Below are 72089 nucleotides of genomic sequence, written 5' to 3'. Positions count from 1 at the left end.
CAGATAACAGCTTCCTGCTCCCCCTACCCTGCAGGAACTATATAAACGCTCCTGGAGAAAAATAAATTTGCACCTTGATCAGAATCTTGACTTGGTGTATTTCCTTTGTGTCTCCTGTCCCTATCATTCTGTCCTTAGGGTGGTCGAGAACCCATTGAAGCCCTGCTGGCCGGGGCAGTATTTTGTAAAATTAAAGAAAGTATTCTATCTATCCTACACTTGTGAGTCTAAATTTTATATCACCAGACATCATGCCCCTTTTATCTTTCAAATTCATGGCCTCTTTTTCTTAAATTGTTTTTGTTGTTATACACACACACACACACACACACACACACACACACACACACACACACTACAACCTGTTTAGTCCATATAGTATTCTTGTATATGTATATGTATATGTATATGTATATGTATATTTCCAAGGCTGACCATTTGTTATTATATAACCTGTGGGAGCCCAGCTGGGAGACTGGCTCCCATATTTTATGACAGGATACTCTTGAGGAATAATGGATAAGAGATATCAGATAGAAGGATAGTAGGAAGAGAAACAGATAAAAACACAGGATAGCCTTGGGAGGGCATGGATCATTATCCACCAGTCCCTTCTGTCTCCTCTAAAGGGTTTTTAAAGACATGCCAAGGGGTGGAGCAAAAGACCTCCCCCTAGCACAGCCAAGTGAAGACCCTTCCAATCACCTGGTAACCACACATGTGGTCAAGCAATCCTCTAATTCAGCCCTGCTGGGTAAAACAAGCTCAGATCTCACTAGGAAACCTTTGTGGGCCTCCACGACAGCCAACTGGTAAAATACACACAACATTCTTCACAGTAATAGAAAAACAAATCCTAACATTTATATGGAACTACAAAAGACCAAAGATGACCAAAGCAATTCTGAGCAAAAAGGACAATACTGGAAGTATCACCATTCCAGATTTCTAGATTTATCACAGAGCTGTAGTAATACAAACAGCACGGCACCAGCACAGATCAGTGGAACAAAACAGAACGCAAAACACAAATGCACACAACTACAGATGCACAGTACTACAAAGATGGCAAAAAATACACACTGGAGAAAAGACATTCTCTTCAACAAGTGATACCAAGAGCACTGGATATTCATCCACAGAAGACAGCTTATGTCAGATTGAAAAAGTCCTCTGTTTCAAAGAGTCTTAAGTTTCTTTTTAAAAATCATAAGTTGTTTTTTTTTTTACTTAATTTAATTTTATTTTACAATATAATTTAGTTCTACATATCAGCCACGGATTCCCTTGTTCTCCCCCCACCCACCCACCCATTCCCACCTCCTCCAGGGCAAAGCCTCTCCCGAGGATTGAGATCAACCTGGTAGACTCAGTCCAGGCAGGTCCAGTCCCCTCCTCCCAGACTGAGCCAAGTGTCCCTGTATAAGCCCCAGGTTCCAAACAGCCAACTCATGCAATGAGCACAGGACCCAGTTCCACTGCTTGGATGCCTCCCAAACAGATCAAGCCAATCAACTGTCTCACCTATTCAGAGGGCCTGATCCAGTTGGAGGCCCCTCAGCCATTGGTTCATAGTTCATGTGTTTCCATTCTTTGGCTGTTTGTCCCTATGCTTTATCCAATTTTGGTCTCAACAATTCTCGCTCCTATAAACCCTCCTCTTTCTCGCTAAATGGACTCCCGGAGCTCCACTCAGGGCCTTCTCAACAGAGAAAACTCAAATGGATGAAAGACATTTAAGGAATTGTTCAACATCCCTAATTATCAGGGAAATGCAAATCAAAACAACACCTTAACGCCTGTCAGAATGGCTAAGATTAAAAACACTGAAGACACCTTATGCTAGAGAGGATGTGGAGCTAGAGGAACTCTCTTCCACTGCTGGTGGGAATGCAAGCTTGTACAACCACTTTGGAAATCAATATGGCGCTTTTTTAGAAAATTGGGAATCAATTTCCCCCAAGATCCAGCTATACCACTCTTGGGCATATACCCCAGAAATGCTCAATCATACCACAAGAGCACTTGCTCAGCTATGTTCATATCAGCATTGTTTGTAATAGCCAGAACCTGGAAACAACCTAGATGCCCTTCAACTGAAGAATGGATAAATAAAATGTGGTACATATACATAAGTTTTTTTTTTTTTTGGTTTTTCAAGACAGGGTTTCTCTGTGTAGCTTTGCGCCTTTCCTGGAACTCACTTGGTAGCCCAGGCTGGCCTCGAACTCACAGAGATCTGCCTGCCTCTGCCTCCCGAGTGCTGGGATTAAAGGCGTGCGCCACCACCGCCTGGCTAAGTTGTTTTTTAAACTAATATATATATATATATATATATATATATATATATATATATTTTTTTTTTTCAATATATATATAGTATACACTTTTTCCCTTTATTTTTTCATACGTTGGGTCATAACTGGCTGATTTTCAAATGTTCATGTAACTTTGTTTTCTTTTTTTAAAAAATTACTTTCTTATTTTTTATTTTGCTTATAATTTTAATTTTTATTTATGCATGTCTATGTAATGTGTATGTGAGTGACTTCAGAGCCTAACTGGAATTTGTGAGCTGCTTGACATGGGTACATGTGTGTATGTGTTTGTGTGCATGTGTGTGTATATATATGTATGCATGTGTGTGCATATGTATGTATAGGTATGTGTGTATGCATGTGTGTGCATGTGTATATGTGTATATATGTGTCTGTTTATGTATGTGTGTGTTTGTGTGCATATGTGTGTATATATATGTGTGTGTGTGTGTATGTGTTGTGTATGTGTTTGTGTGTGTGTGTATGTGAAAATAGAGGAAATTCTGGTGTTAGTTTTCACATTCCATCTCGAGACAAGATCTCTTGTTCTTTACTCTGGCTGTCCCTTGAGTTTCCAGTGAGGGTCCTGTCTTCACCTCCCCCTCCCTGCCCAGGTGTTGGGATTCCAGCCCTGTGCACCACTGTGTCTGCCCTTTATACGGGTCCTGCCATCTGAACTCAGGCTATGAGGTTTTAGTGACAAGCACTGTGCCCTCTGAATCCCCCTTCCCCAGCCTACCCTTTATTCTTGACCATTCTTACAAGGATTTGCCAAATTTGGGAGCTTTTTATTCTTTAAAAATCACTTTTTTGGCTTTGTTAACTTTCTCTACTTTATATTTGTTTTCTATTTCATCCATCTCTGTTCTGAGTTTCTTTTCTTTCTTTTTTCTTTATTGAGACACGGTCTTGCTCTGCAGTCTAGGAAGATTTGGAACTTACTATCTCCCAGGCTGATCTTTAACTCATGGAAATCCCCCTGTCTCAGCTTCCACAGTTCTAAGACTAAAGCTACACCCAGTGCTGACTTTACTATATCTGTATATTTTAGACAGGGTAGGTTTTTTTTTCTCACTTTTCTTGTCTCTGTGACAAAAATACCCCAAGAAAACCAACTTAAGGGTGAGAGGGTTTATTTTGGCACATAGTTCAAGGTTATGGTCCATCACAGCAGGAAGTCACAGATGTGTGAACTTGAGGTCATTTTTGATCCATAAACACAAAGCTGTAGTGATGAATGCTTGGGCTTATTCATTTACCCCTCCTGGTATAACCCAGAGCCCCAGCTCAGGGCACAGTGCCCACAGAAGCTGGTAATTAACCTAATCAAGATAATCCCTTGCCGTCATCCCCAGAGGCTTATTTCTCAGAAGATTCTAGGTCTCAATAACTTGACACTTGAGATCAACCACCACAGAGAAAAAGATGAAAACAGAAAAAAAAGATCAAAGTCTATAGGGAATCTATCCTAATATATACGAGAACATAAATCTTTAATGTTTGAAACTTGGTCAGTAGAATGGAGAACTTAAAAATAGCTTGTGTGAAGAATTTAGTGCAGACTTTCAGTGGTACCCCACTAAAGGGATAAACTTAAGCATCCCATCTTTTCTGCCTGCAAGTCTATCTTATTCAAAGACTAGTTCAAGGCCTATATCACTATTGAGTTTTTCTTAGCCAGACAGGCTTACAATGATTTCTTTTCTAGGAGAGAGAACACTTTTCTTGATGGGAAAATGTATTTGGCGCTTCTCTTAATGTCTGGAGCTGACTCAAGGAATGCCATCAAGGAGGTGGTTCGGACACCACAGCCTTGCTTTGCACAGCTCAGGAGTTCAGGTGTCAGCAGGACTGATTTCTTCTGAGATCCCCCACCTTGGCTTATCGACAGCACTCACATTGTACAATGACATGCATTCGAGGAAAACACCCATATATATAAATAAATAAGTCTCTAAAAACTTATAACTCTTTCCTTTTTCCGCTCCTTTAATATGACATTTACAGAATGATATTATTCAGATTGACAGTGTCTCTTCCAATAATGCATCTTTCTTCTGCCTTCATGTTCTAGCTAGTTTGTACCACTAAGCATTTGATGAAATGTCTAAAAAAAATGTTCAGTGCCCTTCCAAGTGACTTTTCCACTGACCGGTCATTGTTTTATGGGGAACAGAAGAATGGCTTCCAGTGTATCCTGTGTGGGTGAGAGAGTCCAAGCTCTGGCCCATCTGTGGAATAACAGTCTATGGGTAAGGACTAAGGAATATAATTGCCTGATTTCTACTGTCCCTGTTCTACTAAGTTATTAGTCCTGTGACTATGGGAAAGTGACTTCAAGTTTCTGTCTGGGTCTCCGTGTCATCAAATGGAAAGTGAAAATATAAAGAGTGCCCACTGCATTGGCTCGTTATGAAAAGAAAACGACAGTAGATGGGCCAGTTACCACCTCCTTTGAAGGGTGCTTTTGACCAGTGCCTGCCATTCAGCGGTATCAGTTAATGTTTTTATGATTGTCTATTTTCATCTTCTACTCTGATGATAACATGTGAATCCCAGAGTCCCAAGGCTTAGGAATCAGTTGCTTCTTGTTCTGTGCTCAAGGGAAGTCCTACCCACTCGCTAACTTGGGACCAACTTCTCAGCTCATCAGTCCCATCAAACATTTCTGCAGGACTGGGCAGATTCTTAGTTTTTCACTCTCCGCATGATTTCCAATCCTACTCCCTTCCCTTCTTGTTCCTACACCACCTTTTACAAAGCTTGTAGGACCCGAAAGAGGAATGAGGGTAGGACTGAAACAGGAGCATGGAAGCTGTCAGTCTTCCTGGAGATGGCATGGGTGAATCTGAAGATGTTACTCTTGTTTGTGATAACCTGGAGGCCTGGTTTGGACCTTGGAATCTTTTATGTGTTTTTGAAACTTTTCCTAAAATTATCACCTAGACTCCCAGTGATTTTGAAATAGGACAGAGACAGAGCTTTACTCCCAACTCTGTGATAAGCTACACTTCTTTAAAAGAATATTTCAAACTCTGGTTCTTTGGAAGTACTAAGAGATGGGATAGCCAGCTGAAATAACAGCCTCTTTTAAAAGAACAGAGTGCCACTGTAAGTTTATTTAAACTTTTTAAAACAAATGTGTCTGTGAATAGAAAATTTTGATGTAACGTCTCCAAGCAGAAGGAAATACTTCAACACTTTTGGTCCAAGCAGACATGAAAACTAGTTAAAGTTTTGAAGGAAGAGATAGTGTTCTTTCCGTTTTAACACTTCGAAGTTTCAGAGTGCTCCCTTACACGTTGTCTGAATCAACACCTTGGACAATGCTGATGCAGGTGAACTATCACTACTCTTGACATTTTACAGAGAAAACTCAAGTTGAAGTTCCCGCAGAACTGAATCCCAGGCACTCTTGCTCTTGATCCAGTGCCTTAACAATAAAAAAAAAAAATACTGCAAGAAATTTAAAAAAAATACCACAATATATAATTTTCTTAAAGGCACCATTCCCTTCCAAGGGGAGCATCTATGAGATCAGTATGTAAGCACCATAATGGCTCGCACCAAAGAGAGGGCACCAGAAGCTTGTGAAAGCCATGTTATTCTGTTAGGAATTTTTCTCCCAACACCTTGAAAATAAGTGAACTTTCACCACTTCAGATGCATTTAGCCTACTTCATAACTTTTCATGGAAACTATAAGGTCATAAAGAATGTTGGGGGCATTGCTGCTGGTTGCTATGGTTACAGAGAAATCCTAATTAGCTTCTTCTGCTGTGTACATCAGTACTCTTGTCTATTAAGACTCATTTTCTTAATTTAGCTCTTTCAGATAGCGAAAGAATTTAAAAAGCATGAGTGCTTACATAGTGAAATGAAAAATAGATGGAGAAGCTAATAAGAATGTAAGGCAAGAAAAATTTTCCTTTCTAAGAATAACTGATGATAAACATTGGAAAATGTGTTCATTTTCAAGGTAAAGAAATGCAAGCATCTGTGATCTGAGTTACAGAGAGAAAATGTCGTCATTGGAAGGCCTCCTTAGTTTTGCTACTCATTAGTTAACAGAGCATTTGAAACATCTTTTCAAATGATGAGGGATAGGTTTAATGCATAAGGGACTTGCAGGATTCCCAGCACTCACAGAAATAAATGGGTGTGGAGGCTTGAACCTCCCATCTCAGGACAGGGAACAGAAGATAGACAGGTTGAGACTGGTTGAAGAACTCTGACACTGACCTCTGACCTCTGCATGTACCTGTGTTCATATATACACGCCACATGTGTACACATGCATATATATATATATACATATATATATATATATACACACACACACACACACACACACACTCAAAAATCTTTTCAGAGAGAGATGTGTTTGGTCATTTTATATCATTTAATATAAGTCCCATAATGTTTTTTTTTAATTTGGCTTTAAAATATGAACACAGAACTATGTTGGGTTTAAAACTGTAAGTTTTAAACTGTATGTTAAAACTGTATGTTTATAAAAATCATAAGAAATATGGAATAATTATAACTGCTCTGAGTTTGATGCTACATGGACTGAAGCAACGAAGTCCCATTTTATCTCCTTTCTGGTATTCACAGCGTGGTGACATGCCAGAAAAAGAGCAAATGGTTAACATCAATAAAATTTCAGTTTTGTTACCCATACGAAGGCAGGACACCATGGAAATCCAGCAGGATTTCAGGAGATGTGTCTGAGCCTAGGTTCTAAGCAGAAAGGAAGCTGTGGATAGGAGGACTCCTGGAGCTCACTGGGCAGCTCATCTTGCTGAATCTGCAGCTTTGTGAGCCATATGTTCATTATATGACACACACCCATAGGTGCTCTCTTTCTCTCTCTCTCATTCCCTCACACTCATGCATGTGTACATACATGAGCACATACACATACAATACACATGACATGCACACATACATATAACACACATATGTAGGTGCTCTTGCACACATGTGTACATATATCAGCACACACACACAACACACACACACACACACACAGACACACACACACACACACGCCAAAGATGTCACCATAAAAACTGAACCTCTGAAACTCCTAGACAAGAACATAGAGAGCATACCACAACATGGAGGCGTAGGTAAGGACTTTCTGAATAAGACTTAGATTAAGTAAGTAAGCCCAGCAATTAACAAATAGGCCCACAGGAGACTGAAAAACACTCTATATAGCAAAGGAAACAGTTAATAGGTGGAGGGGCAGCTATAGAATGGAAGAAAATCTTTGTGCTGTACACCCAATGGGGAATTGTATCCTCTAGGATACAGAAATAAATCTCTACAATAAAGAAATCAAAGAATGAAACACCAAGGAGACAAACCACACAATAAAAATGGACTATAGATCTGAACAGAGAATTTTCAAAAGAAGACACAAGTGGCCGATAGCACTTTAAAAATGTTAAAAATTATTAGTCATGGAAAATAAAAATTAAAACTCCTTTGTAATTCCATCTCACCCCAGTCAGAATAAACATCATCAAGAAACCAAATGATGATGAATGCTGGCTGTCAGAACCAGCTGACCTGTCGAACAGCACCTGAAGAGGGGAGCAAGGATTCAGAAAGAAAGAGACAAGAGGCAGAAGACAGAATCGGGAGGGCTCTCGGTGAATACTGCAGCAGCCCCAGATTTATTTCTCACAGCCTTTTTATATCCAAAGCAAGGGAGGCAAAAGACTTTCTCATGATGATTCAAGAAACAAACAAGCGTAAACACCTCCTTAATTCTCTTATATTTTTGGTTGTGAGCCTAGCCTTTAACAGCTGAGCCATCTCTCTCCAGCCCTCCTTAATTCTCAAAACATCTAGTAACCACACCTTTGGCCAGTCATCCTGTTATTCAGCCTTAAGGAGCCAAAACAAGCTTGAACTCTCTGACGTTAAGTCAAGGTGGAATCAAGCCACTAGCTGGAGTCACTGTGGGCTCCCACAGCTGGCTAGGATGTGGTGAAAGGGAATCCTTCATTTACTGTTGGTAGGAGAGCAAACTGGTGTCACTACTGTGGAAAGCAGTGTGGAGATTCCTCACAAAGCTAGAAATAGAGCTGCACGTGACCTAGGTACTCTACGGCTAGCCATACAACCAAAGAAATCTATATCCTACTGCAGAGAAACTTGCTTGTTTGTGTTCATTACTGCAATCATCACAATGGTTAGGAAATGGAATCAGTCTAGATGCCCATCAATAATGACTGGACAATGAACATGTGGTACATTGCACAATGTAATTTCTATTTATCTATAAAAATAAAATTAAGAAATTTGTGGGTAGATGGAAGGAATGGAAAAAAGCATATTGAGTTAGGTTGTTCAGATATAGAAAAGCAAATGCCACATGTTTGCTTTCAGATGCACATCCAAGCTTCAAATATCTAATTTGTAATATTCATACATGTATTTTATATAACAAATGTGTACATGTATTATATATTCATTTAAATTAAATAAAATTTATTTTATTAATATTTTAATAAATATTCATTGCTAATTGCCTTGGTTCCATTTGTTCTTCTTAAGGGAAGAAAGGTTTGTTTTGGCTTATTACAGTTCAAGGGGACACGGTCCTTTTTCACAGTGGAGACACTGTGAAGCAGTGAGGTAAGGAAGTTGACCAGCTACATTGAGATGGCAGCCAGAGAGCAGAGAACGGTGAATGTTCACATTCAGTGGCCTTCCTTCTTTCCTTCCTTCCTTCCTTCCTTCCTTCCTTCCTTCCTTCCTTCCTTCCTTCCTTCCTTCTTTCCTTCCTTTTTTCTTTCTTTCTCTTTCTTCTCCCCCTCCTCTTCTTCCCAGTTTGAGATCCCAGTTAATGGACGTGCTGCATACATTTAGGATAGGTCTTCCCACCTCAATTAACCTAATACAAAATTTATATCACAGACATATGTGGAGATTTGTCTCCAAGGTGATTCTAGGTCCTATTATGTTGACAAGCAACATAAACCATCAATGAGTACATTGTTCTCTTTTTGGAGATCTCTCTCTCTCTCTCTCTCTCTCTGTCTCTCTCTCTCTCTCTGTGTGTGTGTGTGTGTGTGTGTGTGTGTGTGTGTGTAGAGAGAGAGAGAGAGAGACAGAGACAAAGACAGAGAGTCAGAAGGAGAAGTAAGCGGTACATGTGGCAACTGTAACCTTTGATACACCCTCAGCACATAAACTATTGCACTATCTCCTTTAGGATCTGCTACCCTCCACAATGTTGTAGGTTGATTCTTAAAATCAACCATCCTGTCTCTATGTTGCTCTGTTTTCTTTTTCTCTCTGTGCATTGGGAACATTCGATATAACTCACTTAAGGCTGGTGGTGCAGCTTAGTTGTAGAGCATTGACTTTATATACCATGTGTTGCTATTACCTGTAGTCATGGTGCTTTAGGAAGGAGAGTTAAAGGAACACAGACTAGACAAGCCAACATGGATATCCTGAGATGGCTGCTTCCTTTACCTAGAAATCATTGATAGGAAGGTACAGGAAGGCATGGGGGCAGGTATCTAAATAGTACCAAAATGGGAAAGCAGACGACCCAAGGGCCCTACAAAATATTTAATCCAGGGTCTGATTAACAAACTTCCAGCCTTAGGCTTCTCCAGTTCTGAAGGAATGAAGCTCTCCTACTTTCCCTATCTCTGTGGTTTGCTCTTCTGTCTTTACCAATTCTTTAATTCTTTCTTTGTGCCACGGAATTGACTTGGCAATGCCCTAGACAACTGCTAACACTCGTGTTACATGAACAATAGATCACTAGTATGGACTTTTTATTCTTATACCAGAAGAGACATCCACTGCTTTGCCATATGCTATTCTTTAGGAAGGAATCATGCAATGTAGCTTATGCTTTAGGGGACAAGATCACATAAGACCTTTATACACAGGAGAAGGGGTTATTATGAGTACTTGTAAAAACCGAACGCCATGTACATTTTCATTGGCATTCTAACCTATTAGTTAATTAATTAATTTGTGGGGGTATGTGTATGTGTACATGTGCATGTGTGTGCACATGCCATGGTGCATATACGTAGATCAGAGGACAACTTATGAGACTTGTTCTATCCTTCCACCAGGTGGGTCCTAGAATAAGTTCAAATTTTCAGGTTTGGCATCAGGTGCCAGCCCTAATTTTCAATGTCCAATAAACTATCAATTCCTAGCCTGTTTTCAATTTGAAATCATTTCCTTTAATCAAACCTAATTTATATTTCAATAGTCAACACTGACTCTCTGGTTCATTATCATGTTAGTAGATTACTCACCTACTGTCTTAACTCTGTATGAGCTTCCTCAGCTCCCATTTCTCTCTTCACTAATACTCCTGAGATATTGCTACATTACTTCCTGTTCATTCTTGTTTCCAAGTCTTCAGTAGCTGGCCATTGTCCGTTTGGAGTTATACATCTTATCCCATCCAATTTGGACCACCTTTTGAATCCAGGTCAGGGACCTCACTGTGTTCTGTACATCTTACGTTCCCCAGGGATATATTAGTCTTTGCTTTCAACCTTTTTCAAAGTCTACACACTGATCTCAATAAAGTCTGCCCTGTCCGTGACCAACCTCACTGATCATTTTGTTCTTATTTCCACAGAACAAGCTGTCTGTGGCACATACTTTACCACTTTGTACGTCTGACTGCTTCGCCCATTCTAATTTTCCCGTGGCTGCTTTTATTTTTTCACCTCTGCTGAAACCTGTCTAACCCAGTACACTTCTGTCCATCCGTAGCACTTATTTTGAGAGCTCAGAGATCTCTCAGATACTCGTGGCTTAGGGAGAAAAAGGAGAAAGCTCCTTCTTCTAGTTGCCTCATCAGAAAAAAGTTTAGGAAAAAAGAAAGAATTGAATGACAAAATAAAAATATCAAACAGGACTATACCAAGATATTCCCATAGAAGAAAGGCAAGAAGGCATGGCAGGATTCATTTTAGTGATCTGATATTGTTCTTCTATCATCTCCTCTTTCAGCCACACTGTCTCAAATGAAGGAAGAGAGGAGGCTTTCCCAACAAGGGATGTTTTGGGTCTCAGAGGATGTTTCACAGTATCCGAAGCCATTTTTAATTTGTGCCACATCGATGCAGCCTGCAGAGATTCAATGCACACAATGACCTTCTGAACAGAGAGTACCAGTGATGCTGTAATTGGAGCTGAAGTTAAAGCCACAATGCTTTACCTTGTTATAGGATTAAAGTCACTAAAAACCTTGATGCTATGCTCAAATCCAGCCTTTCCATTTACATGCTGTGCAGACTTAGGTCAGTTATTAAGCATAGAGCTTCTTTCATGTTGAAGTGATCAAAATAAAAGAAATAACCAGTAAAAGTTATTAGAAGGATTAAAGGCATTAATGGTTACAGATTGCTTTAAAATGATGTCTGAGAGATGTAAGACCCACCCTAAGTGTTTATTAAGTACAAATCTGGTTTCTGGAATTCCATGGACCATATGTCAGAACAAACAGTGATGCCCACTGTGGGGGCCCACAGAGGCTCCATAGTAAAGCCTTACTCAAGGTCAGAGAGTCTGAGCTTGCTTTGCCCAGCAGGGCTGCATAATGAGATCATTTGGCCAAGGACATGGTTACCAGGTGTTTTGAAGGGTCTACACCTGTTGGTATTTTATACCTAGACCTTGAAAGGGGGAGGTCTTTTGTGCCTCCCCTTGCTGATGTATAAAAAGCCCATCTTGAATAAACTAGGGGCAGCTAGGTATTGACCCAGGGCCCTCCCAAAGCTATCCTGTGTCTCTGTCTTTCTTGTCGTCTCCATCTATATTTCTATATAATATTTCCTCATTCCTTACTCCTACCTCCAGGAACCCTTCGACAGGTCAAAGCTGGTCTCTGACAGCCCATCATCGAAGGTAGATCTGTGCCCAGTTCAGTCCCAGTTAGCCACTTCATTCTCTCCTGGCAAATGACAGATCACTGATTTTACTTTTGGTACCCACAACCATCTGAAAGGAAGAAAAAAAAGTCATAGCTAATTCATTTTAATGTGCCAGCAGAACATTTTTATTTCAGCATGTCTCTGGGAGGGATTATCCCATTTATATAGATAAAGTAAGGCAGTGAACCAGCCCTTTTAAACAAGAATTGATAGACACAATTACACCTTTAAAATACTCACTGGTTTCAAAGAAGCAAATCCATTCATTAGCACAAAGGAGGCCTGATCTATGACGACAGAAAGAACATATAGAGATACCTCCTCCCCCCACCATATCATCAGGCTATGTAGAATAAGTTTCTCAGGTAGGTCACCACACCTTAGCTGGGAACAGTAGATATACTGGCTTATAGTTCCAGGTCTGCCTGCCCACAAGCCTGACATCTATACAACCATAGTCACCTTCCCCCTTCCCGAGCCTCTTCTCTGTGTGGGTTTCTCAGGATCACCTCTTCAAAGAAGACTGAGAAGAGGCATAACAGTGACACACACACAAAAGAATGATGACAAAAAGCAGCATGTGGCCAAAACAAAGAGAGTGAGGGAATGATGGGAGATTGAGGTATACAGAGAAGACATACTGTAACTTGAGATGGGCTAAATTTGGTAGATTTTTGGTAGCCACTTGCTGGAACCCTAAGCTTCCTTGTGTGTCACTGTTTGCTCATCCTCAGTCTCTGCCTCATTCCTCCTTTTCCTTGTTATCCAAATAGGTGCATATATGTTCTTACCACAGGGGAGATAAGTTCAAATCTGGGGAGGGAATGGGAGTCCACTCAGAAAAAGCAAAGCTTGGAGAAATCCAACACCTTTAGCATTTCTGGTCTACAAAAGTAGCAGTCTGCTTACTGGGCCTCTGGGGCACATGCTACAGCTTCAGATAATATGCAGCATTGTTAGCCATCAGTTTCTTGCCCTAGGCACACTATTTTCTTGATAGGACTCAGCTCAACTCCTAACCGCTCACCTCCTCTGTTAATAAATACGTAATGCCCTCAGGACCACCTGGTCCTTACCTCTCAATGGTGAAAAACAAAGCAAATGTAAAACTATGACACAATTAGCTTCAGCTGTCAACTTGACACAACTGGGAAGAGGAAACCTCAGTTGAAGTACTGTCTTCTTTGGATTGACCTGTGGTCATAAATATAGGGCATGTTCTTCATTGCTAATTGTGATAGGAGGGCCTTGTGGGCAATATCTCTAGAGGTGTAGACTTAGGCTGTGTAAGAAAGGCAGCTGAATGTGAGCCAGTCAGCAGCATTTCTCTGTGGTCTCTGTTTCAGTTCTTGCCTCCAGCTTTCTGCCTTTAGCTTCTGCTCTGGCTTCCATCCATGATGCACTGTGGCATAAAAGCAGAAGCCAAATAAATCCTCTTCTGCTTCAGTTTGCTTTTGATCAGTGTTCTATCAGCAACACAGAAGAAAACTTGGATACCCATTCCAGAGCAGGGGAATTTTCTTGTTATTCTCTTTAAGCATTTGGTCATTGAGTCTCCTCAAATGAAATGACAACAAACAGACCAACAGAAGACTAGGAAGACAGTGACTTATCTCAACTACATTAGAGGATGCAATCTGGGGTCCAGGGATCTCAGGAGAGTGGGGGAAATCTACCCAGACTACAGACTGCAAAGCTAATGATGGCCAGCAGATGACCCTGGGTGCAAAGAGGAAAAGCTCTCAGGGTGAACACGGTGGAACACATCTGCTGGACATATGTTCAGTGAAGACTCGGAAACCATGGGGCAGACAAGGGTCCACAAATTCAACTACTCATCCTGCCTCTACCTTCCCTCTTCCTAATAGGCTTTCTGTACCTTGATAGTAGGCTTCTCCACTGACAGAGTGAGCCAGATCAAGAAAAACTGAAAAAGCAAAATAACAGGTTTATTTGACCAAAGCAACTCCCAGGTGAGCCCTCCAGTCCCAGAGACTGGGACTGGATAAGTCGTGTGACCGAACAAAAGCACAGAGCATATATACCCTGTAGGGAAGGGGTGATGTTGTGTTCTCCACAAGCTGGGTTTGTGCCCAAGTATGGTAAAAAACTGAGCACTTTAGGTGGGGTCTTGGGCTACTGGCAACTTCAGGGGAGGAGTTGTAGAAATGCTGTCTGTAGCATTAGACTGTGTCCTCACCCACCCCCTCCATTCTTCCAGCTCCTCAGATCCCCAGTCTCAAAGACAGATCTGCATTGGTCAATGAAGGTGGACAATATCTAATTGTGTTTTCTCTTTTCCCCTGATCCGTAGCCATTTTATCTTCCTCTCTATAACATTCACCTCCACTTTTTCTTCTCTTTCATTTTTCTGTACAGACCCTTGCTTCTCCTCTCTTATCAACCATTTACCTGCATCATTCCTTTGTCTTTTATTCACTATGGCCACACTTACTCTAAATAATTTTTAAGTGCACAGCATATTCTACAGGACCTTTGCAGTTTTATGGTCATGGGTGATGAGTCACTGGGCTAGGGGTTTGAGTGCCTTCCTATATCTTAAATTGCTCCTGGCTGCTCATCCAGCACTTTGGTTTTCATCCCAAAACAGCACAAACTTGAATCTTCAAGAGTAGATTACTCTGCTGGTGAATGCCTGGAATCCTGGCACTTGGGTGGCGTCAGCAGGTAGATCTCTGAATTCCAGACCAGTCAAGGCTGCATAATGAGACCCAAAAGAGAGTAGACTACTCAATGGGGGAAAAATAAAACAAGAATGGACACTTAAAATGTCTGAGAAGACAGTAATTCAAAGTGGTAGGGTGAGAGGACACTAATACTTGCTTGTGGCTGAAACTGCCTTTCTACAAAGAGGTAAAAAGGGATTTTCTAAAGCCTGTGGAAGTATCAGACCTCACTGTCTCACAGGTTATATGGGTGTATACATTTGCCCAAACCATGCACTTCTAACTACATACACTTTTCAGTAGATATGTCATACTTACAAATGTAAGTATTGTGTCTTTGACCTGAGTTTTATTTATTGCTTTGTGTGACTATTTCAAAGCAGCACTATTTATTTTCACTGGTTTATTTCTGTTGTGTGTAATAAATATCTTTGCAGTAGCAAAAGGTGATTCATCTGCTTAGTGAAGAAGAAAAGATTACTGTTGGAATATGATTGGTATAAAATTTATTTTCTGGATCATCATATAAAGCAAACTTGCAGAAAGAAAGAAAGAAAGAAAGAAAGAAAGAAAGAAAGAAAGAAAGAAAGAAAGAAAGAAAGAAAGAAAGAAAGAAAGAGAAAGAAAAGAAAGAAAGGAAGGAAGGAAGAAAAGAAAGAAAGAAAGAAAGAAAGAAAGAAAGAAAGAAAGAAAGAAAGAAAGAAAGAAAGAAAGAAAGAAAAGAAAGAAAGAAAAAGAAAATGGCAGTTTGCCTGAAGGTATGGCTAGGTAACAGAGCATGTGTTTAACATGTCTGAGGTTCTGATTGTGTTCCTCATTTCATGTGGTCTCCAACATGGAAAGGAAAGAGGGAAGGAAGGAAAGAGGAGAGAAAGAAATGAAGGAAAAAGATATACAGTTAAGAGAATTTTTCTAGCTGGGCGGTGATGGCTCCTGCCTTTTAGTCCCAGCATTCGGGAGGCAGAGACAAGCAGATCTCTGAGTTCAAGGCTAGCCTGGTTTATAGAGTGAGTTCCAGGACAGTCAGGCCTACAAAGATAAACCTTGTCTCAAAAACCAAAACCAAAACCAAATAAAATGAGAGAGAGAGAGAGAGAGAGAGAGAGAGAGAGAGAGAGAGAGAGAGAAAGAGAGAGAGATTTTCCCCCTTAATAGAGATATCACAGTTCTGATAAAAGGCCAACTGTATACATATTCAAAATTATCTTATTAATTTTTTTTTAATTTTTTTTATTTTTATTTTTTTTTATTTAGTTTATCTTATTAATTTTAAATTAAAACTATTTATTTACAAGAACTTAGCAACTAAATATCTCAATTTGAACACTTATATGTCTTAATTAAACAAATATCCTGACATTAATACAGTCTAATTATCATAATTAATAGCAGGATCTACTTCAAAGACGTGGAGTGCAGCACTATCTAAAAATTTTTTAAACACATTTTTATTGGAAAAAATAGCAAACAGACTATTTGATAAATACTAATTATTTGACTCCTTATTAGAGCTCAATTGAAAATTGCCCTCCTGAGTGACAGTAGACCCCCCCACACCAACCAATGAGTAGCTTAGGACTTTATAAAAACAGACTGAGCAGGGATTGCAACCATCACCAGAGTCAACTTTCTCTCCATCACCATGGCAACAGCCAATGTCTACGTGTTTATGATGCACTGAACTCTTTACATATTTTACGTATTTTGACTCATTTCCTGTTCACCAAGGCTGTGGGGTCGCTATTTGTCATTACTAGTTCCCATTTCATAATTGAGTTAACCGAGGCAAATAGTAAATGTCTATCACCTTACAGAGGGAGGAAGGGAGAGAAGTGGGGTGGGGGTGGGGGTGGGGGTACATGGGGGGGTCAGAGACTTAAATGTGCAATTGTATAACACTGTGATCATTGGGCATTTGTCTACATACACATGTATCTGCTCCTTGGTCCACGATCACTCTTATTTGACTCAGGATAGCTATCTCTTAACTCATTTTATGTGTGAACTAATGTTTTGCTGCAGAGGTAAAGTCTACAGTGACCATGGCTCACCTTTAGTTCAAAGCTTTCAGCACACGATGGTGCCACTCTGTGGTACACTGCCTTCTGAGCCACCAGACGGGCTTGGCTGAGGAGGGTTTCCTTTCTCCCTTGCCAAATAAAGGTGAGGTACTGAAGGGGATTTGCTTTTTGTTTGATTGAGGGATTTAAAAAAAAAATTTTTTTTTTTTTTTGTGCCGGGCAGTGGTGGCGCACACCTTTAATCCCAGCACTCGGGAGGCAGAGGCAGATGGATCTCTGTGAGTTCGAGGCCAGCCTGGTCTACAGAGCGAGTTCCAGGACAGGCTCCAAAACTACACAGAGAAACCCTGTCTCAAAAAGCCAAAAAATTGTTTGCTTGTTTTTTCAGTACATTAACTCATACTCATCTTTAAAACAAAGGATATTTTCCAAAGGTAAGGGAGAAGGAAAATGGAAACAAGGAGAAGGAGGAAGAGGTGGAGGAGGAGGAAGGAGAGAGGAAAAGGATGAGAAGAGGTTTACTGATTTAAGTACATTAGTTGTTTTCCTGGTTGACTGGATTATTTTTTAATGTTTTCTTTCTCCCTTATTTATATTGCGGGTTGCTGGTGTACTGAGTGCATGATTATTATTTTTTTTTGCTAGTTCCTCTTTACTGATCTATTCTTCTTATGAATTCCTGTATTCTTGTAGCCAAGGCTTACTTCCTTTTGTGTGTAAGAGTCCATTACTTCTGAAATGCTGAATTTCCTACCATGTCCCTTCAGCTCTTACCTCCGCTCCTTTTTCTACTTCATAGATTATCAGGTTTTATCTCTTGACTGATAACACCCTAGAGTCTTTGGATGCTATTTTTAATAATCCCCTCCCTCTCCTTTCCGTAACTACCTGTACATGCACATTAGCTTTTTAAATCTTGTTTGCCCATGTTGGTCTTCCTGTTTATGTTTACTACTCTAGCATTTACATATGAATATTTATTATAATTTCTATTTTCCTAAGAGATTGCTCATCTGTTTATGAATATTCCCCATATTTTCTAATAGATACTCAAATACATCACTTATGATTATATATTTTAAAGCTCTGGCTTGATAGTTCCAACATTTTGTTTAATTATAAGATGACTCTTCTTGGCTGCCTTATCCGTTCATTAATAAGTTGATTGTTTTTCTATCCTAGATGTTTTTATTGACTATCAGATATGTGTTCTGGTAGGAACTCCACCTTAGCCCCTGGCACACATATACCTAAAGAGTCTGCAAAGTTCTGGTGGAAGCTCCACCTCAACACCTCTCCCCCATCTCTCTCTCCCCAAACCTACCCCCTCAAAGCCCACCAAAAGCCAGCCCCTCCCTGGGGCTGATCAAGACCACTCCTATGGGTAACTTAAGGCCTAGTAGCCATATTTGCCATGTGACTCTTCCCCTGCCTTTCCAAGGGTCATCCAGGATTGCTTTGCTCTGTTCATTAAAACTGGATTTATTCCACCCTCACTGTTCCCTGAGACAGAGCCTGCCAGTACCAGACTGGACTAAGAGGTGAGTCTTTATCCTCATACCCAAACACCCCAGCCCCTAGGCTTTGGGCCCAGGGGCACAACCCTGTGCCCCTACACCACCACCCATTGCAGTTCCAGTTTCAGACCAGTTGGCAGACAGACCTCCTGCACATAGGAGAGACTACCACCATCCCCCATCAGACCCTGTAACCCAAGCCCCACTTCCCCCAAATCCCACCCACCCTCTGAGACTGCAACTGTTCCCTGAGACAGAGCCTGCTAGCATCCAACTGGACTAAGAGGCCAGTTGACAGGCAGACATCCTGCAGACAGGTCAGACGACCACTATCTACCACACGGTAAGACTGCAGCTACTCCCTGAGACAGAGCTCACTAGCGCCAGTTGGACTAAGAGCTGCTCCCTAAGACAAAAAGTCCATCAGCATCGACTAGACCAAGAGCTCCCACTGGATCAAGAGTATCAATCAAACCAAGACAGTTCCCTCAGACACAGACACCGCTTGCACCAAGTGGAGAAAGAGATGGGTAGACACCAGTGCGAAAATACAGTCAACAACATAAAAACCAATATGGCTCCATCAGAACCTACATCAGCAAGACCTGAGCTTTCCAACACAGAAGAAACAGAAGATATCTACCATAAAAATGACTTTAAGAAGATATTAGAGATCTTAAAAGAGGAAATGAAAAATTCCCTTAAAGAAATCGAGGAAAAGTCAAACAAAAAAAAAAATGGGAAGAAATCAGTAAATCCCTTGAATACCAAGAGAAAGCAATTAAACAAGTGAGGGAAACAGTTCAAGATTTCAAAACTGAAATGGAGTCAATAAAGAAGACACAGACTGAGGTAATGCTGGAAGTGGAAAATCTGAGTAAACTAACAGGAACTACAGATGCAAGTATACCCAACAGAATGCAAGGGATGAAAGAGAGGATCTCTGGCATTGAAGATACAGTAGAAAAAATAGATTCATCAATCAAAGAAAACACTAAAGCCAACAAATCCATGACCCAAAATGTCCAGGAAATTTGGGACACCATGAAAAGACCAAACCTAACAATAATAGGGATAGAAGAAGGAAAAGAATACCAACTCAAAGGCACAGAAAATATATTCAACAAAATCATAGAAGAAAACTTTCACAACCTAAAGAAGAAAATGCCTATAAAAATACAAGAAGGTTACAGAACACCAAATAGACTGGATCCAAAAATAAGTCCCCTTGCCACATAATAATCAAACCACTAAACATACAGAATAAATAAAAAAAAATTAAGAGCTGCAAAGGAAAAAGGCCAAGTAACATATAAAGGCAGACCCATAAGAATAATACCTGACTTCTCAATGGAGACTCTAAAAGTCAGAAGGTCATAGACAGACATTATGCAGATACTAAGAGACCATGGATGCCAACACAGACTATTATACCCAGCAAAACTCTCAATCAACATAGATGGAGTAAACAAAATATTCCATGATAAAACCAGATTTAAACAATATCTCTCCACAAATCCAGCCCTACAGAAAGTGCTTAAAGGAAAAATCCAACCTAAGGAAGTTAGATACACCCATGAAAACACAGGCAATAGATAGTCCCATACCAACAAATACCAAAGAAGAGAAACATACAACACTACCACCAAAAAATCACAGGAATTAACAATAACTGGTCATTAATATCCATCAATATCAATGGTCTCAATTCACCTATAAAAAGACACAGGCTAACGGAGTGGATATGAAAACAAGATCCATCTATTTGCTGCATACAAGAAACACACATCAACTTCAAAGACAGACACCACCTCAGAATAAAAGGCTGGAAAAAGACCTTCCAATCAAATAGATTTAAGAAGCAAGCTGGTGTAGCTATCCTAATATCTAATAAAATAGACTTCAAACTAAAATTAATTGAAAAAGATTGGGAAGGACACTACATATTTATCACAGGGAAAATCTGACAAGATGAAGTCTCAATTCTGAATATTTATGCCCCAAATACAAGGGCACTGACATTTGTAAAAGAAACATTACTAAAGTTTAGATCCCACATCAAACCCCATACACTAGCAGTGGGAGACTTCAACATCCCATTCTCACCAATGGACAGGTCTGCCAGACAGAAACATAGCAGAGAAATAAGGGAACTAACACACATTATGACTCAAATAGACTTAATAGATATCTACAGAATATTCCATCCTAACACAAAAGAATATACCTCCTTTTTAGCACCCCATGGAATCTTCTCCAAAATAGACCACATGCTTGGTCACAAAACAAATCTCAACAGATTAAAAAAAAAAAAAAATAACCTCCTGTGTCTTATCAGACCACCATGGCTTAAAGTTAGATTTCAACAGCAACAAAAATTACAGAAAGCCTACAATCTCATGAAAACTGAATAATGCCCAATTGAATCACCAGTGGGTCAAGGAAGAAATAAAGAAAGAAATTAAAGATTTCCTGGAATTCAATGAAAATTAATGTACAACATACCCAAACTTATGGGACACCATGAAAGCAGTGCTAAGAGGAAAATTCATAGCTCTAAATGCCCACATAAAGAAGTTGGAGAAATCGCACACTAGTGACTTAACAGCACAACTGAAAGCTCTAGAACAAGAAGAAGCAAACTCACCCAGGAGAAACAGACACCAGGAAATAATCCAACTGAAGGCTGAAATCAATAAAATAGAAACAAAGAGAACAATATAAAGAATCAATGAAACAAAGAGTTGGTTCTTTGAGAAAATCAACAAGATAGATAAGCCCTTATCCAAATTAACCAAAAAGCAGAGAGAGCATATTCAAATTAACAAAATCAGAAATGAAAAGGGGGACATAACAACAGACAATGAGGAAATCTGGAGAATCATCAGATCATACTTCAAAAACCTGTACTCCACAACATTGGAAAATCTGAAAGAATTGGACAATTTTCTGGATAGGTACTCCATACCAAAGTTAAATCAAGACCAGATACGCAATTTAAATAGACCAATAACCCAGAAGGAAATAGAAACTGTCATTAAAAGTCTCTAAACCAAAAAAAAAAAAAAATCCCAGAACCAGATGGTTTCAGTGCAGAATTCTACCAGATTTTCAAAGAAGAGCTAATACCAATACTCTTCAAATTGTTCCATACCATAGAAACAGAAGGAACATTACCAAATTCTTTTTATGAGGCTACAGTTACCCTGATACCCAAACCACACAAAGATGCAACAAAGAAAGAGAATTCCAGACCAATCTTCCTTGTGAACATTGATGCAAAAATACTCAATAAAATAACTGGCTAACCGAATCCAGGAACACATAAAAAAAAATATCCACCATGACCAAACAGACTTCATCCCAGGGATGCAAGGATGGTTCAACATAGGAAAATCTGTCAATGTAATACACCATATAAACAAACTGAAAGAAAAAAAACCCCACATGATCATCTCATTGGATGCTGAAAAAGCCTTTGACAAAATCCAACACCCCTTCATGATAAAGGTTCTAAAGAGATCAGGAATACAAGGAATACACCTAAACATAAGAAAGGCAATTTACAGCAAGCCAACAGCCAACATCAAATTAAATGGAGAGAAACTCAAAGCAATTCCACTAAAATCAGGAACAAGACAAGGCTGTCCACTCTCCCCATACTTATTCAATATAGTACTTGAAGTTCTAGCTAGAGCAATAAGACAACAAAAGGAGCCGGGCGGTGGTGGTGCACGCCTTTAATCCCAGCACTTGGGAGGCAGAGCCAGGCGGATCTCTGTGAGTTCAAGGCCAGCCTGGGCTACCAAGTGAGTCCCAGGAAAGGCGCAAAGCTACACAGAGAAACCCTGTCTCGAAAAACCCAAAAAAAAGAAAAAAAAAAAAAAACACTGAAGACACCTTATGTTGGAGAGGATGTGGAGCAAGGGGAACACTCCTCCACTGTTGGTGGGAATGCAAACTTGTACAGCCACTGTGGAAATCAGTATGGCGGTTTCTCAGAAAATTGGGAATAAGTCTTCCTCAAGACCCAGTTATACCACTCTTGGGCATATACCCAAGGAATGCTCAATCTTACCACAAGGACACATGCTCAACTATGTTCATATCAGCATTATTTGTAATAGCAAGAACCTGGAAACAACCTAGATGCCCCTCAACTGAAGAATGGATAAAGAAAATATGGCACATATACACAATGGAGTACTACTCAGTAGTAAAAAACAATGATATCATGAAATTTGCAGGCAAATGGAAGGAACTAGAGAATATTATCTTGAGTGAAGTAGCCCAGACTCAGAAGGACAAACATAATATGTACTCACTCATAAGTGGATACTAAATGTGAGGGAAGGGATGGCCAGACTGCAACCCACAACTCCAGAGAGGCTAGCTTACAGGGAAAGACCCTAGGAGGGACACATGGATGACCTTGTGAAGGAGAAGTGGATGAGATCTACATGAGTAGACTGGGGGTGGGGGGTGGCAGAGGTCAAGGGTGGGGGATAAGAACATAGGGAAATGGGAGGGTCAAGCTGGAACAGGGACAGAGTGGGAAGGCAGGAAGGAAGATACCATGATAGATGAGGACATCATGGGAATAGGAAGAGGTAGGGTGCTGGGGAGGCTCTCAGGAATCCACAAGGTTGACCCCACCTTCGTCTGCTGGCAGTGGTCCAGAGGGTGCCTGGACCAGCCTAATCTATTGACCAGCAAAGCAAATAACCTAGCTGTCATCATAGAGCCTTTTTCTAGTGACTGATGGAAGCAGATACAGAGATCCATGGCCAGGCACCAGGCTGAGCTCTGGGAATCCAATTGATGAAAGAGAGGAGAGATACTGCAGGCAAGGGACATAGAGATCATGATGTGAAGACATGCAGAGATGACTGGCCACACTAGTGGAAGCCCATGAACTGTGGACTGGTGGCTATGGAGCCCCCATGGGTCTGGACTAGGCCCTCTGGATACGGAAGACAGTTGTTTGGCTCAAACTGTTTGGGGGGAACCCAGGCAGGGGATTGGGATCTGTCCCTGGCCTATGGGCAGTCTTCTAGAATCTGGTGCCTGTGGTGTGACATCTTGCACAGTCTTGGTGCAGTGGGAAGGGGTTTGGACCTGCTTAACCTCAGTATGCTGGGCTCTGCTGACTCCCCATGGGAGACCTCGATTTGGGGGATGTGGGGATGTGGGGTGGCTTGGGAAAGAGGGCTGGCGGGTGAGAGGAGGGAGGAGGGAGGAGGGGGATCTGAGGATAGTATGTGGAGTGGGTAGAAAATTTTTTAATAAAGAAAAATGAAAAAAACAAAAAACTGGATTTATTAATTCTGCTTGATTGGCTTATTACATTGGCAATGGTGATACCCAGCTGTAGATGTAACCAATCGTCTTTTTAAAATAAGAAACGCAGAGCCAATGTAAAAGAGAAAGCCGAGAGGTCAGAGCTCAGAGATAAAATCTTACCTCCTGCAGTGCTCCTAGCTTCCCCGAGAGAGGGAGGTACTTCCTGTGTCTCTGTTTAAATAATCTTTCTGTTCTGCCTTCTCATTGGTTGTAAATCCAACCACATGACTGCCTCATCACTGCCTGTAAGTACCGCCCTCCAGGTCTTAAAGGCGTATGTCTCCAATACTGGCTGTATCCCTGAACACACAGAAATCTACCTAGCTCTTTTAACCACCACGCTCTTGCTATGGCTCTAATAGCTCTGACCCCAGGGCAACTTTATTTATTAACATAAAATTAAAATCACATTTCAGTACAAATAAAATATCACCACATTTCCCCTTTTCTATTTTAATAAAAAGAAAAAAGGCAAAAGGTTATAACTAACAAAAGAAAAACTATATACAAAAGTACAATAACTATATACAATATATACAAGTAACAAATACCTAAACGATGTCTAGTCCATTTGTATTTGACAAATCAGAGAAAATAATTCTCTTATCTATCCTATTTTAGTAAGTCCAAAATGTATCTAATTCACTTTCTATCCTAATTAATCTTCAACTATAACTAACTAATCTTCAACTCCCTCAGAGACCCAAGAAGGAAATAATATTAGCTAACAAAAATAAAAACAAGAAGTGCACAAAAGCAACTTCCAAAAATTTTGTGAGTTGACAGAAACAGCCAGCTGCCTGGACAGTCACCTGAGGTTTCTCCACAGTGTTGGGGCATCATCTTCAGCCTATAGGCTTATCGTATCTGACAGACTCATTTGTGAAGTAGGTTGTACACAAGGTCAACAGTTCAACCTCACATTGGGTGAGAGCAGTCCATGTACCAGAAACACCTGAATTCCACTAGTGTCATGTCATGATTCAGGATTTTAAATTCTGGAAATTGTTGATGGTTTTTGAATTCAGCTGTCCATTCTTCTTGGCTGTGTATATATGGCTTCATCTAAGCATCCCCTTCTCCACATCCCTCTATTAAATGCCAGTCTACTATTGAGAGGCGTGAGCTTTCAGTTGCTGTTCCATTGCACAACAGAAGCCATCGGCCCACTGCCTGTTCAGCTGCCTTCGAAGAAAAAGGTACTGTACCTTTTCCAGATTGTGAAGGCGACTTCAGGGATGGTGCCATATTGTCCTGGCCTCAGAAGATGCCTTTTGATAAAGCCATAACCACACTTGTTTTGGCAGGAATTGGTAGTCCTTTGTTTCGTGTTCTGTCTGTCCATTTTTTCCCGTTGATTTGAGGATACTTTGTTGTCCAGTGGCTAACTTTTGCCACAATGAAAATTAACTCCATATGCAGTTTCTTCAATGCCCATATTTTCTCTGAAGTAGATTAGTACTGCCAGGAGCCGACATGTCTCAAAAAAAGAAAAATTTCTAAGTTATTAAAACATTTTAAATGCCATATTCTGTAGATCTCTGAAGGGTTTGAAGATGACCTGTCTAAAATACATCTGCTCAATTTTTAAAACATATCTAATATGACTACAATTTCTATTGTAATGTCTAACTACTAACTTTCATTTCTTTATATCCTAATAGTTGGTAATAATGTAAAGTATTTAAAACTAGTAATTGTCTTTTTCTTTCTTTCTTTCTTTCTTTCTTTTTTTTTTTAAAAACAAGAACCTTAAATCTAATCTCCTTTGCTTAGCCTTTTTTCTAACCCTTGACAACTTGTAACCTACCCCCCTAAATAATGAAAATTATCCCAGACCCAAAACCCATTAAAAGAACCAAAAAACCACCTGCCCCACACCACTTCTTTGGCAATGTGGGTGTCATATTTTTAAAATTGCTTTCTGCTGGGTATGGGCGAAGTTATCTTTATCCTGAAAGAAAAATTTAAGTTAATTGTCAAATTCTAGGAAAGGTAACTATATCCTTTATTATTATCCAGTCTGTGTATAAAGCCAAAGTTCAGGGTTTATCTCAAGTCCTTATTCAAGTAGTCTTTGAGACTGGATCATCTCAGTTAGTCATCTCAAAATTGCTCTGAGCACCTTGTAGTTCAAAGCTGATCTGTAGATGATGTTTGTCAGTTCAGTGATATTATTATTGTCCACGTGGAATTGTTGTTGTTGTTGTGGGGCCCCATTTTTTTCCTGGAGACTTTAGTTGATGTTAGGCCTGGCCATGATTTCCTGCAGAAAACTGATAAGAGACTCGAACACAAAGACATATATATGCAGCTAATTGAAGCCTTTTTTCTAGAATTAGTTAGTACTCTATATGACCATTCCTATCTTAACAAAGTTTAAAATGTATATGTATCTATTAATCTTGTAAATTTTGATATAAAATTTATACTTTAAGAAAAGTTTAAAGAATCAGAATAGAATCAAAGAGTTGAGATTAGTAATAGAATAGTCCCTTAATTAATTTTGCTTTTGTCCTGTCCCATAGCAGAAAATGGCTCTTTCTGGCATGATACAGGGAGTTTGCATTTTCCTTTTAACAACATGCTTGAGTTTAAAGAAGGAGAGAGCCATTCTCCAACTCCAAAGTCTGCTTTAAATTTTAATTGAACTGGGACTATTAGAAAACCAATAGTGTTAAATCTTTAGAGAAAAGCAGAAACAAACATTTAAGAAGACATAAATTTTTTTTTAGATTATATATACCCATACGTCGTTTCACTTTGTTTCCTGGGATAGATGATTTGTCCCTTTTCTTTAGTTGTCTCATTTGTCTTGTGTTCTTCAGATTCCTTAATCATCATTTTCCTAAAAGACAAAAACAAAAACCTTTCCCCAAGACTAACTTTGGGGATGTTTCCTTTTGGCAAGTTATTATCTGATTAAATGAAAAGGCATGTGTTACTGTACAAGTTAGTTTAAATTGGATGTTCATGCTGGTTGATGAACTATGATCTCCTCTAATTAAGAGGTTTCTCTTGTTCAAATCGAACCTTTATCAATTTTGATGGTACCCACAGCTTATCTTCTCCTGTAGAAACAAAAGCAAAACCTCGTCCCCAACGTAATACATACCCTGGTTTCCATTCTGAGGTCAGCACATCCTTAAAGTATATAGGCTGATTTAATTCTTTAGTTTTTTCTATTACCCAATGTCTCTCTGTAGCTGTTGTTCATTTCTCATTGGCATTCAGAAAATTCAAAGTTAATAGAGCATTATGCAGTCTATTTTTGGGGGTTTTTGTTACTACTTTTTGTTTATTTAGCATATCCTTTAGAGTTTTGTTTGACCTTTCTATAACTGATTGACCTGTAGGATTATGTGGTATACCTGTAATATGGTTTATATTGTAATAAGCAAAAAACTGTTTCATTTTAACAGAGAGAAACCTCTTAATTAGAGGAGATCATAGTTCATAGGTCTGCTTGGGCTCAGGCTGGACTGTGAGCTGCTTGCTTAAAGCCAGTGCTACAAACAGCTCAGGCCTGCCCTGCTAAACAGGGGCCCTGCCTGTAAAGCCAAGCCTTGACTCGTCTCAAGAGGGAACAAGTGGCTGGCTTTAAGCTTTAGCCGGCTACCCCTTCGCTTTCACTTTCACTTTCACTTTCACTTTTGCTTTCGCTTTCTCTCTTGCTTTCTCTCTGTCTCTCTGTTTCTCTCTCTCTCTCTCTCTCTCTCTCTCTCTCTCTCTCTCTCTCTCTCTCTCTCTGGATTCACACCTAGGACACTAGGTGGCTCTTTTGAAATTTGCCCGGCTAGCTCAGTCGGTAGAGCATGGGACTCTTAATCCCAGGGTCGTGGGTTCGAGCCCCACGTTGGGCGCCAGATGTAGATGTAACCAATCGTCTTTTTAAAATAAAAAACACAGAGCCAATGTAAAAGAAAAAGCCGAGAGGTCAGAGCTCAGAGATAAAATCTTACCTCCTACAGTGCTCCTAGCTTCCCCGAGAGAGGGAGGTACTTCCTGTGTCTCTGTTTAAATAATCTTTCTGTTCTGCCTTCTCATTGGTTGTAAATCCAACCACATGACTGCCTCATCACTGCCTGTAAGTACCGCCCTCCAGGTCTTAAAGGCGTATGTCTCCAATACTGGCTGTATCCCTGAACACACAGAAATCTACCTAGCTCTTTTAACCACCACGCTCTTGCTATGGCTCTAATAGCTCTGACCCCAGGGCAACTTTATTTATTAACATAAAATTAAAATCACATTTCAGTACAAATAAAATATCACCACACCCAGCAACTGGGGATTTAAAATTTATCATTTAAAACTTATCTATATATAGACCGTAACAGTGATTTTTGAATATTCAAATAGGATACTTTTCAGTTATGATGTTTTTATTTGCTTTGATGTTGCTATACTCTGTACTTGCGCAGGAGGACTGAATCTGTGTGAGGATGGTTGGTTATTCCAAAACACTTACCTACATGAGGATGTTACTGGTGTCTGTGGACCACTGCCATGTGTAAGCTGATCATGGTCTTTGGGTTGATAGACAGACAGTACTGGACTTACTTCTGAGTCTTTCAGTGAATAGCAGTGGATTGCTCTTAGCCACCAAGCAAGGTACCAGAAAGAGGAGACTTCACTACTTGCCAGAGAGAAAACTATTGCCCTTTAAAGTCTGTTGACACACCTTCAATGGTTTTTATTTTTCCTTTTTGTTTCGTCTAAAATAGAAAATCTTAGGAAGAAACAGCCAAGACCACTAAGTCACCCTGACTCATTGTTTTAGGTGACCTAGAGTAAGTGTTGTTTAACACTAAATTCTTTGCCCCCAAATGTTCGTGTTTAGGGTCTTTTCTTTTTGAACTTATGACCATGAGTGGAGCATGCTCAGGAAGGGGCCCTCCCCTACATCTTCTTTCCTGGATATGTATAGGTTCCCAGTGAAATCTCCATGCTTCCTCTTTACGTGAATAACGCTGCTTTGCAAACAACCCGGTGCTTTTGTTCCCAAGGAAAACTTCCTTTGTTCTTTCAGCTCACTTGTGCTTTTAAATGTTGAACTCATGCTTTTGGTGGCAGTGTTTGGTACTTCAATGATTTTCTTTTTTCAGAGTGGAGGTGGGTGAAGTGTGGGAAGAGGTCTATATGGAAGATCACCAGCATGGTTGACAGGTTCAGGGGCCATGTTTTCTATAGTAACAAGTGAAGACACACTCAGAGATGTCAATACTAAAATTATCTGCTCTGATATAATTTATTTCACAGATAACCTTAATGAAAGATTACATGATTGGTTTATCAACGTACTTAAATTCATTTGTTCAAGCTGGGCGGTGGTGGCACACGCCTTTAATCCCAGCACTCGGGAGGCAGAGGCAGGCGGATCTCTGTGAGTTCGAGGCCAGCCTGGTCTACCAAGTGAGTTCCAGGAAAGGCCCAAAGCTACACAGAGAAACCCTGTCTCGAAAAAATTAAAAAAAAAAATTCATTTGTTCAGAAAGAAGTATATTAAAATATCCCTTCTATAAATTGCATGCCCCTATTAATGGCTCTGACTCACCGTGCAGGATCCGGGCCATCCTCTAATTCATGTTCCTTCTGCCTCAGCCTACCCAGTGCTGGGATGTCACACACCAACCACTGCACTCTGCTTCAGCTCTGAGTTCTTCCTGCACGAGCTTCTGCAGTTTTTTACTTTGATAATTGCAGAGGATATTTATGTAGGTTATTTTGGCAAATAAGTTGGAAATAGGCACCTTTTGAAAAATCTGACAAAGAGACAATCTGATTATCACTGCCCTGTACAAAAATAACATGCAACAGCCTGTGGGGGCCGCAACTCCCTTAATGAATTTACTCAAATCCTATTTGGGATTAGGTGGTATTATTGGGTGTTAATCCCATTTTAGACAAGATAAAATTCTATATACAGTATGCTTTGTGAATTTTGACTTTGGTATTAAGGTTAAAGATCTGAAAGCCTATACTATCAGCTGCTTTTCTTATATTTGGGTTCAAAAATGGCAGAATCCTAGTTGCATAATTTAATAACTCCACAACCATGGGCTAATTCCTTAATTATGATTTTGTTTTCTTCATCTCTAAGGATAGCAATCTTCTGTTCATAAGACTTCAATGAAGGTTAAGGGAGATCTTGCACAAAAGCATTCAAAATCACCTAAGGATGATGATGATTAGAGATGGTGCCTATAATCCCAGCACTCGGGAAGTTGAGGTGGGGAGGCTTGCTGCAACTGAGATACACAGTGAGTTCCAGATAAGCGTGGGCTACAGTGTGTAAGACCCTGTTTCCACAAACAACTCTCTCAGGGCTCACTTTGTCTCAATCAGTTGTTGCTGCTTTAAATTGAAGGTAAATAGCTTGCTGAAAAGTAAGCTTTGGCTAAAGGAAAAACATCCCGGAGGGCTATGTGTGAACATGGGATTTATTTCTCAGCCCTTTTTGCTGAGAATGTTCTTGGACTAGGAGGAAAACTGATCGTCTTCTCCCTCCTGCTGCCCACAGAGCAGCTTTTTCACCGTGTGCCTGGTCCCCCCGGATTCAGAATGCCTTCTGTATATTCCGCAAGAACGGTCACTTAGCTTCCCAGTAGCTTCAGGTATGGAAGAAGGGTTGATAGTCAGCTAAGGGAGGAGAAATAGGGCAGTCCCTGCTTTCTCAGAAGCTCTGTTCTCCTCTCAGCTCTGGTATGGAACTCTTTCTGGACATGTACTCATCAGTCTGCAGAAATACATGCTTGCTCTTGTTGGAGGAAGGAAGACTATTCTCTCCCTCTGCCACAGTTCTTAACTGGGATTCTCTTTAACAAAAGATCATGTATGCAAGGGAGCCACTGTAGAAATGAGAAATCTGATGAGCTCACCTGAGAGATTGAAACTTCACACCGTAATTTAAGGAAACATGGAAGGAAGTATGCGGTGAAGGACCGGTTAGGACAAGGTAAGATGAACACAGTCAGCAGGGTTAAGATTTGCTCTGTAGTGCTCAGTCTATGCCTTCTCCACTCACTGGCTGTCTAGAGATAGTTTCCTTCTACTGGTAGGGAGGGGAGGGGAGGGGAGGTGGCCTTATAAAGGCATATTTCCTTTACAGATGTAAATTTTTTTTCACAAAAGGATAACATACCTTGTTTACAAATTTCTCCTGAGTTGGAGAGAAAAGAAAAATGCAGCTGTGTCCTGGCATTCTCCTTCCTCTGCAACCTGATGATGATCTACTGAGAAGTGAGCAAGCAACCTCAGGTCCCTGCTGCTAAGAGGAGCTCTCACCATCATGCCTTCCTGTCACAAGGATGAACCCTGAGTCAAAACAAATGCTTCCTCCCTTGAACCTTTTCTCCCATGCCTACAATGTCTAAAGAACAACAGTAACAAAAATACTTGTGTTGTAGAATACTATTTTAAGATGTGTTCCATTTGTTTATGCTATGTGAAACTCTGTGAAGCTGTGTTACTTTGCCCGTCTAAACACCTGATGGTCTAATAAAGAGCTGAACGGCCAATAGAGAAGCAGGAAAAAGGATAGGCGGGCTGGCAGGCAGAGAGAAGAAATAGAAGGAGAAATCTAGGAGGAAAAGAAGAAAGAGCAAGAGAACAAGGAGAGGATCATGCCAGGGGCCAGCCATGGAGTAAGAAAGTAAGATATACAGAAATAGAGAAAGGTAAAAGCTGACAGGCAACAATTAAAGGGATAATTTAAAGTTAAGAAAAGCTGGCAAGAAACAAGCCAAGCTAAGGCCAGGCATTTATAGTTGAGAATAAGCCTCCATTAAAAATTTATTTGGGAGCTGGGTGGTGAGGCCCCAGAAGAGCCAAAAGACCAAAGACCAAAAGAGTAAAAAGACCAAACAACAGCATATTCAAAAACTCATTATGCCAATAAGGCACATATGGCATGGCATGTCTGGTCTCTTAGCATATCTAGGGAGTCCATTCAAGTCTACTTCCAAGGCTCTTCTATGAGATGCTCTTCTCTCCACTCCCTTTGGGCAGAGGCAATAAAGAGAAGGTTCACAGCACACATGTGGTATGACATTTTTAGACCTAAGGTCACCCCCTCCCCTTCCTGCATTGTTTATATAGCAGTTTTATAAAGGATATTTTTCTTTTTTCCTCACCCTAAATGACATACTTAACAAAGCCTTGCCTGAAAAAAAAAAAGTCTTTTTGTTACTCTTGTTTGTGATGAAAATACAAAGCAACTTTGAAGAGAGACTGTACTCATAACCACCACCCACTGCCAGCCCTGTGTGACTCTGGAGATTCTGTGAAATATTGGATGCCACGCTCTCTTCAATCAGCTTTGGGCCCCATGCTTAGTTTAATCGGTCCAGCTTAAGCTAATGTTCCTGCAGGGAGGCAGTGATAAACAAGAATTCTTTGTTGTATGAGTCTTAAAGGAAAGTTGTTTACCCTTTCAGCTAAATAACTGCAACACTTGTGGTTTGTTTATTTTGTAGTGAGACTCCCAATTTCCAACATCCTTCCCAGTTCTCTGGTCTCTCCCTTTGCATCCCTGTTTCATTTAAAAACAGGGTAGGATGCTTAACAAAAATCCATAGCCCTCTGTACCATTTGCTGCTTAGAATTAAAATTGGTTAGAAAGAAAAACAAAAGCAGCAAACCCATTTATGCTTTGCTTTGTTTTGTTTTCGTGTTTGTTTAGGTGTGTGAGCGTCCCTTTCAGTCTCCTCCCACATCTCTCCGGAGGCTCTCCTCACTGTTGATATATATATTTACATGTAGGTTCCCGGCCAACTCAGTGAGTGTCATGACCTAACTGAAAAGCAGCTTTGGAGACTTATTTCCTCTGGGGTCCCATCAGACTAAAAGTACACAAGGAGCCAGCAGCTCAATAGCTCCTGTTCACATCCGTACCGGACAGCAGCCATGACTTTCCCAGGCTTTGAAGTGTGCTTTTGTGTGTGCAAAATCAGCTAGCTTTCTGGTGACTCGGTTCTACTCGGTGGTGCCATGTTCAGAAAAGCAGCGGTAGGACTCCAGAAGCGCCAGCAGTGGGGGGCTTCTCAGTGTGGGACGAAGCGACTTTCCAGTCGCCTCCATAGGCAGCTTTTCCTGCTGCAAAACTCTCTGTTCAAGAACGAGGCCACAGAGCCGCCTCTCTGTCCTCTACTGACTCTCCCATGCCTCCATGTAAGTAATTGGATGTTTTAAACTCAAATGTAAGTGATTTCCCGAGATGCTCTCTGGAGGCTCACAGAGGCTCGGAGCCGGCAGGGAAGCAATGAAAACCACTCTTAAAGGAAGATAAAAATGAAACAAATAGAGGTAGAAGGCTTCTCCGTGGGCGCCGCCTTTGCACAGTTCCAACTGGTGCTGCGTACCACCTCTACCTGTCGGCCACAGGCTTCTAAAAGCCCCCGAATGACTAGTTACATCTGCCCGGAGCCTCCGTACCCCCACCTGAAGCCGTCAGGCTTTGTTTTATAGGATAGAGATCGGGCCAGAGTCCAGAACATACCGGGAGAGGGCTCAGTCTTTGAAGTACATTCTGACCGCCTGTCTATAGTTTCTTTTCTTTATCTTCTCAAGCTCAGTACCTCAAATAAGCTCTCACATCGCCTGTCTTCCTCACAACACAAGATTCCAGCTCTTGCTTCCTCCCTCTGCTGCGGGTGCTGATATTACGACATGCACCACCATCCCAGCCTGCAGTTTCTGAGTTTGAATTGATCAGCAGAAGTAGAGGCATGAGGGGTTGGCTCAGCCCTAGGATCTGGGGAAAGTGGTTTTTCAATGATTAGGTCGGAGAAAACACACAGCACACATGCATTCTCCCCTCTCTTCTCTCCTTTGTCCATTCTCTGGTTTTCTTTTGTGCTACTCCTCACAAATTCACTTATTGTTTGTTATTTTGTTTCTTTGGGCCTTTTTATTATTTTGACAAGGCCTCATGTAACCCAGGTTGGCCTTGAAATCTGTCTATAGCTGAAACAGGCCTTGAATGCCTGATCCTCCTGTCTCTGCCTCCCAAGTGGTAGGATTTCAGTCAAGTTAAAAAAATTTTTGCAGCCCTGCCTCCCTCTGTCATTCAAATATGAACTGTCTCTGGATATTGACAAGGCAGCAAGATTGTTACCCAATACCCACTTGGAGACACAAAATAATGATAAAAGGAATAATTGTAATGTAACACATTTCCTTATAACAGGATGTGCTTCACTTTATGGAAACTAGAAGACATGTGTATAGAAGTGCATCCTTATCTGGTTGCCATGGTACTAAGGCAAGTTGTTCCATAAGCACCCTGGGTCTGCTCCCAGAACTGCTCTGACATCAGGGAGTCAGTCAGAGCAGAAGTCCTGTTTCCTCACAAGAATTCTCTCTCTTTCAAGTTACCAGGTAGAAATCAAACAAACCTGCTAGCTTCCCTAGACTTGGTTGGCTTAAAAATTGTTAATTGGGGGGGGGGATACAAATTAAGACTTATCAACTTTCCCAAACCTTGTGCAGATACCACCTCTGATATGTGTATGTAAACAGTTACTTAAATCATGTGGCAGGAACTCAAAGGCCACTTTTGCTGAGAACGATGACTTTTCACTTGGCTTGTAGATGTCTGATGGATGGCTAAGCATGGCAGAGGAAACATCCACTGATAAATGATTGAGCACAAGACAAAGTCTCCTGGTCTGGCTGCTCTTCTTTTGTGTGTTGGGGGTGTTTGTGCTTTTTTTTTTTTTTTTAATCATTTGTTTTGTGTTGAAAATATTTTAACCCTGACACTAAGGATTTTTCTGGGGTATTAGTTCCTAAGCCCCTCTAATTGTGACATTCTCATGGGGCCACTTGGTTAATACCAGGTGTCCAAATTCCAGCCCGAGCTCTTCAGTCAGCATCTGGAATGAGAAGAGAAGGAGAGGGAAACTGGAGAATTGTCAAGTGGCTGGATATTGAATATTTCATCTGTGTTCTTCTAAACCATCCACAGAAGAGACATAAATAATTCTTCTAGCTATTGTGGTAAGTGTCCGCAGTTGACAGATGGATATGAAAAGTCAGTTGAACTTGAGTATTTGAAAAGCACTAGTAGAAATATTCATGACTTTGTCCCCCAGCCCCCTGCTATCAATGCCATGTTCCTGGACTCCACGAAAAGAATCAACGACAGTTCTTCACTATTTAACATGTAAAGTCCTGCACAACAGCTGTAAACTAGGTGAGTAGTGGGAGCATCTGCCTTTCTTTCTACAGAGGGACAAGCCGGGGGCATTGTTGTTCAACCCCTGCTCTTTCTAAAGGCACTTCCAAGCTTGCCTCCATGAGAGGATTAGATGGTTCCAATGGAGGTGGGCGATTTTGTGCGACTATGTTTTCAATGACCAGTATGTCTGCCTTCTTGAACAAACTGTAAGATATGTGCTCAACTGCATCTGCTGAGTCTCGATAAGATTGCAACTAAGCTGACTGAGTCAAGTGCTCATCTTTGAGAATTCAGCTGCAGCATGCATGAATCCTGCTAAGGATTTCAGAGAGGGACGGGACTCAAGACACTACATCAAAATGTGACATTTTGGCGTGTTGAATGTTTAAAACTGATGACTTGTGAAGCAGCAATATTTTATAAATTTCTTCCTATATACACACACATATAAGAAGAAATTAATAAAACCTATTACACACACACACACACACACACACACACACACACACACACACACACACACACATTTTTAGCCCTGTGGAGAAGAAAAAGCAGTCACACACTGCTGTGGAATAATCTTTCTGTACACTGTGAAGATGTGTTGTTCTCATTGGTTTCATAAAGAGCTGACTGGCCAATAGCTGGGCAGGAAGAGATTAGGCTGGAGAGTCAGACTGAGGGAATGCTGGGAAGAAGTATTAGTGAAATTATTAAGGCCACTCCACGTAGTTAAAAGGGAGGTTTATTTTGTGAGGTAACTCACAAGTGAAGGGAGAGTTTACAGAGTCTGGGAAAGGTGTAGCGCAGTCTGGCAGGTGTTCTCTGGAGAACACTGCTCCATCTACCTCCAGCATCTAGGGTCCAGGAACCAAGAGAGCTGGCACATCCGGATCTCGGGTCTTCAGCGTCCTCTCTCAGCCCCGCCTCGTAGGCGTGACAGTTACCGAAGGCTCAATGGGGGTTGGAACTTCCAGGTCAAAGCTGGAATGGCTACCCACTACAAAGAAGGGTTCACTTCCTAAATCTTAAGGAGGCTTCTTCCTGGATGGAAATGTTTAAATTCTGGGGACATCAATACACAGTAGAATGTCGTCAGTGAACTTCTGAAGTCCATAGCAGGGATTTCCCCACTTTCCTGCAATCTTTATACAGAGGATTCCCCGAAATGTAATGAACAAGTGGTTTGTGACTTTCTTTTGTTCTGATATTGTAAAAACAACTTTTGTAATACTGTTTCCATATTGGAACATAGTATTTGGGGCAACTAAGATCAGTGTTCTTGGGTCATGGTCATTGTCATTATATATTGGCTCCAGAATAAACTATTTCCTATGAGGCAAAAGCAGTATTTTTGCATCAACACTCTCTACTTGATACATGATTGCTCTTGCCTATACCCAGGAAGAGTTCTGATAAGATGGTTTAGCAAGAGCCTTCCTCCTATCCTAGATATTTTCTCTTAGTGATTTTCCATCCATCCACACCTCTCCTCATCTTGCGTTTGACCATAGATTCCCACTATTGTGGCTGCATCTAGATTGCACTCAGTTCTACAGTGAGGTCTCTTTCTCCTTATTATAATAGTTTCTAGATAAAATTCTACCTTTACTCCTTTGCGGTTCAACTCTGGGTCTCTTTGGCAGGATGGTAAAGAGCCTTTATCTGGAGTATTACATTTCATTTGGCAGCAGTGGCCCACCTGAGCTGCCTTGTCTACAAAGAGCTGTTGGCTGAATCTGAGTTCTGCAGGAAGAAGCTGTGCTCATTAGTGATGTCTGCTGAGACATGAGTGGCCATGTGCATTTCTGTAGCTTCTTCAGGAACAATTTGAGGCTTGATTCATTCTTGGTCTCATTCCTAGGAAGGAAAATAGCTGAAAACTAATGAACAGTAAAAGATGATTACTTTCCTTCATCACTGGGGATGGACCTAAGACTCTGTATGCTAATTAAGCACTCAATCACAGTGTTTAGCCCCAGTCACTTCCATACTCTCTTCATATCATGCCGTTGATAGAATAATGGATTCCAGAAGTAAATGACTTTATTCTTGAGTAGCCAAAGGATGTCATGCTACTGCCATGGACAAGATGTTCAGGGGAAACTATAGGTTAGGCCTGGATTACAGGGGCCAAAGAAGATTGGGGGTTCTCCACTTTACTCTTAGTGCTGGAGTGCTTTGGCTTGACCATACACCACCTCTTTTTCTCCCTTGCTCCTCACAATCTTTATAACCAAGAGAACCATGTCTAAAGGAGAAGAAAATGACAGATGGAGCCTTAGATGCAATTCACTCATATTCGAGTCAACAGCTAATCTCTACCAGATTTAATCTAGTAGAAGTCTAGATGAAAAGCCCCCCGAGGGAGTTTAAAGGCTAAAGCATCTTGATAAACCAGGTGGAATGAGAATAAAAACATGTAGGTCTGTCCTTCCAGTTCAGGAGTAGAAGAGCCAGAACTTAAGAGAGTTGCAACTTGATCCTCTCTCTAGTGACCCAGATTCTGACCTTGTAGAGAATGGAATCTATCTCTAGGGTGGAGACATGCCCTTGTCTCCTCTCTTAAGGTTTAATCTAGTGAGGCAGGTTCACTTTGATCAGCAGTTCTCAACCTGTGGGTCTTGACCCTGACCCTTTCACAGGCGTCACCTAAGACCATCAGAAAACACAGGTATTTACATTACATTACGATTCATCACATAGCAAAACTACAGTTATGAAGTAGCAAGGAAAGCAATTTTTATGGTTTGCGGTCACCACAACATGAGGGACTTGGTTAAAGGGTCACAGCATTAGGAAGGTTGAGGACTGCTGTTTGAGGCAATGTACTTTTCCATCCCAGAGTGCCCTGGCCCTTTAGTGTGATTCTTAGCAGCTGAGTCACCATAAGGCTTTCTGAGGTCTGCCTGCCTTTCTGAGGCAGGATTCAGGAAGGGATAACTATTTCTTTTGCTTCCAGAGGCCTGACAGAACCCTGGGTATGTCTTTAAACTCCTTAAGGACTTAAACTTTCTTGCTGTTTTCCTGAAGCTCACCTCCCACCTGCCTCCAGGTGGCCGATCTCCAGCAGTGTGACCTTTGTTCCTTCAGTTCTTTGGTCTTCTCCTCCCTTCCAGGCAGTGGTGAGATTTAGGGCTCGCCAACGCTGGGACTTTCCATTTAAACTCTAATAAATTGCCCTCAAGGCTTTGTTTTGTGTCCTTCTTAAATTCTTTTATAAAGGAGACTGAGAACGCCAAGAGGGGAACCTCCGGTTTCCCAGGTATCACATGAGGGCTTTGCTGGGTCTCCTCAAGATTCCTGGTAACACTTCTTTCTTGCTTTTTAACTCTTTACCTTTAAAGAATATTGTAATTCGTCCTTTGAGAATTGTCTATAGTTGATCATATTCACCACCCTTCCCCAACTCTTCCCAGATCCACCCTCTCCACTTCTACCTCCTTATCTACCCAACCTCAAATTTTCTTCTTTTAAATTTCTTTTTATACCTGTGGCACCCAGTGTGTACGGTCAGCTACTCTTAGGAGTGGGGCCTGCCCTGGAATATGACCTACCAGAGGTCACACTTTTAAAGAAAATTGACTCTTCTTCCCCCAGTAGTTATCAAATACCAACAGCTGCTCAGCTAGTGGTGGGATTCTATGCTCATGTCCCTGCCTCCATTCTGGTACTTTCGGCTTGAGCTTTTAAAAGTCTTGCGTATGATGTCCCAATCACCATGAGTTTAATGTGCAATTTCCCTCTTGTGTCCAGAAAATAGTTTCCTTGAGGTCATCCAAGGCCTTTCTATCCCTTTTTTCTTGAAGTTCCCTAGACCTTCTGTGGTGGTTGTGGGGTTGATACCATGTCTCATTTAGGACTGAGTGTCCACAGTCTCTTATCTCTGAAGGTATGGCAGCTCAGAGTCTCAGTGTTCATCTCCACCTTCTGCAAGAAGGAGGTTCCCTGATGAGCCCTGATCTTTGGGTATAGCAAGGGGTCATTAGAAATTGTTTTCCTAACGCTTTTTCAAAAGGCCTTTGGTGGTGGTTAACTTCCTCTGCTCTGCCTTCCCATCCCCCACGTCATTTAATCCTTCCTCTTCCGTTTCATTATTCTCAGCGGCCCTTTTAAAAACTCTTCCCTTGTCCCAGTTTTCTCAGACAGACACCTGTGGCTACACCCTTTGCCTCACCCTTCAAAAATTCACACCTTCTATGACCCTTACTAGTTTTCTAACCTCTATGGGTATTTCAAGTGAAATATACACATCTAAAGATCCAGGGTTAACAGCCTCTTGTGAGAGAAAACATGATACGTTGGTTTTACCGGATCTGCGCCACCTCACTCAAGATGATTTTTTCCAGTCCCATCCACTTACCTCTGATTTCATAACAGGCAGAGAAAGAGCAGCCATTTCTGCACTCTGAGGTGGCATCACCCTGACCTCACCTCAGCTCAAGACAAGAGGTGGATGGAAGTGCCTGAATGAAGACGCATAGCAAAGAAGCCACGATTTTTGTCAATCAGGTCACCAGGAAACTTTCAGGAGGTCACTTGATTGTGTAGCCCCGGCTCTCTTTGATGGACAGGAGTGACACGACACGTAACTTTTGAGTGTCAGATTTTATTTGCTGGGGTGTAATGATGACAAAGAGTTGTCAGTCTGAATCTGAGTTCAGCATGAAGGAGAACTGTGACCATTAGTGACATCTACTTTGAGTGTAGAATGCTAGACATTGGTTTACTGGTAATTTCAATGTATGACATTGATTCTTTTTAGATGTATTCAAGTGAAATACACAGTGTAATAATACAAAGAGATTACTGGGCTTCAAAAAGACTTCCCCAGTGTTCCGCTTTCTTTCAGTTTTATTTTGCTTTTGTTAGTATTTATATTTGGCTTATGCTGTAAATTTGATAAGTTGCTGTTCATTTTTAGGGAATTACATCATCAATGGTTTTCACCCTAGCCAGTTCTTAAGCTGGTAGCCCTCTATCCTGCTTGTAAGTAACAGAGCTTGGTTTTCTGAAATGCTTATTTCTACCACTTAGGGGGCTAGGAAGGAGACATTGTGCTTATTAAAATACTGTGTTTATCACCCAGCCTCAGTGTGAAGACAATCTGGAAAACCTAACTCAACACACATCAGCCCTTGCCCCTCCCTCTCCAAGATTATAATATCTAAGGCCTGGATCAGATTCAAGCTCATCTTCTTTTCTCTCCTGGTGTAAGCATTTCACAGGCAGTCCCTTTCTGAGACTTTAAGCTGTCTTAGCCTTTGATTCCTTTTACTCTCTATCTCATCTTGGCTCGTGGGCAACGGTTGCTCCCATTTGACACAAAACATAAGATGTAGAAAAACTTCTAGTTTTTACACTATTACATTGGAGCCGGTTGGCATGCAACAGAGTTTGCTAGCTTTTCTTTCTTATTAACTTGAATCTTGTACTTGATCTTGGCCAAAATCTGAGAAGCAATTACTTCTGTGACTTTTGTTCTTTGAAATTATAATTGAGTCAATGCAACCACACCATGTTAGGGTTCCCGAGAAGTACCTCCCCCCCCCCCAAAGACCACCAGTCACGATGCAATCAGCAAGAGTGTTTACTATACCACATGCATGTGGGGTCGCTCACCTGTACAAATGGTGACCTTGAGAGGGATGTGTGGGCTCCTTTAAAGCACAGCCAAAGTAATTTTAAAAGCAATGTGACCATTCTATTTAGAATTGGCTTACACAAGTGGCAATCATGAGTACATTTCTAATTGGTTAGGGCTAGCAGGGGTGGGCTAAGGCTGTAGATTTTCCATTCTTAGGAAAGTCTGGACATGTCCTAGGCTTTGTTCTTATTTGGTTATTACTTGGGATGAGGGGAGGGGAGTTGGCCCAGGTATACATGCCTTGTCTAGTGTCAGGGATGTTGGTGATTGATTGTCCTTTGTTTTTGAACTGAGGCCTAGTTCTTAACTGAATTACTAGGGGCCTGTCATGATAATTTACCTGGGCCTCTCAACCATCCACTACTTTTTACCCCTAACAATTTGCTTAAATGTTTACTTTATTTCAGAAAAAAATGTCTCTTTTCTTAAATAGCCTGCCATTGCTTTTACAGACAGTTAAATAACCCTTTCCTTGGATGATCTAGGGAACATACAGGGCAGGCTAGGCTTGACCAAAACCCCCATGGGGAGTAGCCTAGGTCCCAGGTGGACTAGGATACCTTTGGATTCAACAAGTCCCAATATGCCTGGCCACTGGGTGTGGTCTCTCCCTTTCACTGTAGCTACACCACAGATCCCTCTGAATCACTGCAGGGTTGCTAGTCACACACAGTACCAGGCTCATGGTGCATTGTGTTATAGAGCGAGCTTTGACTGCCAGGCGGGACACTGCTGGTGAGAGAGATAGATGGTGTTGTATTGGTGAAATTATTAGGCGGGTTTAGGTACCCGCCAGCCAGGGAGGAGGCTGAGGGTGGGAGCCACCCAGGCCTTTGGAATTTGCCCCATGTGAGCGCCAGATACTGGTGAAATTATTAAGGCCACTCCATGTAGTTAAAAGGAAGATTTATTTAGTAGATAACTTACAAATGAAGGCATAGGTAGGTCGCAGGGTCTGGGGAAGGTGTATCGCGGTCCAGCGGTGTTCTCTAGAGCTCTGCTCCGTCAACCTCCACCGTCTAGGGTCCAGGAACAGAGAGAGCGCTGGCCCATCCAGATCTCAGGTCTCTTGGCGCCTCCCTTGGCCCCGCCTTGTAGGCGTGACAGTTGCAGAAGCCTCAATGGGGGTTGGAACTTCCAGATCAAAGCTGGAATGGCTACCCACTACAGTGTCAGGTGATTGCTATCTTCTTGCTGTTGAGGTTGGCACTGCTCATCCCCTTGCAGGGAATGTGACCCATGCCAACACAATAGGTTACACTTTCTGAGCTTAACATCACAGGAGTGTGTCTGGCTGCATGTACATTGGGTAGATATTACAGTCTAAGACAGTAACATGGTATATTCAGTCAGGGAATTAACTATCTCTACGGTCGTCACGTGCTGGTGCATCTGCTCGCTATGCTCCAAACTCCCATAATGTTCAGAACTTGAAGTAAATGCGTGTGCTTTTTTTTCTCATAAATCTGTCTTTCGTTACTGGGAACCATGCTAAGAGGTTACAAGAACAGATTGCTCCTCCCCTTTGAGGAGTTGATTAAAACAATGTGTGGCTCATCAACATCTACAGTCCCTATAGGAAGCAGGGCTTCAGATGAAGGTTGGTTCTGGGGTATCTATTGCCACAGCTTTGAGTGTTTGTTTGTAAAGGAAAGAGACTGTACTCCACACACACACACACACACACACACACACACACACACACACACACACACACGTAACTAAAATTGCTTATTTGGATTTCTAAGGAAGAGTTTCGCTCTGTCCCTCAGGATTGTCTGGAACTCAGTGTAGCCCAAACTAGTCTCAAACTCATGCCTCAGCCTGTTCGTTCTGGGATTACAGATTCATGCCACCTGCCTGGTTTAAGATTATTGTTTAGCAGGCATACATGTTTTAGTTGTGACCCTGAGATATAGTAAATTCTTAATTTGATAAAGAATAACAGTTTATATTTACATGCAGTACTTTAGCCAAAACATTATGGCTATATCTGAGGAATTTTAAAGGATCAAAGGAATTAATTAAATTGTTTCTTATATTTTTACTTAACACAATTTACAGCTAGTATATTTACTGCACAGTTAGTTGGTGAAGCAGAGCCCCCCTTTTCTTGTGGCAAACAGAAAAACATTTTGGTCACTAGTTGCTTTTTGTATTATTGTGGACAGAAGAGTTTGCTGGAGATAGATGTGTTTATAGACAAGACCCTTCTTATTTTGCAGAGCTGGAATGGGAATGAGGCTCTCGTCAAGTTCAAGGTATTAGTGATGCTATCGTTTCTCATGAAGATGTATTCAGCAACAGCAGCAGGTCATTTGTTATTGCCAACTCTGGTTTCTTCTAGTTGTTTTTCTCATTACCCCTTAGCTGGAGGAGAGATGGAACCCTGAATTCCCGTGAGCTCTTCATTTGCTAGTAGGATACTCTGACAGCCAAGTTACAATGTGAAGATGAACTGCTGACTCCATATATAAAATTATCTCATTTCCTATTAGTTTGATTTCACGATGGGTTTTGGTTTTAGGCCCCTAAGATGTATGTAGAGCCATTGAGATGGTTATTTGGAGCATTGTGTAATGTCAGCCTAACACTATGGCCCTCTTCAGAGTTGCAAGTGCTCCTTAGATTTGAAATAGGAGCATAGAAAATGTACAGACATAAACTGGATTTAAGAAGTTGTGAAACTACTTTCAATCTGTTAATGCAAATATAGACAACATGGCACCTTAGCATTTAACTGATGGAGCGTCATTTAAAAGTTTGTCCATGGACAAAGCCAAATACAAAAAAGAAGCCCAAAGCAGTGAAAGGGAATTGGATTTGTGTTCCTTTACCTGTAGTACTAGAGAATGAACTGACAACCTCACACAGGCTTGCCTCAGCTTCAACTGTGGTTTGCTACCCCATGTGGGGTCACGTGAAAGACTATATGGGGGGTGGGAAGTCACTAAACACTTGGCAATAGCCAAAGTTTTCTCAATGTGAAATGACTGAAAATTCACTCCAAACCAAATGAGTAATGGATTGGAGGTATTCCTGGAGGTATTTCTGTTGCTTGGTTCTGAACATGAAGCATTTGTGTGTTTTTTTTTTTTTTTCAATTTGCACTGTTCATTCAATCGCAATGCAATGCTAATGAACACATCTTTGGTGAGACTCAAGACTGTATGATGTCATGAAGTCAAGTGTTCTTATGTGTTGTCTTCTTGTGGAAACATAATGGTTTCATTACCGAAAGAAACTCCCATCATTCCCCAGCACGAATCAAGTTGGTGTACCCCTTTCGGAATGCTTGATTTCAAAAACTGCTGATTGAGTAGTTGACTTAATTTTTTCTAAAGATTATTGAATAAAGTTTGACTTACAATTAGGAGGAATTTCCAGCAGTTTGTGAAATAGCTCTCAACGTTCTACCATACTTATGTGGGCTTCTCAGCATGATAAATATATTAGAAAACCACCCATAAACTCTGAATAGCCACTGCTTCCAGCATCAAATATTCACCCAAGTCTTAACTATTTCTGTAAAGATAAATGAGCACACCCATCTCCTTAGTAAGCAAATTTACTTCCCCTTTGTAGTGAATTGCATGTATTCCAAAGAATTACTTTAGAATAAATTTATTTATGGCTTATTGTCAATAAATGTTTGATTTGTATATCTGTTTTATATATCCATATAACTGGGGTCATAGAAATATCTCAGGTGAAAGGGATCTTGAGTGAAAAAAGTTTAAGTAGCCCTGTGCAAGGCAAGCTCTCTACCACTGAGCTCTATGGCTGGGCCCCTTCTTACTTCTGTTTTTAGGTAGAGTCTTATTAATCTACTCAGACTGGTCTTGAATTCACTCTCTATGCCAGGCAGGACTTGAATTTCTGACCCTTGCTGCTTGCCTCTCAGGCAGCTGGGATTTACAAGCCTTTTGCACCAGCCCAGCTGGGATTCAATTTTAAATGCTCTATTTATGGAAAAAAGGATCCCAAGACTGCATTTGCAGAAAGAAAAAGAAAAGAAAAACCCAAACCCAAAACAAAACACTGACTCTTGGCTTGCAGATGCCCAATAGTTAAGTAAAAGCAAGACAACAAAGTTTGACTTCTTTGCAATAATTTTGTGTCTGTCTCCTTTAGTTTGGGTCCTGTTCAGGCTTAGCTTTGCACACACCCATGTTAATCTCTTAAGGAGTGCCTGTGTGAAAAGCAGCAGTGTGAGGCAGATGAGCCCTAATCACCTCCCTACCTCTTCCTTCAGGTCTGAAGGCACCAGCCAGAAGGAAGTAGGATATCTGGCCTTTTAAAAAGTCTGTTTCATGGGGCTGGTGAAGTAGCTTAGAGGTTAAGAGAATTAGCTGCTCTTCCAGAGGTCCTGAGTTTAATTCCCAGCAACCACATGATAGCTCACAGCCATCCATAATGAGATCTAGTGCCCTCTTCTGGCCTGCAGGGACACATGCAGGAGGAACACTGTATACATAATAAATAAATAAATAAATAAATCTTTAAAAAAAAAAAAAAAAAGTCTGTCCCAGACCCCTTAAGTGGCACCTGGAAGTCTCCAGCCACTTCCCCTAAACCTCATCACCTTGCATTCTCGAACAAGAAACCTGGCTGGTTCTCAAATGGGCGAGCACCTGCCTCATGCGAGGAGCCGACACAACCTTGGTAAGGAGGGATATGATCACTCCACAGAAACAAATCGCCTTCTCAGGAGACTCAGAGACCGCGAGATTTTTCTGAGCCGTCTCAGAATCAGAATCGAGACGATGATCAAGCCGACCGTAATTTGATCTAAACTGTTCAAGCACACATTCTTTTTGAACCCTTCAGTGTAGCCCCGTATAGTTTAAGCGCTCATGTCTCTATCCCCCAAAGCGGAGCTCAGATGTCCGGCCTCTTCCTATGTAGCTGTGTTGGTTATTTGTTTCCTGTCTTTCCATCATCGCTCTTTGGTTGGACTTCTGGGGCAAGCAGAAAACTTGTTGGGATCCCTTTGAAGTGGAGCCGCTGCCTAGGACTCCAGTGACATACACATTTTTCTATTCTTTTTTGTTGTCCTCAGCACTGGCTAGCATTAAGTTGTGTCGTCTCTGGGAGGTGGCATGCTCGCTTGCTTGACTTCCCTGTGAAATAACTTTGAAAAGTGACTTTAGATTCTCATATTACTCCTTTTTCCACTCTCTAAGCATGGAAATCTTGGCATGCTGAGAATTTTCAGCAAGCATTTCTGGAGAAATGGCATTCCGACGCTGTTTTGTTTGGCTGAGCGCAGTGAATAATATATTCTATCGTGTGAGTTTTTCTAACGGCAGGCTTGCAGAAAAGTTGAAATTCCTAGGCCGAGGTTATTTCACCTCAAGTTTACTAATAACATCTATGTATTTAGTAAGGATGGACAATAGTTAAAAAAGCACAAATTAAGTCAGGAAATTAAATTTTACCAAGTGAATGAAGTTGAGGGTTGGACAAATACAAGCCTACCTGATGATTGTAAGCTTCCTGTTAGATTTTGAAATTCTATAACAAAACTGTCATTCATTCCACAATTAGAGAAGGGATTTACCATAAAAGAGTCTCAATAAGTAACAAATAAATAAATATAAATTTGTGATAGCTAATGAACAGTCTCTGATAGAGAACCTGGTGGTCACAATTGTCTCCCACAGAATTGGGAGCCTTTGAAAGGAAGGATCCTAAGTGGTGGTAGAATATGCCATTTCAACATATGCTTCCTCCACAAATGGATATATTTTTAAATTGTTAGTCGTCATTTGTGAATGATTCTCCCTGAATCTCCATGCACAGATATCCACGTCTAGTGACACATAGGAAAATTTGGCTCTCATCTCCAAATGGCAAAAGGACCCTGAAATCTTAAGGTGTGAGAACCAACAGATGTTGGGAAAGCTTTTTGTCTCCTTCCACTTTCCTCAAACACGAATAAATCTGCCTTTTACAAAGAAAAAGCAGCTGGGCGGTGGTGGCCCACACCTTTAATCCCAGCACTTGGGAAGCAGAGGCAGGTGGATCTCTGTGAGTTTGAGGCCAGCCTGGTCTACAGAGTGAGATCCAGGACAGGCACCAAAACTACACAGAGAAACCCTGTCTTGAAAAAAAAAGAAAAAGAAAAAGAAAAAACAACAACATTTATAAAGAAAGTTTTCATTTATAGAGAAATCTCCCTACCCAGAAGAGAGTTACCCTTTTCTCATAGAGGAAACTTTTATTTCTGGCCTCTTTCCCACCTATCAGGATGATTTTTGTTCACCACACATCCCTTCCAATTCTGTCTTAACTTCCCTCCCTGTCAGGAAACCCCACCCACTCTTCCTTTCTTTAGGTGGTACATAAACTGCATCACTGGCCAATTGCCCTGAGCTTCAGTCCTTTGTAAGAGTAAGAAGTGCCTAACTAAAACCTTTGGTTTTGTTGACTGTATTATGTCTTAAATTCTGGGGTTTGGATGGTAGGGAACAGTTTCTTTTTTCTAAGACAGCTTATCTTGTACAATCTTAATTGTCTTATACTCAATACATGTACAATTTAAGTAATAATAAATATTTAAAAAATAATAAATGTATGATTTAAACAGAATTAGGATTATGTTAATAATGAAAATAAGTAGGCAGATATAACTATGTCCTGACCATATAATTATGTTTGATGACAGACTAAAGAATTGAAATTTGCCCTTTAGGTGGAGCGCCTTTTCATTTAATGTTAAACATGACTTTGTTAAAATATTAATTGGAGTTGGACATTGGGTAACATACCTGAAGGCTGAGGCTCTAGGATGCAAGCTTGAAGCCAGGTATAGCTACATAATGGGCTTAAGGCCAACTTGTATAGATATAGATATAGATATAGATATAGATATAGATATAGATATAGATATAGATATAGATATAGATATAGATGATATAAATATAGATATAGATATATAGCTATATATACATACACACACATACACACACACACACACACACACACACACATATATATATATATATATATATATATATATATATATAAAAGACCTTTCTTTAGCACACAAACAAACAATAAGAAAAATGAAGTTGAACTTGACAAGTATGCTTTACTGGGTACAGCGTCAGTCACTAGCACATCTCGACTGGAAGCATCGGAGAATCTCATCTGGCATTGTCCTAGAGAAGAAAAGCGGCTGTGCCAGCTGTCAGGGGGAAGATTTCATTATTTCCTCTCTCTGTAGTCCTGACACCACTTGAATCTATTATTTCTCTCCAGGCTCCAGCCATATTTTGTGTGTGTGTGTGTGAGAGTTTCTGTGCGATCCTCATTATTGCTGGCTCTGAACCTTCTCCCTTCCTACGGCACAGCGGAGAAACTAGTTTTGGAGCCCCACACAGCTTCAAAAGCCGAGTGATGGGAGCCAAGCGCCGAAGCCATCATCTGTCAGTCATAGAAATCTCCCAGGGGCTCACCTCCAGATGGAGCACAGAGAGGGCGAACTTTGCTGAGCGGGTGAAATCGCTTTTCCAAGTGCGGATTTGTTTCCTGTAGTTGTGTGCAAACTGTCCCTTTACTAATAGCACGACCGGTTTCTGGCTGGTACCCAAGCCTGAATTTCAAAAAATATTGTCTTTCATTAAAATATGAATCACTTCAAGTCTCAACTCTCGTGTTTAGAGATGATGGTTTTCTCATTTGCTTTGAAGGGGTTCTGGCAATGGCCCCCTAAGTATGGCATTTAGACATAAGAATTGTTTTGAGCCGGGTGGTGGTGGCGCACGCCTTTAATCTCAGCACTCGGGAGGCAGAGCCAGGCGGATCTCTGTGAGTTCAAGGCCAGCCTGGGTTACAGAGTTAGTTCCAGGAAAGACGCAAAGCTACGCAGAGAAACCCTGTCTTGAAAAACAAAAAAAAAAAAAAACAAAACAAACAAACAAAAAAAAGAATTGTTTTGAGCAAAAGCAACTAAAAAACAAACATTTAAGAAAAAAACTCTGACCACCACCACCTCCTTTTTGTTCCCTGGTTCTTTGAGACAGAGTTGCACTGTATACAGCAGGTTGGCCTTAAACTTGCAGTTCACCTGCATTAACAACCCCCACCCCCAAATGCCAGCCTTAAAGGCCACCATAGGTCTTAATCATTAGCATTAACTCTAGACCTTACCAGCCCAGGTAATCTACATAACAGGAATTTTTATTCCAATCCTCACTAACTAGATCTCATCTTCTAAAAATGTTTCCCTTGTATTTACTTTCCCACATCAAACTTAAGAGGCATTTTCTCTGTGCATTCCTAGGTCTCCAACTTAGGCTCTAGAAATGTAATGGATAAAAGGCACATTAACAAAACAAAACATCAGTGGCCTGGGGAATGACATGGTGGATAAAGTGCTTGCCTCACCAAGCGTGAAGACCTGAGCTCATGTCCCCAGGACCCAGGCCAAAAGGCTAAGTGTGGTGGTCAACATCTAGAGCCCCCATGCTAGGAATGCACAAGCATGCAGACTCCAGGGTTCAGTTGCATGCAGATTTCTTGCTGGGCAGCCAGGCTAGCCAGTCTGTGAGTGGGAGGTTCAAAGAAATCTAGTCTTTAAAAATACGGAGAGCTGGCCGGGCAGTGGTGGCACACGCCTCTAATCCCAGCACTCGGGAGGCAGAAGCAGGCAGATCTCTGTGAGTTCCAGGCCAGCCTGGGCTACCAAGTGAGTTCCAGGAAAGGCGCAAAGCTACACAGAGAAACCCTGTCTCGAAAAACCAAAAAAAAAAAAATACGGAGAGCAATAGAGAAAGACAGTTAATATCAGTCTCTGGCTTCTACAAGAACACAGACACAGAGGGTGGGCATGGGGAAAGGAGGTGAGAGACAGAGGCAGACAGAAAGAGACAGATGGAGACACATAGAGAAAGGTGAATTCACACTCTTAACCGTGTGCCCACCACAGATGTGTACACATGCATGTACCACAGGCTGCAGAAGGATGCTGCTTACTGGCCTGCTCCCCATGACTTACTCAGCCAGCTTTCTAATAGAATCCAGGACCACCAGCCCAGAGTGGTACCACTCATAATGGATGGGCCCTCCCGCGTCAATCACTAATTAAGAAAATGCTCTACAGGCTTGCTTGTAGCCCAAGCTTATGGAGGCAACTGAGGTTCTTGTCTCTTGGATGACTACAGCCAGTGTCAAGTTGACACAAAACTAGCCAGCACAACCACACGCAAAACAAAAGAAAATTTTTTTTTTAATCTATTTATTACACCTGTGAGTTTCACAAAGCAATGAGAATTTTTAGGGAGACAGGAGAGTACAAAGAATTGAGGGTTATGTACCACCTTAAGCTAAATGAATGAAAAGCAGCCCACTGTTTCTGGATGGAGAAGGCAAAAGCAAGGTGTGGAGATGGGAGGGTCTCATGGGTAGCTGCTGTTTCTCAGTTACCTTCAGATCAGAATAGTCCATTTGCCCATTTGCTAAGACTCATGTTTAGATATATAGCATTTTGCTGGTACCCTTCAGCATCAAGGGATTGATAATTGTTGATAGCTGTTTAATTTTTGAGAATATTTTGAAACAGATTAAATAAGAGACAAACATCGACTGAGTAAAAAAGAACTTTCCCAGGGGTTTCCAACATTAATTCATTATCCTAAGAGTTCACCCTCACATTTTCAATTACCTGAGGTCAATCGTGGTTTGAACATATTAGTATTTTTTTTTTTGGCCCATTCAAGAAAGAGACACTATGGTTTAGGATGTGACTCAATAGTACAGCACTTACCTGACATGCTTGAGACTTTGAGTTTAATCCCAATACTGTAAAAATAAATGTGTTTAAATCAAGAATCTGTATTCATATAACTTTTTTTAAATGTTGTATTCTAACTTTTCTATTTCATTATGTCAAAAGACAAAAATTACAATTTGAGTTGAAGATCTTAATTGACTTTATTCTCCCTCTCTTTCTTACTGTGTGTGTGTGTGTGTGTGTGTGTGTGTGTGTGTGTGTGTGTGTGTGTGTGTTTGCTGGGAATGGAAACCAAGCTCTTACGGATATTAGGCAAACATTCTACCACTGAGCATACCATATAAAGTTTAAACCATAGTTTGGTATTCTAGCCCTGTAGCCTGCCCCTTCTTTCTGCACCCATATCTATCAATAAACTTCTAAATCCACTTGTTCCTTGGCATTCCTGGCATACCAGGACCCTCTGCTGATAACAAGATCTGTGGGTGCTCAAATCCTTTATGTAAATGGCATGGCATGATTCTTACATATAACCTACTCACATCCTGTAGAAGTTATCTCTTGTTGGCTCATCATACCAAATATAATGTGAGTAAGCACTATACTACGTTGTGAGGAAGTGCTACACTGTGTTGTTTAGGAAACCATGGCAAAGAATAAAGGCTGGACATGTTTGCTAAAGATGTGATTTTATTTCTTCCTCAAGTACTTTTTTTTTCATCCGAGGATGTGAAAACCATGCTAAGAATGGCTGATTGCATCACTTTGGGATTTTACCGAAGACAAGGAAACCATGGCAGGAGGAGGTAAAGTGACTACAGGAATGACTGGCTGGCATCCATCTGCCTGGCTTACCTTTTGGTACTGCTGGCTCCTGGTTCTTCAACTGCGTCTGCTGCAGGGACCAGACCTAAGCTGTTTGAATACCCGGTTTCTTCTGTCTGTCTACCCATCTGCTATTGCTGCTTCCAAGAAGCCTCAGAAATGGTTGCCATTTAGCAAATTGAGCATTGACTGAAGATGTACACATGTTTTTTTGTTTTATCCATTCATTTCCTTAATTCATTTATAGCTAGTATTTTATTAAAAACATTGTTCACCCAGTATTTTCTATTATATCATTTGCCCTCCTCATTTCCTTCCAGATCCTTCCCACCTCCCCACCTACTCAACTTGATATTCTTTCTCTTAAAAAAAAAGTAAAACAAAACAAAACAAAAAAACCCAAACCCTTTAAGACAAAAAATACCAAAAGAAAACAAAAAGTACGTGAAAAGCATGGATTCTGTTTTGTGTTGGCCAACTACTCCTGGGCATGGCTTGTCCTGGAGTGTGGTTGATACATGTGGTGACACTCCATTAGAGAAAATGGATTTTCCTTTTCCCAGCAGGTATCAGTTGCAAACTGCTTCTTGGTTAGGGGTGGGGCTTTGTGTATGCTCCCCTTCTCAGTGCTGGGACTTCTGTTGGTTCGAACTTGGTCATGTCTCACTTATCCTATCACAATCTCTGTGAGTTCATATGTGCATTAGTCCTGATGTGTCTGGAAGACGACATCCACCACCTCTGACTCTAACAGTCTTTCTGCCTCCTCTTCCATACAGATCCCTGAGCCTTGAGGGGATGACTTTGATGAAGACGTTTCATATAGAACTGTTTCAAAGTCTCTCACTGTCTGCATTTTCCAGTTGTGGGTCTGTGTGTTAGTTATCATCTACGGCAAGAAGAAGTTTTTCTGGAAGGGGTTGAGCAATGCTCTGATTCTCTATCAGATAAAGATTCACACAAGTAAATATGTATACTAACTGAAATATTACAGAACTAGATTTAACTTCTGGAGCACTCTCTTTTGTTGCATAATTAAGGGCAAAGATCATTTAGTGCATAATTTATGCTGTTTGTGTTCATGTAGATGGATAATTGCAAGATTTTAAAATATGCTTAAAATAAGTTGTCCTTCAAAACAGCCCTTCCTGGAAATGCCAATTTACCTCACATTTCTTTACCAAATGACTTAAAGGAAACACTAGCTCTGTCTTGGCTCTAAGTGATCACTCATTATAAAATAATGCTGTTCCACATTATCAAATAGTAAATGGCACCTTGCAGTCTGAATACAACTCATAAATTGGGAGCAATTTTGATTTCTCTGTAAAGTATGCAAAAGAGTTTGTCAATTTCCGCTGTGCATTTTATCTGCAAATGTCACGTCAGTTTGCTCAGTTTTCTTTTCCAGCAAATTTTCTTTCTTCCTTCTGAACCTTGTTGTTGTCCTGCTTCCTAAGTCTTGCTGGACCGGCTGCATCACTCACATGGCTAGTTGACTATTCTGAATCTGAATTTGAGCGGTTCAAGGAAGGACACACAATCCTGCCTGCTTTGTAATGATAGCTGTAGATGTAACTAAATGTAATTGGATCTAGAGAAACACATGCAAAGGTAATCAGAGTAAATTATGTAACATTCATCCTGCAAGATTCGGACTCACTGTCCTCCTCTATATTGTCTGGAGTCAAAGCAGAGAATTCTAATGGTTGTTCAATTAACGTTTTAGAAAGAAGAGTCCTGTAGTTAAAAAAAAAAGGATAAAAATTCTTTTGGAAAGGAGAAGAGGAAAATTAAGGGACACACCACTGAAGTTGTGATATCTAATTTTGCTTTTGTCGAAACAGCATATGACCTGGTTGGTAGTTTTCAGTTTCTAATATGTATAAAAATCAGCTAGGAAGGTCATACAATGCAAATGACAGGGCCTTCTATTTGAGATTGTGATGCAGTGGGTCACAGATTAGAGTCAAGAATCTGAAAATGTGAAAACTCACTTCAATTTGTATGCATTCGTTTCTTGATGTGTACTTCGAGACGCATCAGCTATGCCATTAATTATCTATTGTTATATGTGCTTCCACTTAAGTTATTATATGAAGTTAGTTTCCGACCGTAAAAGACACAGCTGAGGGAAAGTGAGAAACCGTGGAGAACTTCAGATTCTTGCACACTCTTCAAGTTCGCTCTGTGTTGCTGTGATTAAGCACTATAACAAAAGAGGAGCTGCTGTTATATATTATTAGTTACAGTCCATTACCGAAGGAAGCCAGGGCAGGAACTCAAGGTGGGAGCTCAGAGCGAATCCATGGAGGCACACTGCTTGCCGACTTGCTTCCAGGGATTTGCTCAGCCTACTTTCTTCTCTTTCTTCTACAACCCAGGACACTAGCCTAAGTGTGGCACCGCCCACAGTGGTCTGGGCCTGCCCCTCTCCTCCCATCAATCATTAAGCAAGAAAATTGCCCACAGACATACCCAGAAGCCAATCTGATGGAGACACTTTGCCATTTGAGTCTCCCTCTTTCCAGGAGACTCTATAGTTTGTCAACTAATAAGCATATTACATGCTGCACTTAATAAATTATGATGGGATTGTTTTCTAATTTGTATTCAACATTGAAGGTTCCACAAATATTTCTTGCCATTTAAAATGGCATGTTGGGTTTCTTAACTAGACTTTATAGGTACATGTGTACAAATTAACTAATATATATAACAATGATTGTTAATTTATTTTATATGTGGCCCCTTTAGCTCCTGGTGAATGCTTTAAAAGTTTTTTTTTGTTTTTTTTGTTTTTGTTTTTTTTTTTTTTTTAACAATCTATCTAAAGAAAGATAACCAGAAGGCCACTAGGAAAACTGAAATTAGAAGAATCTAAACAAAGTTCCAAAGAATTATGTCGTGTGTGTGTGTGTGTGTGTGTGTGTGTGTGTGTGTGTGTGTGTATGTGTGTGTGCGCGCGTGCACACGTGCACTTGCGCCTGTGTGATTTGTCATATAGACAAGAACCACATCTCTCCTATCAGACACAGCATCTTCATTAGAGGAGACTGCCACTGCTTCAACAGTGATGCCCAACGGTGCAAAAATGGAGCTTAAATATTGACCTATCATTTTTACTAAAAATTCTTAAGTTAATATATAATTATATTACTTCACTTCTTCCCTTTCCTACCTTCAATCCCTCCTATTCTGCCTCCTCCAAACTCATCCCACATCTCTCCACCCCTCCCTCTCAAATTAACAGCCTCTTTTTCTTTAGTTGTTGATATGTGTATATATATATATATATATATATATATATATATATATATATATATATATATAATTTCTTATGTATTCACCAGATCGTCTTGAAATATATATATATTGCGCCTGTGTGATTTGTCATATAGACAAGAACCACATCTCTCCTATTATTTATATATATATATAAATAAAGCCCTATGAGTCCATTTAGTGTAACCTGAGTGTATATGATTTCAGGGCTGACCACTTTTTATTGGACAGCTATCAGCACAGACAGTGACAGCCAATAACTCTGAGTGCTGACATAGGAAGAGCATTAGTACATAGAAATCCTGCGTGTCTTTAGGCTATGTGAGATGGCTGGCTCTCCCAGAACATAAGCAAAGACGGAAATCCAAGTTAAAATGACCGTCAAGAAACAAAATAACTTGTAGCACTTAAATGAATGCTTGGTGTCTCCAGACAGAGTTGAACAGTAATCTCTACAAGCTGGCAAGCAAACTGGATAATGCAAAAAGCCAGCCGTAAGCAGAGGGAATGATTTGTGTGAGCAGACAGAGATGGTATTTAGTAAACCTAATACGCAGAACTACAGAGTCCCTAAGTAGGACTGAATGGAAATGTTTACCAACAGCAGAAGATCAACAAATGCTAGCGAAAGAGCAGAAATACTCCATAGAGCTCCAACATTCCCAGTATGAGGACATTTAATAATACTTTCCCAAGTATGATTGAGAACAACAGACAATTAACATCTAGGGGCTGCTTGCCTGATGTAACAGGTGCTCAAAACAGCCGTTCTCTAAAGGGATATAGCTGTCTTAGTTTTAGTTAAATTTCAAGACGATCTGGTGAATACATAAGAAACAGCTCTGCTTTATTTTCTTTCTTCTTTTCTTGACTTGAGCTTATTGCTTTCATTCTATGGCCTTCAATTGTATTACTGGTGGTTCCTCACGTGTCGTTTTACGGTACTGAAACATGTGAGTGACCTCTCTGAACACAACTGTGCATCTTTCGCTCTTCTTTGTGGGGGAGTTGAGTGACGAGCACCTCTGTCCAGCCATCAGCTGGGAGAGTATCTTTCCAATCTCAGCTTGCATTCCTCCGCACCCACATAGCGTGAGTAGCTTGATGCTGCCAGCCCCCATGACTACTCAGGGGCAGGGCCATGCATCTCTTACCTCTGCTTGGCCCCTCCTGCTAGCATTAAAAAAAAAATACTGTCATTATTCAGGTCTTGTTTGGGCAGCCATACTGCTGAGGTATTATGGGTGTAGCTTCCCTGTCTACTCTAGGAGACACAATCTCATAGCAGACTTCCTAGTCCTTTGGCTCTTACAATCTTTACACCTCCTCTTCCATGATGTTCCATGAGCCTTAGATGTCCTTTGTTGGAGGATAACAACAGACCAGAAGGGGACTTTGGCATAAAGTCAGCAGACCTGGCTTCATTAGAAATTGAGTGACATGTCCCAGGCTTCAACTTCTTACCAGTAACATGAAGGAGCTTATTCCTCATTGCTAGATACTTGAAACCAAGAGGAAACCATCCCTGTATGGGCAATAGGTAGGCTCTTTGGTGTTTTTGGTTAGTAAATGACTTGACTTGCTAACAGTGCTTGTTTTCCTAGGAATAGACACATTAAAAGTAACATAGTGTGGGGACGAGCTAACACAATGGAACTGTCCCTTCTAAAGGCTGGTAGTGCCCACCATGAGAAGCAGTAGTGTTACAGATTTTCCAGTCCAAGAAATGGGACCCTGAGGCTTCCTTGACCAAGAAGCAGTTTATTATCGTCTAAAGGCTGGAGCCCTGAATGTTACAGAGGCTTTCATTCTCTTTTGCCTTCTCCGTTTCCTGTATATATGGCCACATACATTCTGATTGGAAGTTTTCAAGTAATAGGCAGTAATGGCTGGGATAAGAAGAGGGCTTCAGAAAGATGGTCGTTCTGCATGTCCACACCAGGGCTTTGATCTAACCACACATATGCACACATGGACACTGACCAGCCCATATGGCTATGTCCTATTTTCCTCCCTCTTATCCCCCAGTGAACCCCCCTTTCTCCCTCTGTGGCAGTAGGGTGACTTCATAGCATTGGGTCTGAAGTCAAGTATATACAAATAGGCATATACCTGCATTCCTTTGCCTGTTTTGACTGAAACATTGAATATAATGAGTTAGGGTTACTTCCCGTACCCATCAATGACAAAGAGCCAGGCTGAGGCATTATCTTCAATTCTACACATAATGCCTGCCTTGGGGGAAGTCTGGCTGAATCTATAAGGTCCTATTGTAGCATTTAACTAGAAAGATTTTTCTCTAAAATGAACCCTAATTCTAAATTATCTGAGGGATACATTTTTGCCTATCACAGGCTCATCACCTCACCAGTGATGCCTATAGTTGGGTTATTTACCCCTCTTAAAATGAGATATAGCTGTATTGTTTCGATCTTGAGAACAAGGTGCCCTGGGTATGTTCCCAGCTCACTAGTTTAGATAACCCAAGAAGCAGCTATTTCTTCTATAAAGTTTGGTTTTCAAAGAAGAAAATGTTCAAGTTTTTTTTTTTTAAAACAGGTCTGAATCCTGAAAATGTACTTTCTGAAAATGAATACTGAGTACACTAATTTTTTCTCTTTTCTCTCTCTTCTCATTCCTTTTCTCATTTTTAAAGGAATAACGCTATTTTTATTTGTATTGCTTGCTGATTTCCAGGATTTAAACAATCCTGCAGTGGCCAGTTTCAGGTTAGCAACGTGAAGTCACTGGATGGAGACCTGAGGAGGCATGTACAGAGCGCGTCCTCCAAAACCTGCAGAATCTGGTTCTAACACACAGCTGTCTGAACCACAGCAATCCTGTTCCCTGTTGCTTCTTGTTGCTTTTCAAACACGTCTAACTATGCCTAGATATGTTCCATTTTATGAGTTCTCTAGGAAGATGAACTATGTTCTTCTCGGCTATGTATCATTCACCTTGCTAATCTTCAGAAAGGTTGAACTCAGCTTGCACATCTCATCAACAAATATTTACAGAGCATTGACTATCACCAAGCACTAAGTTGATGGGATTAAACAGTGATGACAACAATCGAAATTCTTGCCGCTCCCCGAACTTTGAGTTTATTTCCACATCATTCAAAGACTCTTACAGAGCAAGACTGTTACAGTGGGTAAGCATAGAGTTGCACATCATAAACCAAAATGAACACCATCTTCGTAATAAAAGAACTTATTGGTTCATAAAATCGCAAAGGCCAGATATATTCCCGAGGCAAAGGCTTAATCACCGGGGACTCAGTTTGTGCCTTTCTTGGTAATCTGTCCTTCCCTCTTCCTTACAGGACCTGCAGGACCATGACATCCACATGTGGCAGCAAAAGATGACCGGAGTTTCAGACCTTAAACTTGACAGGCAGAAGGAAAAGGGGACCATTCAGGAGTATGCCAGGGGGCAGAGAAATTCGCTTCTTTTCCTGGAGTCCCAGAACGTACCTACCATTGTGTAGATGACTGGAGTATTTACACATCTTTTAGCAAACCTGCCAAGGAGTTGGCATATTTTTACTAAAGCTCATGCTTAGGATTAGAGTGGGGTCTTATTTCAGTACAAACCACAAGAGGACACACGGGAGGGCGTTCTAAAGAACAACAGTAGTTTAGAAAAACAGTGAAAGGATGAAAGGATACCCTGGAGAAGTACACACAACAGATGTCAAAGTCCCTTCCATGTAACTGAGATGTGTGATCACACTGATAGGGAAGTGTGTAGGGCTTTACTATTTCTCTTTGTCTCATCAGTTACAAATACACAGAGATTGAAGGCTCACACTCCATTACAAATATATATGTGTGTGTGTGTGTATATATATATATATATATATATATATATGGCACACACTCAATTACAAATATATATGTATATATATATAGATTGAAGGTTCACACTCAATTACAAATGTATATGTATATATATAGATTGAAGGCTCACACTCAATTACAAGTATATATATATGTGCATATATATATATATGGATTACACGCAATTACAAATATATAGATTGAAGGTTTGCACTCATAATATTTAAGAGGAAGTAGTTGTATTCAAGCAAGAAATGCATTTGCTTTCTGTCATTGCTTCTAACCAATTATGTCTTTGGTTTCTAACACTTGAGCTGTTTTCTCCAAAAAAAATATGTGCACGCAGCAGATTTAATATACATATATTTCATTCCCAAGTAACTGTTGGCAAAATACGTCTAAACCACACTTCAAAAACATTGAGGCATCTTTAAATTTATTGATTTCTCTGCTTTGGTTGATCATAAAAACTATGAGAGTGACCAAGATTGTCTTTGGCTTTTAGATAACTGTCCTTAAGCTGCCAACTACAAGTTTTGTTGGGCTCTGATCAGCCTTTACTTAACAGGATCACCTTGTAAGCTGTAACCCAGCCAGTGACGTCAGTGGGCTCATCTGTCATCTTGCTGTGCCTATGTATTTTTAATCTAAATCCCATCAGTCTGGCTGAAACTCGATCCAGTTTTTACTTGTTATATTCTCCAGAGAAATTAAGGCCAGCAGCTAAGCTAGGGATTTAATTACAATTCTTGATTTCCTGATGCCTTCCACCCCATACCTCCTCCCTCTCTTGAGATATGGTCTTGTTGAGGAACCCAAAGGCCGGGAACCACTGTGCAGCTCAGGTTGATCTCCAACTTCTCATCCACCTGCCTCATCCTCCTGACTAAGCTATTATGCCTCACTATAGGCAATTTTTTCTGTAACAAGACTTCCACTCTCTTTGTTACAGTAGACTTGTTTCCCGTTGAGTCACAGCTGATTTGAGCATGGGTCTTCCAGTAATCATCCATTGCTGTGTAGCAAATGACACTAAAACTCAAATGTGGCTTAAACCATCATTTAATTAAATCTCCAAGTACTGTGGACAGGGAATTTCGGCAATGCTCATGTGGGTGATTCTGTTGCACTTGGCTTTCATTATAGACCATTTGAGCTGTTAAGCTGATGGTTGGTCTGGTCTGGAGGGTCGAAGATAGCTTCAGAATGGCTGGAGCCATGATAGTAACACTGGGAAGGTAATATAGTCAAACAGCCTCTTTATGGGATAAATCTAAAAGATGGTTAACGTGGCAGCTTGTTTGGTAAGATTTATATGAAAAAAAAAAAGACTTAGGAAGAAGCTGAGATGAGAGAGGTCTACTCTCCCAACTCTGGAAGCTCGTCTTTCAATTAGTCCTATTCTAGTCTATAACTCAGGCAAATCTCCAAGGCAAATGTACCTTTAACTGGAGGGAAATTACCTTTCAGCATTTAAAAGAGAGTAGAAAAGAATTCACAAAAGTCTGTATTCTGTCACAGGCAGACAATCCAGAGGTTTGTTAGGGGCTCAAAGCTACATCGAAAACTCGAAGCAGACAGGCCACACTCTGTGCTCCACAATCTGGAATGGAAGAAATGAGACGGGTTGGTTAGTCATCATGAAGGGAGGCATTTGGAGTCTTCACTGAGGACAGTCTTGAGGAACCTAACTTGCATGGGAGGAGGAGTGGACTGTTCTCAAAGAAGACATAAACACCTTACAAAGGACATGGCTCCTTGTAGAGAGGACGGCAGATGGTGTGTGTCTGATTTCTGCTGGTGTTTTCTCCCAGGGCTTATCTTTGTAATAAAATGCACTCTCCCTTGAAGCTGCTTAGGTGTGCCATGATTTGACAGAACCAGATGTTAATAGAATCAACTAGTCACTGTCTGTACCATGGATTTGCCAAAAAAAAGTTCGAACTTTCAGGACAAAACACTGGCCATTGGCACCATTTACTTCTCAAAGTAGTTCTCAGTTAGAATAATACTTAATGAACTATGAAAACAGCCACAAATATGCTGAAGAGCCACAAGTTGAGTTATAGTATGCCAAAAGATATGGATGGAAGTTGAAACTCTGAGCTCATTTTAAAAGACTTTTCTATATACTATCAAGCATAGATATTTTAGCATGTTATTGAATGGTTTTCCTGTTTATTCTTCAGTTTAAGCTGAGCTTATGAACGGCTGGCAGGGGAATAAAGTAAGACTGTTGAAACCCTTATTTACAGATTATTCAGCCAGAATTTGGTAAGTCCACCTGTACTGTTTCAATTGTAAGATGGTTATAAACATGTCAGAGTTATAATCATTTTAAAAATTTGTATTTATTTTTATTTTTATGTGTATGTGTGTGCATGCCTGCTTTTAAGTGCACCTGCTTTTAAGTTGCATCATGTATGTGTGTGCACCTGCTTTTAAGTCCCTACAGAGGTCAGAAGAGGGCATCAGAGCACCTGGAACTGGAGTTACAGGTTGCTGTGGAGAGCCTGATGCTGGTGCTAGGAGCCAAACCTATGTCTTCCACAAGAGCAACAAATACTCTTCACAATTGAGTCACCCTCTCTTTCTGTTCTAACTGAAGACATTCATTTGCAAATCAACCAGCAATTTTTGGGAGCCTTCTGCTCCTGTTAACAGGAGTCCTATATAGAAAAACAACAGGTGGTTGTATCTGTCATTTGAAATTGTTCTTAAAGTAATTCCTTGAGTAATGATTCATTTCAGTATTAAGAAATATTTTCTTAGAAAGAGAAATGAGGAAATTTACCTGTATTTTTACATCATTCCTTCCTTATCATGGAACAACCAAACATTTATGTCTCTTCAATTAAATATTGGTGTTCAATTTCAAATAATTTATTCATAATTTTGAAAATTTTTCATTTGATAGGGAAGCATATCAGACATATCCATTTATGGACTTAAAAGACTGGATCCCAGGAACACCCAGCCCACAGACTGGGCAGTCAAACAAGCCATGGATAGCTTGGGTGCCAGCTCCTACTCTGAATGACAGAGTGGTCAGGCAAATACCAATGTGTCCCAGAGCTCTTCAGGGAGAGTAAAAATATTCCTTGTACAGCCCAACTTATCTTTATTGAGAGCCATTCCAATTTAATATTGAAGCAAATGCTCATCTATGCCTACCAAAGTCAAACTTGACAGTGAAAAGTGTGTGTGTATATGTATGTGTGATGATGGTCCATGCCTTGAGTGAAGGCCCTTTTCTGACAGTGTGAATATTTAAATTTGAGGCCAATCACCACAATGGAAAGAGGGGAAGGCTCTCAATGGCTACCAAGTCAAAAGAAACAATTCAGGAAGAATAGACCCTAAAAACATTACTTAGTAAGTAACAGGTGCTAACCATTGAGTACCAAATGAAACAAAAACTTTCTATGGATAACACTGCTTCCTATTTGGCCCTTTGGTCAAAGATGGTCTCCTATTAAGTCCTCTGAGAGTTAAACTGAATGTTCTGTGGATAGTTGCATCAAACAAGGAACATCAATAGTTAAAATTGTCTCCTGTAACATATGAGCCAAAACCTGGCTTGTCACAGAAAATGCACAAAATCAAATGAGAGCATTTAAGTGGGTTTCTGGTGTTAGCCTTGCTGCACAAATCATCATTTCCCTCTCAAATTTCTGAATTTTTTTTTATGTTTCTGCAGGAAAACACAGAAGAAATTTCCATGTAAACAAACATAGAATGCCCAAACAGCTGAGATCTGGCAGAAGCAACCGAGGAACACCAAAGATTAAAATCACCAGAGTGGCAGGTGAGCTGCTCTGGGGCAGATCTCAGGAGAGTTAGCGAAAGTCACTCCTGGAAAACAATGGGCCACTGTGGTCTGTGTGTGTACTTCCCACTACCAGCGTGAGTACAGAAAGGGCTGAAGACAGAAACCTTCTGGAACTTATTTTGTTTCAAACAAGTGGGGGAAATGAGCAACAAAACTGCAAGACAATGGGAAAGAAGTGAAGGAAATGCAATAACTGGCCATATTCTCAGGGAGCTATCTGCTTCCAGGATCGTGAAAGCCAGATTCTTTTATACTTAAAATTCTAGACACCCTTGCCCTATGTGTAGGAAAATTCCCCAAATCTAATCCGTTCGATGATGGGGAAGAACAGTGGTGATGAGGAACTAGGAGACTATTAACCTGAGAAAACACATGAAAAACCAAACAAAACCAAACCTGAAAGAAAACAGCGAAACTTACTCAGAGAAATAGCACTCACCAGGGGAAAAATGCTGCCACCGCACAGATGAAACAAAGACTCAAGATTTCTCTATAATCGAAAAATGTTAATCAATATGTGTCCTTAACCTGTGTGCAGGAGGATCACAAATTAGAAATCTGATAGTCTCAAAAAAAAAAAAAAACCTTGGATGATTAAAAACGGTAGATGAAACATGAGTCTGCAGAGCCAAAGTCACATAAGGAAATGAAATTGGAAGAAGCACCAGGAAATGCAGATGCTGAAGGTAGTATATGAATGATGGCCACAGATAGCAAATGAGAACCGTGGATTTCATGAAATGGGAGCATAGGAAAGAATTGCAGAATCAGAGAGAAAAGACAGAAACAATAGATTGAGATCCTGGGCTGGGGATCTGTGCCTGTCACATAAGCAGATAAAAGTCACTTTTATGAAGCCCACCTTTCCACGAGATGATTTAGGATAGTTCACATGGGCAGGTGGTGTGTGTTCACAGACTGATGGGCACCTCCTCCTAGCAGGTAAAAGCTGATCCGAGACATTGAGATGTGTTCTGCATGAGATGTTCCAGATCAGCAGCCAGATGATGACCATCCCATCTTATCCACAGCCACAAGATACTTTACATTCTGAAATCTCAAGGACAGTGATTATTTTTGTTAAAAAATATTTCCTCAGGCTATTTTTGCCATTGGTTGGTTCATCCTCATGCAGGTCCTGACATAATACCCAGTGTAGAGTCTAGAGACAGTAGTTACTCTATGTTAGGTAACATTGAATTGGGATAGTCAACTCCTAAATCTGTATTAGTAAAATGACTGAATTTTGGAGATAAAGAATTTGGGAGACACAGCTTTGCTGTGGGATGTCTTTCTGTATGTTGTGAATATGTGTCACTCTGATTGGTTGATAAATAAAGCTGCTTGGCCAATGGCAAGGCAGAATAAGCCTAGGCGGTACTTTAGAACTGGAGAGACTGGAGAAGAAAGGAGAGTGGGGAGACGCCAAACCACCACCCAAGGAGCAACATGTAATGGGATGCAGGTAAAACCTCGGAACACATGATGATACATAGATTAATAGTTATGGGCTGAGTTAAGATATAAGAGCTAGCTAACAAGAAGCCTGACCCATAGGCCATACAGTTTGTAAGTAATATGAGCCTCTGTGTGCTTACTTGGGACCAAGCAGCTGAGGGAAGGGGTTGGAAGAGATTCATCCTGATTCTGGGACTAGGCAGAACCGGAGAAACTTATGGCTACATAGCTTAGTGGGTAAGAGCATTGGATGTTTTTCCAGAGGACGTGGATTTGAGACCCAGCACCACACAGCAACTCACAGTCATTCGTAACTCCATTTCTAGGGAATTAGACCCCCTCTTCTGGCCTCCATGGCCATCATTGGACATGCACAAGGTAGACTTACATACATTCAGGCAAAACACTCACACTCATAAGATAATAAAAATATTTTTTTAAAATGAAGAACAAATTTTGGGGTGGTGGTAGCAACAAGTCCAAAAGAAATGTTCCTTGTAAGATTGGTGGAAGGCTTTTAGTTTCCTCCCAGAACACGGATGATTCCACAAAGTATCTAAAAACGGAAAATATAAAGTGAACCAGCTTTGAACAGCTAGTGAAAACTTTCTAAAACGTGTGGTAATAGAATGAATAGTGTTCTCAGGGGATTTTTAAAATTAAAGACATTTACTAGAGAGCGGATTTGAGTTCGTGAAAAGTGACAAAGGGAAGGATGACAAAGAGATTTGTGGTGATCATGAAGCACATTTACTGGCAGGACGAGGGCAAACAGATGCAAGGTTCCCAAAGCAAAACCTCAGGCCACAGGTGCTGCATCTGAAACACAGACATTCAGAAAGCTGACACCAGAGATTCCCTGAGCTGTGACAGTTAGAGAAAGGAATCAGAGAACCTGATTTTATTCTCAGGCTAGGTGGAATTTATACCCCAAAGCCAACGCAGCATGTGCTTTAACGTTATGCTTCACTACAAAATAGATTTTCTGGTGAATTGTTATCAGGTGATTTTTTTATCACCCTCTTTTATTTTATAGTTATAGACACATGTAGAATTACTAAGGGGGATATATTTACAAGCGTGTATCACCACTGAACATCTATCTGGAGGAATAAATATGTCAGGGACAATGTTGGTTCATTTCCAGAAATTCATGACGTTCAGAGATGGTTCATTTGAATCCTTAGTCAACTCATAGTCATGAGTGCTGTATTTTGTCCGTGTGTGAGCGTCTGTGTTATCAAGAGCACTCGCGACACAGCATTTCCTAGGAGTCCTCTGTTGCCAACTCCAGAATTTTCTTCTAAGCCCCGGGTCTAGTATGAACTATAAAAACAGGTGGCACAAGTAGGTAAGTTCAGTGATGTCTAACAAAAAGTTATTATCTGTAGAAATGGGCAGGATGTACAACTCATGAAGGAAAAAGTACCGGCTCCGGACCCCTAAGACCAAGTTCTCAGCACAAAGGACATTTATTTACCCTAGAGGGACAGAGGGCAGGAAATAAGAGACAAAGACAGGAGGTAGAGGAAGAGGGAGAAGGGGTATTTGTTCCAGAAGAACAAGGGACTGCCTCTGGATAGAGGGGAGACAGAAATGACCCATAGGAATGTGGCAGTTTATAAAGGTAAAGGGTAAACCCCGTGTTAGGATGGGGTGTTTAATTTTAATGGGGCATGTTAATTAGGTGAGCCAAATGGGGGTCTCTTAATTGTTGGACTTCAATGCTTTGAAAGCTGGACCTTGGTAGTCAGCCTCAGGAGGGGCCAAAGAAGAACAGAACTTGGTGGCCAGCTTTAGGAATGTAATCGAACAGTTCTTAGCAGGGCAGAGGGGATGGGGAAAAGGACAAGGCCTGCCAGAGCCGTATGCTCGCTCCCGTGGGCTTGTGTTCCTTCAGCCCAGGGGCTCGGGTGCAGGGAGCCTCTGCCCTCGTCCATCCTTCCGTGGAGAGACTGTTGAGATGTCAAGAGCCTCCGGTTGAAGGGCACAGCCAGTCTACCTGGGGGTGATCCAAGAGAATTCTCTGCCTTCCTCCTCTGATCTCCTGCTGGGTGCTCCGCTGGTAATCAAAACTGAATGCCAAATCGTAATGGAGCCCGTTTATCATTGCAGCCCTCCCAGAACCTCCCGGCTCTGAAAATGGATGGCAGAGACAGAACCCGTGAGACTTTCCCTATCGGCTCTCTCTGCGTTTTTTACATTTTACACACTGCTCTTTTTACAGCATCCCACTGTGTTATCATGTATTCGTCAATTTAGGTGTGTTTTTCCCCCCTCTTCACGCCTCTCACTAATCTGCATCCCAAGGATGAGACAATGGACGCAGAAAGCTTGGGGCACAGTGGTGATTTGGTTTCCGTTGCCCACGCTCCCCCTGGCAGATTTTTCATTTCGTAATTCTAGAGTAAAATTCAGACACTGGGGTGTGATGAAGTCACTCTACAGGTGACACCAAGGTTATAAAACATCAGGAACTGCAGAAGCAAGTACTGTGAGGATAGGCAAATGTGCACCCCAAAACACACCTCTTTGTGCAAATGGCAGATAGAAAAGGACCCTAACTTCTCTTCTTCATAGGAAAACTTGAGTTAACAAAACAGACACAAACCAAAAGTTAAAAAAAAAACACAAAACAAACAAACAAAACTTTTTGAAACACAGCATCCATCGCTCAGGAGAAAAGAAACAGTTCTTGATGTAGCATCATAAACGAGAAACTTTTTAAAAAAATAATTCTTATTTATACTCCTTACACAATCCAGTTCTTGGCCCACAATTGCCTCTCTGTTTTGAGGGACCATCGGAGCATTTAAAACTGTCCATGTGCATAGAGCACCTACTGGAGCATGGGGAACCTATGCGGGACCACACCGCAAAGAAAACCGACTTCCCTATCCCCGGCAGCCATCAAGTGCCAGTAACTTCTAGGAGGGTCTTCCGGTCCCCTTCCTCATCCATGCTGGACTGTTGCTCTGGTGCAGATGTGTGCAGGCAGCCACAGCTGCTGGGAATTAGTGAGCGCCTTGGCTCTGTTACGTCCAGAGGCGCTGTTTTGCAGTGCCCCTCCCTGGCTTATGGCTCTTACAGTCTTTCTAGCCTTCCTCAGGGATGGTCCCCGACCGAGCCTTTTCCTTACTCTCTGCCCTTTGACTGGTTACGAGACTCCTCCGTGTCAGCCACTCTACCGCAATAGGAAACTTCTCTGAGGAGGGGTGAGAACGGTGCTAAGCTACGGCTACATGGATGGGTATTTAGAAGACAGTTTGTGGCTCTGATTGTCCTCAGTGGGCTATAAAGAAAGAGAAAGAAATTGGGACTGGAAGCAGGGGCAGGTGGGAGAGACTGGAGGATGGTGGTGCTGATGGAGGAGATTGAAATACACTGTATACATGTGTGAAACTATGTTCATGAGCTTTGCCTGTGGTTAGTGAGCCAGTCTGCCTCACCGTAGGGCTCAGTAGTAGGAAGTATCTATGGCTATTCTAGCCAGGCCAAGGCCTCAACACTCACGTCAGTGACTAAAGCTGGCCTTGTCTTGGAAGACTCGGAAGTCAGTGTGGATGGAGCATCCCTTCTTCCTCCACTCTGTCTTCTTCTTCATTTTCTTCTCTTTCCTTTCCTCAAGGTCAGTGTTCTCAGCTTACCATCCCATCCCACGGGGCACACCATCTTCGCTGGACCCTACACGACCTTCCCTAGTTGGATTTCTCATTCGTCGAGAGCTTCAGATCTCAACCCAAATACGTTATTCCATATAGGAACCCACAGTGACCTGTCCCTTTTGTACTTTGCAGTGGAAATTTTAAAGCCAGAGCGCGCTAAAATGCCTTTTATAGCGGCAGAAGAGTCTTAGCATCCACAGGCGATGGACAATTGCTATGAGCCTCGGCAGACAGAAAATTTATTTCAGGCCATTTTGAAAACTTTTTAAATTGAGCCACTTTTACTTTGGTTCTTTCTCGGCTGCAGAGGAAGGTCCTGCACTTCTCCTGGTGAGTCCTGTATTTGAAATAACTCCTCTTTGTGGGTTTGGTTATGATGCAGTAGCTACTTCCTTTACTAGACACAAGACAAAAATTCTTGTTCCAAACATGTAAGGTTTATTCAGACTTCAAGCAGCATGCGCCATGCTGGGGTACTTGGGATGTTTTCGGCCTGCCTCTTACCAGGCTCTAGTCTTCATCTAGACAGTCATGCCAGAAGCATAGGATAGCAGAGCTACTCCTTAGGCACTGTTGGTCAGGTCCAAGAGCTGTGGCCTTGTGTTTCCTCATACATTTTTAAAGATGAAGTTGAAGGTTGCTTCCCAGAATCACAGAAAGGTAGTTCTAGGTTTATATTTGAAACTGCTTGTGGACCCTGCCTCAGCCTATCCATGCCTGACATCCAGGCTCTGAGTAAAATCCCCCTAAAGATCTGGGGTGGGGGATGCAGCACAAATATCAGAGTGCTTAGCTAGCATGCACAAAGCCCCGGGTTCCATGGCCCACACTGCATAAACAGAGTAGAGTGGCACACACTAATAATCTCAGCTTTGAGGACATGGAGGAAGAAGGATCAGAAGTTTAAAATCATCGTCATCGACTACATGTGGAACTTGAGGCTGGGTTGCGGGTGGTGGTGGTCAATGAAGTTGTATGTAACAATTCAAAGTCCCAATCTGTGTTTCTTTCCTTCTATCAACATCCCTGCACAGATGTGGTCCTTGGGGACACTTATGCTGTGCATGCAGCCTTCAGTTTCAGAGTGGAGAGACAGGTGGATCAGAGAGCTGGATCTCAAGCAGAAACACACCATAACATACAGAAAGCAACCTGTCAGGGTCCAAGAGGAACAGTGGTTATGTTATTATGCTCTCCCATATTTCCAGAGGACTTGTTTCTTTTCATATCTTTTCAGCCTGGTCCTTAGATACCAAAGTTACTTTATTCAAATTATAGCTCATTCTGAATTAGTGTTTACATTTCATAGCCTTACTCATTGACGACCTGATTCTGATTAATGGTCAAGAGAGCACTATTTACCAATTCTTATCTTTTAAGAAAAAGCTTTATTTATGTTGCATAAGAGATTTACCTTTGGCTTTTATCCCAAAGGGGAGGAAAACATAATAGTGTTCTTTGTTTTATTTCCTCTCTCCTTCATTTATTGGTGCTAGAGATTTAAGCCAGACCCTCACACGTGACAGGAAAACACCCTCCCAATAATTCATAGCTCCAGTCCCAATAAAAATACTCTTTAGAATGACCCCCATCTACTCTACTACCCAAATTATGACATGCTGTTTTGCGTAGGGGATGATGACGCCCATTCTGCCTTCTTGTCCAGTTTCTTGTAGGGTAGCACTGCTGTTGATCTGGGGAAGGTAGACAGACATCCATCTTCTTCATCAGAGTCACTCGAGTTGTCCATAGAGCATGACTTAGGGGATGCTCTTACTTTGCCTATTTGGATAGCGTTGTTGCCAGCCATTTTCTAGTGTATGGAATAAAGTGCACAGGCAAGAAGAAGTGTGTGGTTTGTTTGAGCACCTCCTTTTATCCTCAGAGCTGCAAGGCCAAGCCTCTGCAGACAGTGTCTCATTCTCAGGCTGCAGCCATTTCTAGTCTAACAACTAACTGTTAAAACAAAACAAAACCAAAAAGCTAAGAGAACAGATGCTTGATAGAGTGGACAGGATTCACAGCAGCACCCTCAACCACCTTTTCTCAGTCCCTGGCAAATGGAAAAAATCATATTCCATTCCACGAGATGTGTCAATCAGTTCTATTTGCAGAACTTTATTTTGGCTCTATTTGGCCAAGACAGCATGACATCTTAAAAAAAAAAAAAAGCCCTACAAAGTAAGTCAAATAGCAATGGGAAAGTAAATACATTGATAAGTGAGAATACATTTTCGGTGCTTTCTCCAACATATGCTTCAATTAGATTTGCATATTTGAAAGTGATTAGAGATTATTAGACACAAATACCCTGGTATTAGTTCTGTATTAATGTTGGGGAAAATGGAGTTTCTGAAATTTCCATGTTAAAATGGTTTGTGCAAACATTTGAACAAGCTATCTTTGATGAACCATTCTTAATTTTACAAGATTTTGAGTGATGCTTGTGACATTCATCTAACTTTCAGGATTCTGATTTTGCGTGTGTGGCACATTTGTGGATGTGCATATATGCTCTGGTTTTGTTGCTGTGGCTGTAATAAAATGCGCTGATGAAAAAGCAACCTAGGAAAGATGAGTTTATTATCTATCTTACAATTCGAGATTATAGTCCAGGTTACAGTTCGAGATAGCAGGGGAGCCAAGGTGGTAGGAACGCAAAGTGGTGAGTCACATCTCATCCATAGTAAGAAGCAAAGAGAAACCCTTGCATGCATGGCCCTTTGCTTGCTTGCTTGTGCCCAGCTGGACTTCTCTACTCCTAGTTCAGAACTCCTCGAACTAGAACATATATTCAGCGCGAAGATGGGAAGGCTCTGTGTAGGCATCAGCTGGACGTCTCCATGTTCAATGAGTCATGTAGATGTCCTCGACAATGTGGTGGCCCTGTCAGTTTGGGGAGAGCAACCTGCAGTGGCAGCCAGGGTTGTTTGGGAGTTCCTTCCCACAAGACCCCATTGTCCAACAACTCAGTTAGATGTAACCCAATGCTAGTACTGGAAGCTTCAGTTGGTGGCAAGAGATGGCCAGTTAGAGCTCTGTCTTCCCCCATCATATGTGTATATATTTTAGGAAGCTTCTACTGCATTGTTTCTATACTACCTCTCAAATGGCTGTAGTGGGTAGCCATTCCAGGTTTGACCTGGAAGTTCCAACCCCCATTGAGGCTTTGGTAACGGTCACGCCTACAAGGCGGGGCTGAGAGAGGACCCTGAAGACCGGTTCTCTTGGTTCCTGGACCCTGGACGCTGGAGGTAGACCAAGCAGAGTTCTCCAGAGAACACTGCCAGATTGTGCTACACCTTTCCCAGACCCTGTTACCTATCCCTTCACTTGTGAGTTACCCCACAAAATAAACCTCCCTTTTAACTACGTGGAGTGGCCTTAATAATTTCACCAATAAATGGCCCTTAATTTTAGCTGTCTCTCCCATATTCCCTCCCTTGTCTCTCTCTTCCTTCCTTCTTTCTACTAGATCCTCTCTTTCCAGTGCCCCACCCATCTATCCATAACTATCTTTTCTATCTCCATTTCCTAGGGAGATACATCAGTCACCTCCTAGTCACTTACTCTGTCCCTATCCTCTGTAGTTCTGCAGATTTTAGCTTGGTTATCATTGACTTAACTGCCAATATCCACATATAAGCAAATATATACACTTCCTCTGCCCCTGGTGAAAATACATGGTAAGCAACAGCTTAGAGATGGGAAAGCTCAGAGATTCTCGGTCTTTTAGGTAGGAAGAACTTTTAATAAAATAAGAAAGTTATAATATCACTCCCTTCTTTTAATTTTAATAGTAATAAATAATAGTAATTATTATTATTATCAGTATTTTCAAACCACTGAGTCTAATTAGTACTGCCTATACCTGCATGGGTATAGAGCCATCCATTGAAGTCTGTGACCATGCTCCCAAAGAAAATGACTTTCTCTCCCTCAGGAACCATCAAAGGCCAATAGATCCTCAGCCAAAGGTTGGGGCTTTGGTAGCTCCTCACCCATCCATGCTGAAAATTCCAACAGGCTTGATCATTTGCAGGTAACCACAGCTGCTCTAAATTCATGTCAGGTGTCCAGAAAAACAGCATTTAATAGCATCCCTCCTCATCCTCCAGCTCTTATTTCCTTTCTGCCCTGTCTTCCTTGGTATTATTACCTGAACCTTACTGGAGAGGTGAGGGAGGCTTGATATAGGTGTTCCATCCATGGCTGAGCACTTACAGTGGCCTATTCTCAGCTCTCTGAACAGTTAAGAACAGAACAGTTTTCTTCATTAACCACTACCAACTGTGATATGCTTCTCTCACCAAGGCTGAAAACAACATCAACGTAACTATTTTAGCAGGTAGTTTGACAACATAACTATTTAGCAAATTAATAATAGTATATTTCCTCCTAGTGCCCATGACCTCCATGACTATGGTTTTTGACCATGTTTACATCACCAGGCATGAATTTGAACTGGCCTCAAACCCAAACAGAGAACAGTTTGTTATCTGCCACAAGCAGCCTTGCCACTGGCTGGCATGTCTAGTTTAGAAGGTCTGTATTAAAGCACGCAGGACAGAGCTCTAGGTAATAACACTGGTGTCTTTTCTCCTCTAGTAGACTGCATAGCAACACCTTCCAGAACAATGGAAGCTAGCCCACAGGACAGTTTCCCCAAAGACTGATTTTCCTGTAGCTTGTACCTCAAGTGTATCGTTTTTTTCAGAAATAGAATTTTACTGTCTAGTTATTCTTGACAATCAGGAGCAATGGTAACAGCTTGTAGGGTGTTGAGTGCTT

The 72089-nt window shown here is 41.1% G+C and overlaps 1 non-coding gene and 1 pseudogene across 1 annotated transcript; one reads left to right on the top strand and one right to left on the bottom strand.

Annotated features, from left to right (window-relative positions):
* The first annotated feature begins 27616 nt into the window (after nt 1-27616).
* On the top strand, nt 27617-27689 carry Trnak-cuu (transfer RNA lysine (anticodon CUU)). The gene has a single exon. It is a non-coding gene; the product is annotated as a tRNA-Lys (tRNA).
* Nucleotides 27690-47818: 20129 nt separating this feature from the next.
* LOC102904175 (putative G-protein coupled receptor 160) lies at nt 47819-55622 on the bottom strand (annotated as a pseudogene).
* Nucleotides 55623-72089: the final 16467 nt, after the last annotated feature.

This window comes from Peromyscus maniculatus, chromosome 17 (assembly GCF_049852395.1).
Source record: "Peromyscus maniculatus bairdii isolate BWxNUB_F1_BW_parent chromosome 17, HU_Pman_BW_mat_3.1, whole genome shotgun sequence".
NCBI classification, from domain to species: Eukaryota; Metazoa; Chordata; class Mammalia; order Rodentia; family Cricetidae; genus Peromyscus; species Peromyscus maniculatus.
This window is presented reverse-complemented; position numbering and strand designations above follow the sequence as displayed.